This window comes from Zeus faber (assembly GCF_960531495.2).
Source record: "Zeus faber genome assembly, chromosome: 12".
Lineage (NCBI taxonomy): Eukaryota > Metazoa > Chordata > Actinopteri > Zeiformes > Zeidae > Zeus > Zeus faber.
This window is the reverse complement of record NC_137196.1, coordinates 18,235,268-18,290,377: the sequence shown is the minus strand read 5'-3', so window position 1 is coordinate 18,290,377 and position 55,110 is coordinate 18,235,268. Positions and strand designations below refer to the sequence as shown.

Here is a 55,110-nt window from a genome sequence, read left to right as displayed (position 1 = left end):
CGAAATGGCGGCTTTAAAGTTTGTCGTCCCCGCTCCATGGGTCTCAGAGATAGCTTTAGCTTATTGACTGTTTTTATCGCCATTTTCAATTTGTCTGCATGCATTGTATATCCACACTTCTTTATTTTCCTGTTTTTGTTCGACTTTCACCCTACTCCGCCAAAAAAATAAATAAATAAAATCCTCTTGGCAGACGTTTTCATTACTTCACCCAGTGTTCTTTTAAAAAAAGAAATGATATATTTATTAAATCAGGCACACAAACAACTGTTCAGTGCGATGCTGAGGGAGCAGGTCATGGGAAGAAATGCCTCATAATAACGTGCTCGTAAAACGAACGTCCCTCTTACTTAACAAGCGGCCGCTGTATCATTACAATCAACGGCACTCTGTGTAGCCTGTGTTTCCGCCTTGTAGAGGCTGCGATGAGCATCCCTCATGGATGACTGTTGGAATCACCCACACCCTCTGATTTTCTCCCCCGGGACCAGACACAAGAGCACCGGCATCTAATCTGCACGCTGCACCGAATGCCGTTGTATGCACCTTGAAGTGTATTGTGTGTTCTAGTAAAGGGGTTGCTTTTTTTTGCACGGCGATTCTTTTTTGCTTAATTAATCCCTTCAGGGACGGAACAAAACACCCAACAAGATAAGAGCAATTAAAACACCACCGCCACCCCCACCCCCCCAACCCCGATCCCGCACCGTTTTACATCATTAATTATACAAGGTTGGTCTTCCGCAGGGCGATGAGGAACCGCCGTTGGGAAGCGAGGGCCCCCACTCTCTGCCTGCGAGGGCACAAGAACAATGTCAAACATGGCGTCCTGGGAATACAGAAAAAGAGCGGACATTTATCCCCGTCCTTTTTTACGCGGAGGCTGAATTTGTCTCTTGTCGCCACGCATGCAATTTCCCCCCCCCCCACAAAATCCAGCTCATTTGAGACGACGCACAGTGGATGGAGAGGAGCGGGACGTGAAATAAGCCCCACACAATGGCTTCACGCGCAGCATTGTATGACTTATTGCCGCGCACAAATCACTCCACGCTATTATTTTTTGACACATCATCATTTCCACAGCCCTTTCTTTCAACCCCCCCCCCCCCCCCCACCACCACCCCCTCAGTGGGGGGCAGAGGGGAGATATCTGGTGTCAATGACCTTTTCACCGCGGGGGTTGTCGAGTGCCTTCTAAAAAAAAAAAAAAAAAAAAACGGGGACCGCCACGTGAGCACAGGAGCCACGAGCAGCTGCAGGGAACGAACCCGGGGCCCAATGATTCACGCCTCGTTTCCGACTTACCAGACGCTGAGATGCCGGGCCGGGAAAACTCAAGTGATGAAACAATTACAGGCAACATTAAACGTAATTGCATAGGTACGTATTTAGAGGGAAACTGGGTGTGGATAGAGACACCAACATTTCCAGATTTTCAAAAAATTAATAAGTAAATAAATAATAATAAAACACTTTTTTTGAAGACCCCGTGTGATTATTTTTCAGTAATTGATTTACTCCCTATTTTGTTGAAAAAAAAAACAGATATGGAATTAAACTAAAAAAAATGGATCTGGCATTGAGTAAGAACTTCATGTAACTTTGTAAAATGGCAAATGGGCAAAGCATTAGACTCGATACCGGTATCTGTGCAACCCAACTTGATGCTATTTCATTCATGTTCATCATTATTCAAACAGAGTCACAATAAACCAGACATCTTTCATCACAAAGTCTGGAAATAAGTGTTTATTTCACGATCAGTGATTTTTTTTTTTTGTTTATATAGTGTAAATAAAGAGAGTTCTGTGGGTGGGTTTCCACCCCCTAATATCACATAGAATCACCAGTCTTGTTTATCAAGTAATAGTGTTTTCAGAGATGGTTCACCAAGTAACAATTAGGAATCAATGTAGTGGTGGCATAAAAATATAATAATAAAAAAAACAAACAAAAAAAAACAACAAAAAAAAAAACAAACAGCAATTGTGATTCATAAAAAGGTTCAACTCAAAAACGTGTGTAACAATTCTTCAATGTGCTTGTTCCTCTTTCCACCACGTGGGCCCATAAATATAAAAGGAAGAATTATGCTCTAACTTTAGACATCTCAGGAAGTTCATGCTTTATGATTTACAGACCCGAAGTTGGAGAGGAGAAGGTGGCTCCTGGGAGCCTTCATATATATATGTATATATATATATATATAAAAAAAAAGAAAAAAGTAAGGAATCATGGGTTATAAAATAATCAGAGCAGAGTTCCGTTCTTTGTACAGCAGATTCCCATAACAGTTCTGAAAACACACCTCGGGGGCCCCGAGTGCCGGGAGACCAACCAACAGATGTGGTCATAGTGTCTTTGCCTTGAAGGTTCAACTGAGCTCCAATTTTTGTCATTTAGTGTTTTCATTTCCAAAAGATATACATGGAATTGAGAAATAGTAATAAAAAAAAAAAAAAGAAAACAAAAAAAAATAATAAAAAAAAGAAAACTAAAGAGTCAAACTAAAATAAACAAAACCAATAGACAAAAATAGTACATATTTGAAAAAAGGCATAGTATTAAAAAAACAAATATTTGTATATATAATTTCTATGATGTAGAACAGCACATCTTTTATATATATATATATATATATATATATATATATATATATATATATATATATATATATATATATATATATATATATATATATATAGTACCTTCTAAAACATACCGGCAAAACATCTTTCTCTGAAAAATATTTTTTTGGTCCTGTGTAAATATTGTGTGGATGGTCTCAACATAGCTGGATGCAGCTACGGCGTCCATGTTTAGGTATGATGTTGGACTCTTCCAGCCCTGCTCCTCCTCACAGTTAACTCTTTCATTCACAGCTTTGCAGTGTCCTACGCATTTATTTAGTGTCAAGCTGGTCTCTACCATAAGCCTCCACTGCTCTGGGAGAGAAGAGTTTCTGACCCGAACGCCTCCTCTGTTCCGCCAACAAGAAAAAAAACACAGAACAAACCTTTTTTTTTTTTTTGGGGGGGGGGGTTCTGATAACCGGGCTGGACTTTTAACACTGAGAACAACAATTTACAGTGACCGCTATGTCGTTAAATAAAAACATAGTTTCTGATAAAAAATAGGATAGTGTTGTCGATTGCATGTCTCGTGGATGGGCGGTGCCGCCACAGAGCCCGCCCGAGCAGACGAGGGGATGATGAACAGCTTGTCAGCGCGGCCAACTGTGACGGGGCTGGGGAGTCCTAACGGCCTTGTCTTACATGTATCCTGAATGGTAGTTAAATATATACAAATAAAATGTGCCCACTGCTGCAAAGCACACTGCTGGCACGAGGACGCATAATTCATCTGTAATGGCCTGCACCCCCACCCACCCACCCCCCAGTCCAGTAACCTTGGAAACACCTTGTAGCCCCCGTCAACTACACAAAGCAGGCCCTCCGTGAGCACGATTCATACCAGTGTGGATTTACATGATACAAAAATAATTAAGGAAGAAGAAAATAGACTTAAGGGCTAGTGGTTATATATGGCAGAGTGTGACATTGATTTTGGCAAGTAAAGCGTTCTCTTCCGGGCGTCTGCGCGTCTCGTAAAAAAAAACAAAAAAACGTGCGGCCGGAGACGCGGAGACCGGGGAAGGTGTGTTTCGTGTGGGTGTTGGGGGTTTGTGTTCGTCCGTTTCGGGGGGGGGGGGGGTCCCCTCATACACACTCCTCCGCGGACATCAGCAGGGGGTTGATGTACTCGAATCCTTCAAACTCGGACTGGTCGATCTTCTTCACCACGTCGCTGTAAACGCGCCAGAGGAGAAAGGGATGGATTTTAGAAAAAGGACAATGGCGGGACATTTCAGCTCGATGAATCACTGCGTGAAACCATGAAGATAATATCAACACGAGAGACGCACTCATCGTCTGGCGTCAGCTGGATGGGCTCGTTGGTGAACTGCGCGTCAAAGTTGTCCAATCCAAACTCCCCCGAGATGTTGGGCTTGAACGGGGGGACGACTTGCTTCTGTTCCATCTGAAACAAAACGGCACAGGGGGCCAGAGTCAACAAAAGCCCAGCGTCCATTACAGTCATTGATTAACAGCACAACACCTGCAAAAAGAACAATGGATAGAATGACTATGCTTTTCTCCTGTTTTATAGGTCTCCCAGCTGTTCCCTGCGTGCCTGTCACAACGATGTAAAACAGATACATCTACATTGAACGTTTTTCAGCGCATATCACATTATTGGATGTTTCGTGCTTCCTGAAGAGATTTATATATATATTTTTTTTGGTGGATATGATATAGTCCAAGACTTCAATACCTGTCTATACCTGGGTTAGTTAGGGTGAAAACAGTGAAACTATTAATAATCTGGCTGGGGGTTCCCTGGAATCTCCACATAAAGGAACCTCTTGTTTGTGCTACTCTTCAACAGTTGGCGCTGGGGACAGAAGCTTCTGTTATGGAGAGCTGCAGCTTGATACACCAGCAGGTGCGCCCCCTGCAGGCAGACAGGTGCCAGGCAGGACAGCTTTGCAGCGGGCTGCAGTGGAGGCGTAATCTGATCCCTCCAGACAGTCTGACCGACTGACGGTCTCCGAGGCCCAGGCCAGACAGCGAGGAAAGGAGGTCACGGTGATCCCTGGTGGGTTGTTCTGACTGCTTGCCAATCTGTCTGTCTGTCTGTCTGTCTGTCTGGATATCTGGTGTGTAAGAAAGTATGTGCCTCAAAGACAGATGCCCTTCTGCCTATGATATGTCTAATTGATTGTCTATCTTTCAGCCTGTCTGTCTGTCAGTGCCTGTCTCCATCATCCTGTCTGTCCCACCTTTTTCCTGTCTAGTGTCTCCACCCACCACCCCCATTCTATCTCTGGCTTGTCTCAAAAACCTTTGTCTGGTCCGTCCCATCCCTTTATAATAACAATACCCAGACTGACTACCCAGACTGCACCCTGAGGTGGTGTGTGTGTGTGTGTGTGTGTGTGTGTGTGGGGGGTGCTACTAGAGGCAGAGAGGGTGACCCAATGCACTTAGATTAGATCAACCCTTGGTTGTCTAGTGAGTCCCTCCAGGATTCTGCGATCGCACAATTCAATGCAAAATAAACCAATCAGTGCACAATATTATGCGAGAGCTGGCAATTTTTTACCAGTCTCCGCACTTTGAGGGCATAAAAGGGTTCAATCGAAAGCGGTTTTGTAATTCTGATCAAATACTGCACTGTGACCCCGGAAAATGGCCCAATCCAACCACACGTCAACAAACTTTTTTTCCCCTGGTCCGTCAGCTTAGTGACAGGAATTACAGCTCTTTTTAGTGAGCATTTGGCTCAGCTCAGCAATAAGAGCCGGCTCTTTTGGCTCCCAAATGGCTTTTCATTTAGTACTTCTTCTGGCTTTCATAATTTTGCCAAATGTTTTGAGCTATGATTGGTATGTGTGCACATATATCAATTAAATTATTCAATGTAATTATACAAAACCTTCTAATTTCCAGAATACCATAATTTTACATTATGTTTGGTAGTCGTTATTACTAAAGATGTTTCTGGATCATATTTACCATATACAATATAGGATCATCCTATTATTGTCTTGTATTCATTTACAAAAAAAAAAAAAAAGAAATCTCCGTCTTATCGGCTCTCATCATTCACTTAAAGGACCCGGTTCATAGAGCCGACTTGTTCGCACGTTCTGGAAAATAAATAAAATTGAGCACTTTAAATGTTTCTAATAAGTTTTTGTACTATGTATTCTGCTTTAAATCGTCCTAAACTTATCAAATGCCATTTGAGTGAATATTATATAAATAAAAAAACAAGTGCTTAAATAAATACACTTGCCTATGAAATAAATCATGAAATAAATGAGGCAATAATATATAAATAAATGTTAATATAAAAAAGTAAATATAGTGAAATAAATATATATATATTTTTTTATTATGTTTTTAAAAATACTTTTTATTCATTTCCGGGGACTTATTTCATAATGCAACATTTCCAATCCTTATATGCAAGTGAATTGGGCGTGATTATCTCACAGATTCAGAGCCAGAGAGAAGGGGCGGCACTGCAACAGTGGTAGGTCTAGGAGCGGTTGCTCGGAGCCGGTCCTAGTTAGACGGCCAGGTAACTGGCTTGATAGGTTGGGGGAGAGGCCCTGGGGGAGAGGCCCCATGGTGGCCCTCCACCGTGACCGGCTCAATCCCTACCGACCAGCTCTTAGAAACCACCACTGTTGCGTAGGAGAGTGCCAACAGCAGCGTGGAGTTCCTACTTCCCCGTCTCTTCGCCGGCTCTGAATCTGTGAGATAATGGCGCCGCATTCAATTGCATTTAAGGATTGGAAATGTGGCATTATGAAATAAAAGAGCCATTGAAATAAAAAAATGTGTCATTATGAAATAAAAGTCACCTGAAATGAATATAAAATGAATATATGTTTTGAAAAACGTCCTTTATAAAATATAATAACTCAAATGCCGTTGCATAAAAACTGAGCACACCTTTTCATTGCTTTATCTGAAATTAACATGAAAAACAAAAAATACATTGCAAAATGTATCGCAGAATTTCAGAAAAGCTGCCGCAAAATCAAGCATTTCTGACCTCAGAAATCACACAAAAAAACATTGCAAAATCCTGGATGGACTGTCTAGTGACTGCTGTTTTTCCTCCTCTCTGGGATCAATATATGGATTGGACCCATTTGGCAAGCTTCATGTGCCAGCGTGCTTTCTGGCCATGGGAATGTGCAATAAAAACCCCAATATGATTCATGTCTCGAGTGCAGTTACTCCTCCAAATAGAAGAGAGTGAGAGAGAAATAGAGGAAGAGGGAGGGAGGGATGATGACTCACAAGGTCCCAGTCGACATTTCGGAAGAACGGATGGCCCATGATGTCAGCAAAGCCTGTCTGAGGGTGGCAACCCAGCCGCTCCTTGGGATCCTATAGAAGGGGGGGGGGATTAGAGAAGAATTAAAGAGAGGAAAGAATGAAGGGCGTTGAGAGAAACCGGTGCGAGGGAATGAAGAAAGAGAAAAGGAAGGATGGGAACGGGCGGAAGTGGAGAGAGTGAGAGAGACCGTGGCCATAATAATAATGACCATCCACTTCTCATGTAAAAGGGGGGAGGGGCAGGCTCGGGTCAGCGCTGTTTTAAAGGTTTATTCTTACCTTGTTAAGGAATCCCTTGAGGACGCTGGCGGCTTTAACCGACAACGAGCGTGGAATTCTGATCTGTTTTTCCAAAATCACTGTCGGAGAGGAAAGAGGGGTTGGCGCATGAGAGAACGAGAAGAAGAGGAGGAGGAGGAGGAGTGTAGACGCCCCCTTGTGGGCTTAGAGAATGCTGGACGGATTAGGGGTGCTGAAATCCTCCAGGGAATGTCTATATAAAACATTTTGCTTCGTCAACTTGAATCCAAGTGTCCCCGACCTTTTATTCAACGGTACAATCTTTGGTGTAGTATCTATGACTTCCTTCAGCGGTCACCATTCGTCACCAACTACCCAATGTTACTGACGCACCTTCGAGCATTTTAAAATATCAAAAGGTAAGTAAAGATAATAGCCGCCCTTCCGCGACTCACATTACAGTCACAAGAAAATTTTAAAAGGGGGCAAAATCTTTCTGCCTCTCAAAGTCGACCATATGAAAAACCCCTTATTTAAATGACACATCAAAAAAGGGCACGCGTGTTCACAAATTTCCCTCGTATCAGGCGGTGCATAATTAGACCTACCTTGGAACAGGTAGTCCTCTGTGTTCTGGTCGGGGTTGTCCGAGCTCCCCACGATGTCGAAAGGCGACCGTCCCGCCATCATCTCAAACATCAGCACCCCCAGCGCCCACCAGTCTACGCTGAAGCCTGAGATGGACGGATGGAAAATGTAAACATCGCAAGCACAGGGGACAAAGGGGACTAACGGAGAGCGGGGTGAGAAAAAATGGAGAATGCGTGTGTGCATGCAGTGTTTTTAGCGTCGCGAAGTAGCCCGCCCGTTTGTTAGTACGAACCATTGTATACAACTAAATTTTTTAAACAACAGGCTTTTACGGAGGTCGGTACGTAAGTACGGGCGTTCGTAACCCGGGGACTGCCCAATGGTTCTGCGTCACTGATTACGTACATAGACCGCCAAAAAGCTGGATGGCGCTGGAGTCTATTTTAGTACGGAATAAAAACGGATCGCAGATATTTCACGGCGCGAATTGAGTGTCATTGATTGTTGATCTTTATAATTAGAAGATGATGCGTTTTGGAGACATATTTTGGAGCCTCCTCGGCCTTCGATCAACCCCATTTTGTATTTCACAGCTGGCGGAAACAAACTGGAAACATGTGGCGGGAAAAAGGATAAATGGTAAAATGGTTTAAATTGAATAATTTATTTTTAACGAATTTAATTTTAATAAATTACATTTATTTTAAATTTAAATCACTTATGTGATCATAATGGCTTTTATGAACCACTAATCGTGAATTTAGAATTGATCGTTCCATAAGAAGACCTAAAATAAAATAAAAACACACTCAACCGTCGGAGAGGGAAACAGGTGCGCAAAATGAGCGCATGAATCCATTAGAATGAATGAAAATATTTTTTCCTCACCGTAGTCCTCCCCTCGCAGGATTTCAGGCGCTATGTAATTTGGGGTACCGCAGAAAGTGCTGGTGGTGTCACCCGGTCTCAAGCCCTCCTGTAACACAAGAGGGATTTTATTTAGCTTTGGGTTCCATGTGAGTGAGTGTGTAGGGGCGCAGGGCTTAAGACTGCCGCCGTTGTCATTTAGTAGTGTGTATGAATTTTGATTGGGCCTCATTGGTGGAAAGATATTTTCCCATGAGAATTATTGATACACAATCTGGAAGCTGACGATATGACTTTGAAAAAATAGGTTGAAAGTTGATTTCCTGTGAAAAGCTGACATCTGCCATTCACGTAATCATGAGATGAAGCTGTGGAGCGATCGCTTCTTCAGTACTTCACAACAAATGTGACGTACAGACACAACAATGAGGGACATCACACATGCAACTTAAAAGTGCCAGCTGAACACAGTATAAAATTATGTTATCACGACTTTAAAAGCTTTGCTTTTACGTATATTGCTGGAAAAAATTTATCAGACTAAACTTGGCTGTTAATTCACAGCAATTTATCAACACAGTAGCCAAAACCAATCATAATTTATCCCTAAATGAGAGCCCAAGGAGAAGTAGCCACTCAATACATACGTATCGCAGTATACACCTATCGGCCACAACATTAAAACCACTGACAGGTAAAGTAAATAACATTGCTCATCTCGTTCCAATGGCACCTGTCAAGGGGTGGGGTATATGAGGGAGCAAGTGAACAGTCGGTTCTTGACGGAAGCAGGAAAAATGGGCAAGCGTAAGGATCTGAGTGACTCTGACAAGGGCCAAATTGTGATGTCTGAGGTCAGAGCATTTCCAAAATGGCAGGTCTTGTAGGGTGTTCCTGGTATGCAGTGGTTAGTACCTACTAAAAGTGGTCCAAGAAAGGACAACAGGTGAACCGGCGACAGGGTCATGGGCGCCCATGGACTAATTTATGCGTGTGGGGAGTGAAGTCTAGCCTGTCAGTCTGATCCAAAAGAAGAGCTACTGGAGCACAAATATCTGAAAAAGTTCATGTTGCTATGATAGAAAGGTGCATTGCACAGTGCATCAGAGCTTTCTGTGTATGGGGCTGTGTAGCCGCAGACCGGTCAGAGTGTCCATGCTGACCCTGTCTAGCACAGAAAACGCCTACAATGGACACCTGAGCGTCAGAACTGGACCATGGAGCAATGGAGGAAGGGGGCCTGGTGTGATGAATCACGTTTTCTTCTGCATCATGTTGAAGGCCGGGGTTAGGGTCCGATCCGATGGAGCATCTGTGGGATGTGCTGGAACGACAAGCCTGATCCATGGGGGCCCCACCTCACAACTTCCAGGACTTAAAGGATCTGCTGCTAACGTCTTGGTGCCAGATACCACAGGACACCTTCAGAGGTCTCGTGGAGTCCATGCCTCCACGGGTCAGAGCTGTTTTTGCAGCATGAGGGTGAGCTACACAGTATTAGCGGTTATTAGTGGTGGTGTTGAGGTCTGTGTATAAGGGACTTCAAAGAGAAAGTCAAAGAGTCACTTTGAATGCCACTGCACAGAGGCAAGCAATGGCGTCAACCAAAAAAACGGTTCTCCCAGAGAAAACATGAGCGGCGGTGCACATTAACATGCAGGTGTTGTCAATCTGAAAACACTGCACCTTGCACATGCCGTAGTCTGTGAGCTTGATGTGTCCCTCGGACTCCAGCAGCACGTTGTCCAGCTTCAGGTCTCTGTAGATGATGCCACGCTCATGGAGGTAGTTCAGTGCCAGGCTGATCTCTGCCGAGTAGAACCTAAGACGGACAGAGAGGCGGCGAGGAGAGTTTGGAAAAGACCTTGAGCCACATGCAGACACATTGCGATGAACTGGCGTGGGCGTTCATCGCCTTCAGAAAGGCAGGCAGACAAAAAAAAACGTCCGAGATCTGAGCCCGTGGCTACCTGGCGTGTTCTTCTGGTAGTTTCCTTTGCCGTTGCATGTGAAACATCAGGTCGCCGCCGTTCACATATTCAATTACAAAGAAGAGTCTGTGAAAAGGAAGTAGAATGATTGAATATAAGCAATAATTTGATCTATATTTAAGAAAAAAAATCGATTCCCTTTAAGAATCTATAATCATCCATTATTATTGACGTTACAGAAGTGCAGGATTTATTAATTTCAAGTATTTACACAAAAACATCTCGTTTTTACAAAATGATGTGGAGACATGCGTCCCACAATGGGAGGGACAGGTTTTTTTTCAGAACGGGACAGTTGCTTAACTCAGTTCTTTCATACATGTAGGAAACAAACAGAAATAAATACATCAAAAAAAAAAGAAAGAAAAAAAAAAAAAAAGACAGGCACAGGGGGCCGGCACGCACCGCTGTCTGGAGGAGAAACAAACAAACAAACAAACAAAGACAAAAAAAAAACCAACCTCTGCTCCAATTCTCTGGGTTAGGTTTACATTTTCCATAAAAGTAAGAAACAAAATAAATCAAACTCTTTCTCTATGAGATCATATTATATATTGCTATTTTATTATTACGAGATCTGCATATCAAGCGGAATGTACCAGAGGAGAGGGGCTCAGAGGGTACCCGAGGACCTGCCACTTTGCCCCTTGATGCCCCGTTTTATCCGGCGTGTTTTGTTTCCCCCCCCCCCCTTTTCTTTTTTTAAGCGTGAATGGGCATGGAGGTCGCGAATTGTCTGGACAAGATAGATTCATGAGGAACGTGTCCTTGGCGCACCCGCGATGTGCACACAGCGGAGTGCAGATCACGGGTGCCCCCAAGGTGCGCATCGCGCCACGTCGCTCCGTTCGCCCAGAGCGGCAAATTCCCTAGAACCGGGGCTGGGGGTCCATGTGCCTTTTCTATTTTTTGAGGACCTGCCCCTTTTAAAGTCTCTGCACAGGCCTGCAGAGCGGGGAAGAGAGATCCAATCACCAGTGGTTACTCGACAGCTCTGCAAAGAGAGGGTGAGAGCCACCACCCCCTTTAACCCTTCCTCACTCTCTCTCCCTCTCCGCTCCAGTTTCACACCATGGTAAACTGCACTTACACAGTTTCAATGCTCTGATTTTTCCTGGCAGGTTAAAAAAATCGGCTGTCATCAGTGTCAATCTCGATCGATGGAGGTGATCGCCGATAGACGATTCGTAAGCCGGTAAGGATTTTATGGTGGATTTTTTATGGTGGCTCAGTGCATTGCACTGCTGCCTCACAGCAAGAAGGTCCTGGGTTCAATTCCCACCCGGGGCGCTGTTGGCACCGTGCTCCGGCGGGTTATCTCCCAAATAGGAGCCTTTCTGTGTGGAGTTTGCATGTTCTCCCCGTGCTCACATGGGGTTTCCTCCACCATCAGTAAGGACCCCCACCAAAAACACCCTGGCTGCCCCCCCGGAGGAAGGACAAGCCAGGATGGGTTAAATGCAGAGGCCTCATTTCACCGGCCACCATCCAAAGCATGTGCGTGTGTGTGTGTGTGTGTGTGTATGCATGTGTTGTAGTGTGGTGTGTTGCGTGACAAAGATTCTTCTTCTTCTATGACTAAGCTTAACAATGTCAGAATTGTGGAACCATTCAATACAATGTACAATTACACTTGGGGGGGGAATACATTTTTTTTTTATAGATCTGTTTTCTTTGGGCTCATTAGCAACATTTCTCAAACGGATCGAGACAGCACAGTGTAGGTGCAGAGGCATGTTCTCACCTGCTTTCTGTCTGGAAACAGGAATGAAGACCCACCAAGAAGGGATGATTTGAGGCCTGTTCAAAAACATGCTTTTCCGTTTGGACCCAGTCGATGTCCTGTAGGGAAGTGCGCACACACACACACACACACACACACACACACACACACACACACACACACACTCTAAGTTTATGCACACAGAGACACAAAGAACTGACATAATACCCTTGAACTTGTAAAAGCCAAATAAGCACATTGCGCGATCGAAGTGGCTCGAGCAGCCACAGGCTCTTTGGCTGGTCAGGTCGGCGGCTTAAGAAAACGGCCAAACGAGTGGTCGGGCAAAGGCAGGCCTTCATCGACAAAAAGATGATCATCTGTCTGGTCACGGACACTGCTCACACTGACAGGACAGGGGCGGCAGGCGGCTCGAGCATCGATCGGCATGCGCATTTCAATTTGTCAATCACGCCGAGTGTGTCTAATCAAGGCTAACTACTCAGAACGCCGCTAGCTGTGCCGCTTCATGCGTGTGCTGGGATCAATTTCTGATGACATGATGGTTATCCACTCCTTCTAAGAGAGAATGATGGGTCTGAGATCTATCTGTCAGAGTAGCCATCTTTCAGACCAGATACACACGTTCAATGGACACAAGGGAATCGTTTATTCTGCTAAGGATATATATAAAAAAAAAAAAAAAACTCAGTCTCTCATCCCAGTTACCTCGTCATCGTTGACCAGCTCCTTCTTCACCACCTTCATGGCGTAGATGCGCTCGGTTTTCTTGAGCCGCACCAGCAGAACCTTGGCGTAACTGCCCCTGCCGATCACCCTCAGAAGGTCAAAGTCCGCTAGACCCAAACTGGACGCCGATTTACCTGTGTCTCTACTGCTGCGCGCCTAAAAAAAGGAGAGACCAGCAATGGGCACATGAAAGGAGGAAGAGCGGGATGGAGGCAGGAAAATTCAGTCATTTTGTGATCGTTGCAGTCAAAAATACTTAATTTTGCAGCAGCTTTTTTTTCTAAGCCTGCAAGACTACCAGTGAAGAAAGTCATATACAGCCACAACATATACAGCCATATACACGACATATCCTGTCATATACATCCACAACATCATTGTGTAGCTCCCCCTCGTGCCGCCAAAACAGCTCTGACCCGTGGAGGCATGGACTCCACAAGACCTCTGAAGGTGTCCTGTGGTATCTGGCACCAAGACGTCAGCAGCAGATCCTTTAAGTCCTGTAAGTCGCGAGGTGGGGACCCAATGGATCAGGCTTGTTGTCACAGCACATCCCACAGATGCTCGATCGAATTGAGATCTGGGGAATTTGGAGGCCAAGTCAACACCTTGAACTCTTTGTCACGATCCTCAAACCATTCCTGAACATTTCTTGCAGTGTGGGAGATCACATTATCCTGCTGAAAGAGGCCACTGCTATCAGGGAATACCGTTGCCATGAAGCGGTGTTCTTGGTCTGCAACAATGTTTATGTAGGTGGTACGTGTCAAAGTAACATCCACATGTATACCGGGACCCAAGGTTTTCCAGCAGAACATTGCCTGGAGCATCACACTGGCTTGTCTTCTTTCCATTGTGCATCCTGGTGCCATCTCTTCCCCAGGTAGATGACGCACATGCACCCAGCCATCCACATGATGTAAACGGAAAGGTGATTCATCAGACCAGGCCACCTTCTTCCATTGCTCCATGGTCCAGTTCTGACACTCGCCTGCCCATTGTAGGTGCTTTTGGCGGTTGACAGGGGTCAGCATGGACACTCTTACCGCCCTGTGGCTAGGCAGCCCCATAGACAGCAAGCTGTGATGCACTGTGTGTTCTGACCCCTTAGTAGCATAGTAGCATCAACTTTTTCGGTAATTTACAGTAGCTCTTCTGTGGTATTGGACTGGCCTTGCTCCCCACGTGCATCAATGAGCCTTGGGCGCCCATGACCGTGGCCGGTTCACCGGTTGTCCTTCCTTGAACCACTTTTGGTAGGTACTAACCACTGCATACCGGGAACACCCCACAAGACTTTGACACAAGTCGTTTTGGAGATGCTCTGACCCAGTCGTCTAGACATCACAATTTGGTCCTTGTCAAAGTCTCTCATCCTTACGCTTGCCCATTTTTCCTGCTCCCAACACATCAACTGTGTTGTTCACTTGACTGTTGACTGTTCACAATCGCTGCCTCATATATCCCACCTTGACAGGTGACACTGGAAAGGGATGAGCAATGTGATTAACTTCACCTGTCAGTGGTCTTAATGTTGTGGCTGATTGGTGTATAATCACTCTCACTTTAGGCATTCTGCATATCACAGAAACAACCGGAATTGTTTTTTTCATACTCATGGTTTTAATTTTTTTTAAACACAAAGAAAGTAATTAATTTATAGTAAATACTGTGGTTACGTCTAAAATTTACTTTCATTTCAATATATAAAACCAGTACTGTATTTGATGGGCTGATGCTGCCGTCTTCTAGGGGGAAGGGGTGACAAGTTTAGGCGGTCTGTTGATTTAGCCAATTTATGTGGCAGAGTCGCAGGAATTTTGTAAAATCGCAAGCTGGTTGTATTTGCATTAATTATTGCAATCACAAAAAAAAATTAATAGGGATAGGGAGATCCCATTCAGAGGAATGAACAGTAATTGAGATGTCATCATTTGTCAAGGATCATGTTTTTCAATTCTTTGGGTTTCAACCTGCCCTCAAGTTTTCCCATCACAATGAGCTTGGGACTTCAAAAGCGGAGCACTATGCGAGCACGGTACCTCAGGCCCCTTCTTTAAATCTGGCTCCATCGCATTCATCCCCCACACACTTCACCTGAACCCCCCACCGTCCCCAGATACCCGATGGGACTACCACCCCTATATGTCATATGTTATATCTCTGAGTCACACTCCACGCATTCTTTGTCCGCGCTTCATTCCCATCGTCTCCATCAGCCCCAAAAGCGCCACCCCCCACCACCCCCACTGCATCCGCTGACCGTTAATCAGCCCCCGGTGTTAAGAGCTGTGATAAAAGGTTACTTTATTAGCTCCAGGAAAGGAAATCAATATTTGCCTCTATTCAGGGATGCCTACGTCTGCACACTCGCTATATCACACACACACACACACACACACACACACACACACACACACACACACACACACACACGAACCCCTGTGAGAGGGCAAAATGTGCCATCAGATACACACTCTCACCATCCCAGGTGACCTGCTTGCTCCCCCTCCCCACAGATACATATGCCAATTACACACACGCACACATGCACACATGCGCACGCACACGCACACGCACACACACCTTCTCACCTCTTTCTCCTCTCCCTCGTAAGTCAGGCTTTCTCTGGAGTCTTTATTTTGAGGACCTGTGAGAGGCAGCGGGAGAGGGAGAAGTGGCAGACAGGGTGAGAGACGAGACAGAAGGAGAGGAGGAGGCAGAGAGGAACAGGAGGCGAAGGAGAGAAAAAAGTGAGAGATTGTCACATGCGTTTTTTTTTTTTTTTCCCTCTCCCGTCTTCACACAGCATGGCACTCCCGGAGTCATTCCTCTGTTGTTCACTAACAAAGGCACATTTACACTCATACCATTACACTCAAAGTTATATCGGAAATAAAAGTAAAGTAAATGTTAACGCATGTTGCGAGATTCATTATAAGATTTTGCCAAGTCGACAATGGTACTACCGGGCAATATCGATCTACAAGACTAAATATTGTCTAGGATTTTGGGTATTGTAATATCGTGATGAAGCTGAATGTAGTCTTTACGGCTGCATTACCGCAAAGTAATACCATTTTCTGAACTGGGTTATAAGGCTCGGTGATACTATCGCCATTACTAATGATTGCTTCTCAAAAAAATAAAAATAAAAAATAAAAAAAGAAGAACATTTTGATATTTGAATTAGTCAATATTGCCCGCAGATAGGTAGCTGGTCAATTATAAACTGTAAAACGCATTAAGGAAACATAATTACACCATCTAGTGACTTGTGGATAACTGAATCGGCTGTGTTTCTATTGAGCACGATTGTATAAAATAGGATCAAAGTTCACCCAGGGTTGAACGCTAGAATTGACTTTACCGGAAGCGAATCCCCTGATCGCGGTCGTCACATTGAAATGAATAGATTTTTCACAACTGCTGCTGTGACCGAGGCCTAAGAGGACACACGCTTATGTAGAATATATTTAGAGGGAGAAAAAACTAAAACAAATCATACAAAGCATATTTTACTGACCTTTTTTATATTTTACTAGATACTGACTGCATATTTTGTATTTGTTATCCATTTTGATTCATTGTAAAGTAAAAAAATATATAAAAACAAAACCAAAACAAAAAAACAGTTGTAATCCCACAAGCAGCCCCGTGCTCCTCTGCTGAGCTACCTGGCATAACAATAGTAGCCTAAGCCCCTGTCTCAAGCCAGTCAGCCTCTCAACCACCTGACTGGACTTAGGTCTGGAAATGCTGCTGATCACCCTGTGCCTGACTGATACCAGCAAATTCTTCAGGTCTTGTTTATTTTTAAGAACCAGCAGGCTGGAGCCCTTATCAAATTGTTTGTTTGTTTGTGTTTGTGTGTGTGTGTGTGTGTGTGCGCGCTACCTGGCTGATCTGGATGGTCTAACGGAGTAGAACCTGGGCCGGGCATGATGGGTTCCTGGAAGACGATACACCAATAGAAAAAAAAGTGAAAAACTGCCCCGTACGAACCGCGCAATCCAACATGGCTGCTTCGATTCCCAGTGTGTCCCTAAATTAAACATGGACGCCCACCTGAATCATTTGTCTGCCACACTCCACCGTAACCAGTTTATGGCACTTCTTGTGCACCAGCAGTTTGCAGTTGATGCATTTGTAGCCCTGTCGGCCGAGGCCCCAGATCCGGTCGGTGCAGATGGCACAGTGGGCGCGCTGCTCGGGGCCCAAAAGAGAGAAGAGCATTAATGAAAAGAGCCCAGACCAAGACGTCCTCACCCAAAGCAGCTCTGAATACTGTTTATTGGGAAAATATGAGAAATTACTAAACACAATGTTGTCGTTATTCAAAATAGAAAAGATATTCCGCAATAAATGTAAACAACGTCTCAATGATGATCTCAATGACAATATTGGCAGAGTGAACAAATCTCCCTAAGTTAACAGCTTTTTTTCCACAAGATATTATAATGCGTGCCTCCAGTGGCATTCTGCATGTCTACAACTAAATCACAGCAGTGCTAACATACACAAGAACAGCACCTCCTCCCGAGTATTTCAATACAGTTATACATGATTGTGAATTATTTTAGCAAGGAACAGGATAGTGGTGCGCCGAAGGATTATTTAATTGTAAAAGAGTGTGCCGTGTTAGAAACAAGGTTAGGAAACACTATTGGTCTATTGTGTCGAAATAATACGTCGTTAATAGAATATTTTTTTATATATAATTTTCTGTTAAAAAAATCCCTTGCCTCAAATTCGTTAGAGAGAGAGCGAGAGACTCTTACCCTGTTAAAGCGTTTGGCCTGGAAGGCATGACCGCTGGCATAGTACAGCTTCCTCCAGCGTCTGGCTCCACGCCGGTATATAGACTCTACAGAGACAAGAGGAGGCACAAGTGAAGTATCTACTGGGTTTCATTGCATCTGTGTAAGAGAAATGTATCACTCACACTTAAAGTGACTAAGTATAACATAAAACAAGATAAGTAGATTGCTCATTCAGTATGAAAAAAGGAAAGAAACACACTGACAACACCAACAGGAAATTGTGAATTTTCATCAATGGATTGAGAAGGACTTACTGTCTTCTCCAGGACAGGGCATGCCTGGCTTCTCTGGGATGCACGGGAACACTGGCAATGGGGACAATAGGCATTAAACTTTACTCATCTTTTTCAAGTTTTAAGGTGGTTGAATAGATTTGGTGTGTTTTAAAACAGTTTGTGTGGAGTGTTTGCGTTAACTCTTTATGTCCCATTGCTACAGACGTTTTTTTAATTTAAATTTTTTTTAACATATAAACAGGCGTTGCCTAGGACCCTAGCTAGGTTAGATAGCCTGCTATTTAGCTGCCTCTCAGGGCTTGGGGAAGTCTATGTCATGAGCTTAAGAATATTTAGAAAATAAGTGCATTCCACATGTAAATGACAGGTGGAAAGGGGCGACTGGAGTCAGGTATAAGCTGCTGAATAGTTTTCACTTTCTCTCATCACAACCTGTCGCCTAAAGGGAGCCCTTATGAGATTCACCCCAAGGTGTTTTTATGGTGAGAGAGGGGAAGGGAAAAAAAATAAGTTAAAAGATGTAGAGAGAAGCACAAGTATTAGGGCTGCAGGAAAAATTCTAATAGAATTTGAATATTAAAAAAAAATATCACTATTGGAATCCCGAAATTGCCATTCGATTGTGTATTGATTTCTGTGTGTGTGTTTTTTTAATTTTTATTTTATTTTATTTTATTTTATAAATAAATAATTGTTTATAAATGTTTTGGCTAATAGTAGAAAATCAATTTACGCGTGAGCAATAAAGTTCAATATAATTTCATCCATTTGTTGCACAGTGAACACAAATTAGAGAGTAATAGTCCCGGTAACGCTGTGTGAAGACCGCGTCAGTGGAAACGGAATGCATTCCCCTCTGGTTTCACTGTGTGTACAAGAGAGTGTGCCCTTGACCAGAATGTACAGTAATTCCACAGATGTGGGGGATGAAAGTGGGAAATAAACCCGACCATCACCAACGGAACGTCCTCTAGTTTAGAGGTTCCCAACCACTGGCTTGCAGACCGCAGGGCAATTGCCACCGGCCCGTGAGAACGCGGGCGGGATTTTCCCAGGAACAATCTGCTCCACAGTAGAGCAGCAGCAGGAAACAGTGAATTAAAAACATCTAGAGTTCTTATTTGCTCTGTTTAGAGAAAAGATCGCTCTGATCTGTGGAACCATGCGCAAGCCCTCCCCCACAGTACTAAATTTGAGCACTAAAATTTTGCTATATATTTGAATATTAAAAATAATAAAGTATACAAATTCGAACGGGATTATAAAGGAATATCTGCAGCCCTTATAAGTATGTGGTGTGTTTTTGAGTGGGAGAGTCTGTGTCGACTAAAGGTGAAGGCGCCCCCTTCCACGGCAGAGCCCCCACCTGTGGCCTGTGTCGTTGTGATGTCATCCACTGTAGCCTTGACCTCTAACCCCTCCCATCACGCCAAGATTCATTAAATTCCGTTAACCACCCCCCTGTAAATCCCGCCAAAATCCCCCCAGAGCTCACCACCAAATGGTTTGTGTGCATTACATTACAATGCATGATTTTTGGTTCTAGCATCACAATACACTAATACATTTTAATTTTTTAGTTTTAGAAGAATTGAGCTAGTATTAAATCCAGCCCATCTCAACATCCATGAGCGAGCTCAGTTCAGACAGAAGGCTGCCCCAAGAGGCCGACAGCCAGACGTCAACAGCGGAAGTAATGTTCTTTCACAGGTCAATGCAGCATCAGCCATATGTTTTGATATCTCTTTGTTGCTCATCTGCTCGCCTGCGTACACACTTTATTAGACCCGCGCCCATTCTTCCCACGTGAGACAGAGTGGAGAGAAAAAAAAAAAAAAGACAAAAGAATGCAGAAAGGAAAAACACAAACCCAGACATTGTCATTGTGATCTTATATTGTGAAGCCGATTACAAACAAGACCGTTTATGATTCTTTACAATTTTTGTGTATTTGCTTAACTGTAACTGCTTTGATATTTGTCGTTTTACTTTTTAGAGTCAGTCTGTACTCATACTTACAGACTAATATTTTTTTAGTCTGTACTCTGCTTAAATATTTATAATGTATTTTTTAAATAATGTAATCTGCTCTCAAAACTCTTCAAACCTTTTGCAAAGATTATTTAATGCCCACTAAATGGACCTTATATCGCTAACTCTTTTTAGTAACACTTCAGCTGTGACTCAAATGTTTTGTGCTTGCAATAGTGGAAGATTTATTGGTGAAAAGCGTCCACCTAATGCAATTATTGAGACGTTAGGAAGGGAAACAGCACTGGCAGTCTCACCATGTATGATTAGCTCAGAGTCTTTGTTGAGTTCGTAGAGACGCAGAGCCTCCTCCAGCTCCAGCTGGGACGACACAGTGCACGGGTCACCTAGCAGCAGACAACACAGAACACCGTTTAGCCACGAGACAGGCAGCAGCTGGAAGTAAAACAAAGATGTATCGAGGTATACCCAGTCTGAGAGTAAGGACTTCATGAGTTCAAAGGATATGAAAGGATATCAATATTAAGACAGGGTATCCGTTAGGGATGCAACAGTGAGCTCACGTTTTGGTACGTATCACGGTTTTTGGCCACGGTAATGGTACGGTTTCTTTATCATTAAGAATTTGTTTTTAAAATTGTATTTAAAGTTAAAAGGTATAAAAAATGTTTTTAAAGTAGTCTGCCACAAATAACTAGTGTAAAGCTCTGTGTGCATGACTGTGGGGAAAGAGGGCAGACGGGGTTTAAGTTCATTGGTGCTGGTGGTGATAATTTGCATAAGTTCATCTGATTGGAGGGGAGGTGTCCAGGATAGTAGTTAATTCAAATATAAATTTGTATTAATATACAGTATATAATATTTAAAAAACGTTTCACAATAAAAAATTAAAACTAAACCAGTACGATAATACTAGAATAGGTATAAACAGTATTTTTCACACATAAATGATAATAGTAAAATAACTTATTGAAATAAAACCTCACAGTCAGAGCAGTGTATGTGTGCCTTCGCACTGTGAACCTGAGGTGATGGTGGGTGCGCTTCTTCTCAGCCAGGGCACCTCCCAGCAGGGGAGGAGCATAGACTATCTCTTACAAAGAGGGGGGGGACATTTTCCAGCGGCAGGAGAGGGCAACTAAAACAAACAAGCACTATTTACATAAACTACATATTTCTATGTAGACCTCTCACGCAAAAATAGAAAATTACCCCGCACGGCTTAGTGTGGACCCGGTAAGGCTGATGTTGCTGGTGGCGCTGCAACAGGGATTCAATACGAAGCAGCACTTACTGCACGCCGGCAGTAGACTTCCACTGCGACATCATAATACCCCGGGTTCACGTGTGTGTATTGAACCGTAGGGGGCGTACTGAACAGTTCAATAACATACTGTGTACCAATTGCGTCCAGAGTATCCATATCACATATGATCAGAAATACTGAAATCCAATACCAAGTGGGCATTACGCCACACTATTCAGTAAAACAAACAGATTGAATCGGTACTTGTATCAGCCGATACTTTTTAAACCTACATTTTAATTTAATTGGTTACTTTTTCCATCAAGTGTGTGCATTTGTGCACAACAACAAAAAGAATGGAAAAGTCAGTAGTCAATGCTGTCTCTTCATAGAGTCAGTGCCGTTCTTGTGTTGATTAATTATGCGGCCCTAGCCAGACAGGAATGTCTCAGTCAATAATAATACCAGGTCAAAGCACATCTTATTATTCTCTTATTATTAACAGGCAAGTCATATAACGCAGTCTCATACACCGGGAGAGAGAGCAAGTAATGAGGCCATTGATTCTATTCTAGTCTTGGCGGTGTGCATAGCTAATCACAATGGCAAATGGTGAGATTATGAACAGGCAGAGAACAAAAACCAATTATATGAGACAAGTAGTATTAAAAACCTGATATGACAAACATCTTGAGATCCATATTCAGCTAATGAGCAGAATGCACCTCTGGTCACACCAGAGGAAGACTTATAGAGGGAAGAAAATGTGTTATCTAAAAAAGTAAAAAATATAATAAATTAAAAGAAATAGGGGGAAAAAATAAACCTTGGTTTTTTTTTTACCTTAGCGGCGGGGGTGGGTGGGGGTGGGGGTGGGGGTGTGGGTGTGGGTGACCTGGAGGAGGTGTTGGGGTTTCATGTCCGTACGTTTGCACCACCAAAAATAGACTCATTATGTACATGCAAACAACTGTGTGATGTAAAGAATGTGCAGGCAAAGAGAAACAGGCGGCCCGTGTATCCGGGAAGTCATCTCCCCCTCAGCGGAGGAGTTAATCACGACCCGTTGGTACCTTTTTTTTTTTTTGCAAGACAAGGCTGATGACTCTGAACGAGGAATTTGGGCGGCTAGTGATGGCAGCTGACCTGATGCTAATGAGTTTGCGCAGCCTGACCTTCTCCCGCGCCCTGACAGCTCCATCTTGGCTACGACACCATTATTGCTGCCTGACTAACTGGCTGGCTGAAACCAAGGGACGGAGGGGCGAGGGTAAGACGTGGCCTTGGAGAAAGTTCAGTACCTGTGTGAACGCAACACTATTTAACTAGTCAATGCTTTGGGATCACTCTGATCTCTGTGTAGGGCAAATAAAACTGTGCTGCGGGGTAGATGCAGTATGTGGTGGGAGAGAAACAAACCTTCCTCGTCAATCCACTTCATGGTGAAGAGCTGGTCGTTATCCATGGAGCACATGTCTCGAACCTCTCCATACAGGCCCTCGAAGGAGATGGACGGCTCAAAGTGGGTGATCATGATGTCCCTGTCCGGTAAAACACAGGCATTACTGTAGCAACCAAAAGGTTTGCATAATGCAGGATCAATACTAAGACGCCATCACCAACGGTGGATCATTTTCAACAAATAGACAGCGCAAAAGGAAGCCCTGGAAATGACACAAACATTGCCAAACGTGACGCTTCTCCTTCACGGAGCTTCTAACCCTCCGCAGCAGAGGGGTCTCACAATCAATGTTCATCCATGATTGTTATATACTAAAATTGAACCAGTTCTGGGATATGAGCGGGGGAACTGTGGGAAATCAGGCAGAGATTGACAGGTTCGGGGCTACGGCGCATTTCCTCCTAAACAGAGCGTTCGCACGGGACTGCCTGTTTTGAGTGTATCAGTAGGCATCAGCTGTCATCAAGGGAACAGCATATCATGGACAATTTGTGTAATGAGCAAATAAAAAAATATCTCTCCGATTGTATCTTAAAAAAAATAATAAATAAATCGAATTGACCCATTTGTTGTCGATAAATGTTTTTGGAGCAATTGTAATCATATTATTTTTGTATACGATTATTAGAACACATTAAAACATGTATTTTCTTTTATATCAAATCACCTTATCATAGTATGATTATAAATAACAAAACAGATAGTTTACCTGCATTTGAAAGACAAATTATATAAATACAGAGATGACAAATACAACCGACATGAAAACACATTTTTCCCCCCAAAAAGTAAATATTAGGGCGCTAGTTTGGAGGAACTTCTGACAGCAGCCTGAGCTTTCCCTTCACTTGCATGTGAACCATGGACGTCTTTTCCTTTTTTTCTTTATCAAATGCTGCTGTGTGACTCACCGCCTCTCAGTCTGTCACAATGTGTGTGCTTTCTGCGAAGCAGGACTGTGGGTGTGTGAGAGCGAGAACAAGAGCGGGTGAGAGGGTGAGACTGGGACTGGGCGAGTGAGGAAGAGAGAGAGAGACAGACCGGTGGATTCAAGCTAAAAACAAAGTGTGATTCACAATGCGAGCGCTTGTATTATATTTCCCTCGTTGTTCTCTACCACAATAGCAGTCCCTACAGAATAAAGAAAAACCACCAACAACCATACAATTATTAACCAACTGCCCTACCGTGGTTGGTTAATAATTGTATGGTTGTGTGTAATAATTGAGTTCCAAATTGTGACGATATATTTGACCAGGGCAAGACTATGAAACTGTCATGACCAGAACCAAATTGTAACTGTGGCCATTGCTTGTTTTGAATGTAGTGCATAATAATATATTGAGTGGATATTCATTTTGTCATTATGAGCAGTGCTGAGAAAGTCCCTGGTATTGTAAATGGCAGTACATTTAATTAAGTTATTACAGCCAAATCAGTGCTTCTAATGGCTTTAACAACGAAGGATGGTAATAATGACGTGTACTGCACACAACCACACTCTCACAAGTCGAGAACATAGAGAATCGAAAATGCTCTTTTCCTTCTGTTGTTTTCTTTTCGTTATTTTTGTATAACGAAAAGGGAACCTCTGCATGGGGGGAAAAAGCGACCATACATGTAAAAAATATATAAATAATAACAATAAAAAATAAAATAAAGATTAGTCCGATTTTCATAACAAGCAACCATATATTTTTTTAAACAAGCCAAAAAGAAACCACACCCCCACGACCCATGATTTATTTGAGCGACTTAAAAAAGGTCCAAAGCCCCATATTATAAACTGACTCTCCCTCTGTCCCTCTGCGCGTGGGCGGGGTTGCGGAGAGACTGTGAAAGAGGAGAGATGCAAACACTGGCACGGTTATGTATTTTAACGCAACATCAAATATATAGATATACCGTAAAAAGTCAGTACACCACCCAGCCCTACCGAGAGGGACTCTTTCCATATCGGAGGTTTATGACATTGACAGGCCGATATCCTACATCTAATAAAATGCCACTATTGGCCGATATATCGGGAAATCCGATATTGGTCGAACCCGGCGACAGGGTCATGAGCGCCCATGGGGTCATTGATGCACGTGGGGAGCGAAGGCTGGTCCAACCCCACAGGAGAGCTACTGTAAATTTCTGAAAAGAGTTCATGCTGGCTATGATAGAAAGGTGTCAGAACATGCGATGCATCACAGCTTGCTGCCTATGGGGCTTCGTAGCAGCAGAGGGGTCAGAGTGTCCATGCTGACCCCTGTAGACCATCGAAAGCATCTCCAATGGGCATGTGAGCATCAAAACTGGACCATGGAGCAATGGAAGAAGGTGGCCCGTTCTGATGAATCACGTTTTATTTTACATTATGTGGTTTGCCGGCTGCGTCTGCATTGTTTACCTGGGGAAGAGATGGCACCAGGATGCACTATGGCAACAGGGCAAGCCAGCAAGCCTGCCTCTTACCACTAAGTAGGGATGTTAAAATGTGTAGACTAATCGACCGAGTGTCGAAGTAAAATGTGTTCTTTTTTCTTTTTGAAACGTTCTACAAACTGTACTGTTTATAGCCTATTCAAAAGGTTCAAAATAAAATTTCAAAAACCTACGGTACTGTTTTCCAAATGGGAGAGGGAGCTGAGTGATCGTGTGCCCGTGGCAGTGTGCTACAGGAGTTCCGCTTTCTCAAAATTCTTTCTACGAACACCAAGGCGGGCTGATCATAGAGATTCTTTTTGTGCCTGTGATGCAAACGTTAGTTGTTTGTGCCTTTTTGGAGAAAGACAAATCCCTGTCCTGCCATTCATTCACCAGTGGAGTGGAGGGAGTCGCACTCCATCATCACATCAAGACACTCCACTCTGATCCACGCCTGCCAGACAGAGATGGAGGGGTTCAGGGCACAGGGGAGCTTTTGACTGTGGGAGGGGGTTGTGATGACACACAAGGTCGTATGGGCCTGCGGGCGACACGAGTCTGAGCCTCAACGTCTCGGTAGAAGCTAAAGGACAAATGAAGAGCGTATGAGAGAAGGGGAGTAAGAGATTTGTATTTGGATACGATGAGGACAAAAAATTAAATAGAAATACAAAAACAATACATGTGGGCCTACTTGGTAGCGAGAGACTGACCCACAAGGACAAGCCCTCTTATTGTGTTTACAGCTGTCGTCAAATAGCTCACAGTCAAGTCGAGCGAGGTGTTTGACAGCGGGATGATGGGGAAAAAAAAAAAAAAAAAAAAAAACCCACACACATGTGCTCTGGTATAAAACGTCACCTTCAAGGTTCTCCTGTACAAAGGCATTTCAAGCTTACAAAACACAGGGCAGCAGAGTGCCCATCCTCACCAGGAGCTAACAAAAAGCACAGAGGCCTCGAGAGAGATTTATCTGCTGGCCGTGTCATTGTGACTCTTGATGACGCTGCTTCCGCGTAGCAGGTAGTAAAACACTCGACAGTGTTGAATTCCAGATTCCAGAATGAGTCACCATTTTTGGGTGAAAAAAATTTATTTTGTGTCGGACTGTAGCTCCTTACCGACGGTCTGCCCCCCCCCCTCCATCCTGTTGGTGTTAACAGGAGGAAAGAAGCAGTAGCGACTTCACTCCGACTCTGATCGTTCTTGTCAGACCAGCAGTTGGAGCAAGTGAGCGCGCACACACACACACACACACACACACACACACACACACACACACACACACACACACACACACCTTTCAATCACCACTTAAAGTGAACACATACGTCGTCCCACACACGGTGGACTCCAAACAAATAGAGCAAAGTATGCGCAGTGGGGCTACTTGTCTTACTTTGCAACTGGACCTGAGCAGTTAAAGCTGGTTAAAGTTTAGCCGCATCTCAGGTACCTTCCGCAAACGCCCAACACAAATAATGGCTGATAACGGTTTACTTGATGGTGACAATAGGTAAATGGAAGGGCTGATTTTTTTAACTATTCGCGCAGATGTTCTGTAAAAAGGAATCTCATGTTCTCAGAATTCTGGTTACGGATCCAAAAGTAGGACCATTAGCGCCTTAAAGGTTGCCATGTTTGTCCCTTATGACAGTTAAAGATGTTCTTCTGTAATATATGAATACGCAAGCAGTAGGGATGCAAATTTGATTGTAACAGATCTTGATTGATAATCTCACATGAAATATTAAATAGTCATTAAGAACAAAATAGCAATGGCAAATAACTAGAAAAGTCCATGTGAGTCAAGGTTAAGTGTAGGCTTTTAAAACCAAACAAAGAAGACCAAAGAATTACTTTGGATATTCCCTGATTTAAAAAAAAAAATCAGTATAGTATCTAGATACAAAATAGTATCTTACCTCATAACCTGACAGCATTTGTCAAAATAGCATGGCTGTATTAACTAAAACCACAATCAATTAATGAAAAATAATGGAAATATAGAGCATTTTTGTCAAGAACTACAAGCATGTTCATATCCAGAACTTGCTCTGGGTGTGTGTAACATATAGAATGTTCTTTTACTCCTGTTTCAATACACATTTCCCAGTCATGTGGGTTCCTGGTGTTTTTCAGAGCCATTAGCTGCTCGCACTTTACATGACATGATAGAATCCTGAAGTATAATCGATTATCCTTTAATTCCCCACACTCAAAATATTTAATGGTCCCCCATGCGGGAAAAAAGCCATTATATTCTGATTTTGGATTCTAAATCACGCCAAAATCAGCGGGCCAACCCAGGTGTCATGTTACATCAGCGCTGATGGGAGCCGGAGCCAATAAAAAAAAAAACTGTCTATTGCTGGTTCATTTGACCCGTGACTGAAAGCCGGGTGTTAACGTTCCCACAAAAGACAAATGCAGAATGTTAGTGGGTATAACCGGGTTTTTGGTGCAGTGGGAAAACGGTATTATGGAGAGCATACCGGTGTATACCGGCGCTTCTCACAAGCTGCCGGTACTCTGTTCTGCCCTCTCAAGTGGTCAAATCAAGTGGACATATTGCAAAATATATCATATTTTATTGAATCGGAGCACACCTTTTCTTTAAATGATTAGAACGCACAAGCTGTGAGCTCCGGCTCCTGTGGCTCCGGCTCCCACTTCCGCACTTGGCCTATTTGGCGATTTGGAAAAATAAAATAATAATTTTTAATAGCACCTGTTATAGTTATATTATTTATGTACTATATGGTACTGTTTTTACTAGCAGTTGCTGTTATGGTCTATGTGGGGGGGGGGGTCATCGGTGATGATGTCACGGCTAGTCGACTAATTGACTAAATTCTTGTTAGTCATCCACCACTGTGACCTGACCATAAGAATGGCCATCCCTAATGGACAATCAAGCAACATAATGCCTGGGTGGCAGAGTCTTTAAATCTCAAAGAATCTGTTTAAAAGTTCAACTTTCTTCACTGCCTTAATCTGGCATGTAATATGCATAAACATATTGACACTGGAGTGAGGTTTGGCCTCGAGAGATTCTCTCTTTTGGAATCCCTGCGAATAGCAAAGAAAGCACAAAAGGCCAGGGCGGTTCACTAAACATGATGAATGCCATTAATGGAATCAATAAAAAACAGCCTATAATGCTTTCCACATTTATTCCATATGTTAAATCTGACAGTTTTCAAACTGCCAGCTTGACGACAAGAAACTACTGCCATTACCATAAGTTCATAAGGCTGTTCCACTCAGCAGTTGTTTAAAAAAAACAAACAAACAAGGTATTACTCTAAGGGTGTAATTAAGATTTAAAATCGGACAAAGTTACCGTTCAATACAGGGTATAAATATTTTAAACAGTATCAACTTCTCTTATCTTAATTTTCTTTCACTCAATTCCGGCTTCCCTATTGGATGAGAGATGGCATCATCATAAGTAGTGAGAAGGGGTGACCAACGTGAGGCACACCAGAACAGGAAGACATATTGCCACAGCCAAAATAGTGACACTAACAAGCAAATTGGCAACTACAAATGAAAGGATTGAGCTGCAGCAATTCCCTTGCCCCCCCCATTAAAGTCATTGCATTGGCAATACTTTTCCTTTCCAGGCAATTTTGTGGGTCACAAAATGTTAACGTAGTTGAAACAACAGATTACCTACTGTGCCGTACACGTTTTCTTACACTACTAGCAGCAATACCACAAATAGGGCAGCATGACATCACAAAGAAGCTGGTGATTGACATCGTCTCAACAGTTGTATCCAGAAGCCTTTCAGATAAGTTTCCCTGCCGTTCCTGCAAACACCATCTAAGAATACAATCAGAATTTATTGCCATGGACTTGCTTACATTTTTGGGAGGTAAAAAAAACAAAACAGGGTTTATCCCCTAGTCAGTGTTCTCAAAGCAGTTGTTTGTGTTGAATGGAAAAATGTGTGTATTATTACAGCCCTAGATGCTACCACATGATAACCACCACCTCAATTTATCAACCAAACCTTAATTCATATAAAAGCTCCCTAAACTAAAATGAGAGCTGTAACAATACCTGAGAAGAAATAAGTTACAAGTTCACGAAAAATAAATGTAAAGAAACAAGGCCTGTTTTTTTACAAGGCAGGAAACCGGGACGCATTTTCTTCGAGTGACTAAGGCAAAAGGAATTGTGTAGTTGGCCGGTAGCTGCTCACACCAACAGTCAATAAGAGAAAGGAATGAGAGGGTAGCATTCCACAACAACCTGGCATGCCTTAGCTCTACACTGTCTGTAAGAGCTAAATTAAAAGAGGTGCCAGGGATTTGCCCTAGGGCCCCTGATGTTTCAGCCGCTAAGGGAGGGACTCTGGAGCCCCATCTGTCCTGCAAGAGGCCATTCGTCACTGCTGAGTGCTCAAGCGGGGAGAGGGGTCAGGGTGCCTCGCAAAGCTACGAAGCACATCGCAGACTATCTATCTCTCTGACAATGCTGCAATACATGGGCTTGCTCCCATCGCGACGACCACCCCACCCCACCCTCTCCCACAGACCCAGGCCTGCGAACACACCAGGGATGCATCGGTACGTTATCAAACCGTTCGGTACGCCGCCTACAGTTCAATACGCATACGTGAACCGAGGTATCACGGCAGGAGTCGACCGGACTTGTTGGCGCGATGTATGGGTGTGGCACACGATTCCTATTGAATCCACTGTTTTGTTTTGGTTTTATTTTCCTCAACTGCGCACGGCTACAGGAGTCTTTTCAATACAAACACTAGATACAACTACATAGAAGTGTTGAGAGAGAGAGAGAGTGCAATCAATCAAGGTGTCCAGTTGGAAAACAACCCCCTGGGATGGCTGTGTCCCTAAGACACAGTCAGGGAGAAAGTGTCCTCATTACGCATGGTTTCGTTCCACAAGGAGACGTAAAATAAAATACATTGTTTTTGCCCGCCAACCCCCCCCCCCCCCCATTATTATTTACAAGTAAAGTATTTACACAAAAACATCCAGATTTTACTAAATTAAGTCCCATAGCAACCAAAAGCAACTGGGCGACGTGTGTACCCTCTGTCCCAACAGTGGGTACACACGAACAGCACAGGGGTTTTTTTTGGAACGGGACAGAATGGGACAGTCCCTTAACTCAGTTGTGTTTAAAAAATTAGTTTCATTCATGTAGGAAACAAACGAAAATAAATAGACCTAAAATAAAAAGACAGGCACTGGAGCCGGCCTGCACCGCTGACTGGAGGAGGAACAAAAAAAAAAAAAAATCCCCGAATTAGGTTTATGTTTTTCATTTTCCATACAAGTAAGAAATGAAGGAAATAGAATAAATCTAAATCTTTCTCTATGAGATTATATAATATAATGCTATATTATAATCACAAAATTTGCATGTAGATCAGCAGGCACGTGTGGGGGGGGTGCCCGAGAACCTGTTAATGCCCCTTGGTGCTTTTCCTTTTTTTTTTTTTTTTTTTAACACCTGCCCCTTTAAAAGTCTCTGCCCGAGCCTGTAGAGCGGGGAAGTGAGATCCAATCACTATAGATTACTCGACAGCTCTGAGTGGAGAGCATCCGCCCCTTTATTCTTTCCCACCCTCTCCCCCTCTCTGCTCCAGTTTCAGGACATGGTAAACTGCACTTACACCTTTTCAATGATCAATGGAGTTGATCGCCAATCACAAATCTGCCCAAGCCTAAACGCTGTGCCCAGTTCTTCCAGATAAAACAGCTATAAAGTGTGGGGACGGGGCACGGAGGAACGGGGCACGACTCGTAGACTCGTTAAGATTGTTTTCTGTGCATAACGCATGGAGAGGGGGTGATCAGGGAGAGAGTCATAGAGAAAGTCTAACCATTTTACACAGTTTCATTCCTTATGCACTTGTTTCGTTCCATAAGGAGACGTAAAAAAAAAAAATTGACATCTCAAATGAAAACAGTGTTTTGGCGTGCCGATCGCGGGCACCCCAGTGAGCGGATCATCGGTACCGTCGGAGAGGGAGACAGGTGCTCAAAATGCGCCCAGACCGCTCCCTCCCTGCCCCAGCCCTCGGGATGGTGCCTTAGGCGGCCGGCTATCTGCCGAATAGTTGAATATTCACATATAACAGCTGAATCAAATTCGAATGACAAAGTTCTGAGTCAGGTACAGCCCTAGACAATATTACTTTTGAATTACTGCAACAGCACTACTTGCAGGCGTACAAAATATTAACAAATGCACTTTAACATGCTTACAAACCAAACAAAACTGAGTAACCTGAACGGAGGAGAAATAAATAAATAAATAAATAAATAAATAAATCACATTACTGATTTGCCACCACTTCCCATTACTACACTTTGCCGCTGACATCCACTCCCTGCTGTCAAGCCCTAATCCAATGAAGTAAAGGATGAGGCTGAATGAAGCACATTCACACTGACCTAGACTGGAGGACGCTCAAGGTTCCCTTGGAAACAGCCCCCTCGAACCCCACTCCCTCACCAGGAACCTGCACTCCTGTTAAGGTTGGGTGATTACAGTACACACAACACTGGGATGGTCACGTGGTTGTAAAAAATACAAAACCTGGTAAAATAGAACAATATGTGCATGTAGCACGCTGTGGTCAAATGCAGTGGGCACACCGGCTTATTTAATTTTTCCAATGTAGATATGGGTGCGTAAGCTTCTATAACTAAGTGTTACAGTGCCTGGGGGGCTACTTAGTAGAATGGGAACGCTTCCCTTATTCTGAACAAAGTCCAGCCTTAGAGCAGTGATGCAGACCACATTTACTTTGACAAAGACGACCAAGTCTTTATGAAAAGGGGCCGGGGACTGAAGTACTCGGTCAAGTCAGTGTAATCCCTGTTTCCTGCCAAACAACATGCCTTTCACAAGAATCCTGATGCTAATCCTTGGGAATAACAGCGATTGTCTGACTTGCTCTGATAAAGACAATCTGAAAAACAAAGAGTGAGGGTGTCGTCCATCCCCTCCCCGCAAACATAATTAGGGGAGGTCACAGATAAAAAAAAGGCCATCGCATGGCAGCGATGAACAACTTCGGAATGAAACCTTCGGCCTTACCAGGTGATCAAGCTGCAGGAAATAATGGTGTTTTATGTAGCGAACCAGTAATTATCATGTACAGCAACTTACTATAAATTACTATTTGGTTAGTGGGTTTGATGTGTCTCACAATAATGCGTGATAAAAGAAGGATATCTGTGTGACAGTTCACTGCGAGGGCTCATTGTGGTAAAGTTGAAGGCGATGAAATCCTGGTTTTATTGGACAGAGTTAAAACCATTTCAATCAAAATTACTGAAAGGTTTCTGGACAGAATCCAGAACCATTAAACAAAAATAGTGCAGGCATGTGTTATTGCCTGCTGAAGAAATAAATGACAGTGTCCCAACGCGGTGATGAAGATTCTTTGCAGAGACAATTGTGCCATTGCAGAAATTAAATCATTTTTGATTTAAGATTTTTTATGATGATAGTTTTTTTTTAATGTATTAGCCTCCAATTAACACTTATATCCACTGTATATATTATGTTCAGCAAAAAGCAACAATTTTGACTAACCATATTAAGCAGCATGACACCATCATCTATTTAACATATCGTACATCTATAGATACAAAACACTTTGCATGCATTTGAAAGATGTTAAGACCAATGCAAGATTCGCAAAATGAGAGAAAAATTGTGTACCCTACACATTAAGAACAGGAAGCATGCTTGATTGTAAAGATTTTAAATTGTCCCAAAATAATTAAATCCTTCTTGTCTGCTTTGAAATGGCTCCAGAGTCCTAGTTAGTATTTTATTCGCTTGACTTTAAGATTTTTTTATTGGCTTTGCCGTGCAATTGTGCCATATCGCCGACACATCGTTTATCGTTTACTCCTGAAAATAGGAGTCTTTCACTGACCAGGGGTACAGTATGACCTGCATGGAATGTTCCATAACTGGCACAGAACTTCAACAAAAACAGCGCCACATATTCTGTAATAACACAATAACAACATTGTTAATGTGATGATATAAAACACAAATGAGTAAAGTACCAATCTGAATTTTCATCTGTCATAAAAAAAAAATGCCATAGCAGTATTAGATGCTTAGTGTAATATGTTCACCCAGTCGTGTGATCGGTCAATGACAATACTTCTCTGTTAAGCACCGGTCTTTATGCGTTCAACTGCAGACACGCCAGTGACAGGCTGAGACAGCTACAGGCTGACACAGTGCTCAAGGTGCTGAAGCTGGTCACAACAATGTACTTGTGAATGGGTGAGACTGGACCGGAAGAGCAGAGTCTTAAAACACATCTACTCTAAACAGTATTGAAGAACGGTAACATATTTTACTGCCCGCAATTCAAGAACAATCAGGTGACAATCGTTGTTCTTCTGTGACAATGTGGGTAAAGCCCCTATCCAAAAACTAAAAATTTAATCACAAAAGGCATCTTAACTTACTCTCTACACCCCGCAACATGGCACTTAATGTGTGTGAAACAAACCTATCAACAGAAAAACAAACATATTATGGGGTGGTGTTAGAATGAAGGCCTCTCCCAAATCGTATTTGTTATATGTGCCATAAGCCACGGTTACATTTTGTACTTGGAAAGCCCGATGAAAGCGCTCAATTTTATCTTCACTGTTTCCTACATAGTTGACATTCATTCACAGCACTCCGGCAAATACTTGGGATGGTTGGCATTGTGTGATTACAGTGAGCCAGAGCATTACCAGCGTTCCTAAGGTGTATGACAATAGCTCCGACAAAGGTGACTTGCATGACACGTTTTTCCAGTCTCTTCCAGCTAAACTTAAATCACTGGCTTCATGCTGCAGAGGCACCTAGATAGGAGTGTCCTGGAAACACCACTATGTCACCACCCACCACCCCAAGAAACTACACATTAGGTGTTGTAATGCTACTCTGATTAAGATATGCGACACAATATCCCCAAATTGTGGCATGTATGACTCACCACAACCAAGCATAATCTCGAAATGTCAATTGGCCACTGTTAGATAAACATTGGGAATTTAGCTTTCAGTATAAGTGGTTAACTGGCTAAAGTTATGATGTATTGCAGCCCTGCCCAACTGGCGGCCCGCGGCCCAAATGTGGCCCACGTATTAAAACAGACTGGCCCTCTGAATAAAATTGAAGATTGGGGATGATGTACTACATAACTGTGTTACGTGGTTTTCAGAAATATCTGTAGGGCTTAATGTAATCATGTGGGAAGGTTTGTAACAATTTGATCTGTGTGTGTGGGAGGCAATCCCTTGTTTAGCAGTTTCTTTGTTGTTGTTTTTTTTCGTGTATTTGAATGGCCCTGATGCTACAACTCCCTCCTTATCAGCTAACATTAGCAATATGTCGCTAGGGCTAGGAATGATTTCTGGTCCATATCTCAACTGTTCCATTCCGACTAACAAGTTAGCTAAGTATTTTCCAACTACAACTATTATCCAACCCGTTTGATGGACAATTCAACCTCAAAACCTAAACAGTGAGCAGTAACAGGGCACCTAAAACCCCAGGGAGTATGTTTACGCTGGAGCCCGCCTGGATAGTTGCACTTGTCAGGTAAGTCTGTCTGGTTAGCCAGCATTAGCAGCATAGCCGTTAGCTGGTTAACGTTAGCCAGCTGACGAGACACCTCTGGGGAGTCTAAATATAAAAGCAGCACGACTCATAAACCAGTTTCACAATACGCGGACGACTAGAGGCACCTCTTACCCTTTATAGTAGGCCTTGACCCGGACCTGGTGGGAGTTCTCTCCGGGGTGGGACACGGTGCTGTCCCGCAGCGTCGGCATCATGAGCCCTGCCGCGGTCCTTCCCTCCGGAGCCCTCTGCTTGCCCGTACAACGGCCGAAACAGCGCGTATCTGCCCCCTTTCGACAACCCGAAACGGGCCCCGCGACGCTTCGGTGTAAAACGGTCTAGTTTATACTTTTGTACGCGGACGAAGTCGCCGTGTAAAGTAGCCGGAAAGTTGCGGCGGGCTCCGCCACACGAACTCCCCCTACCGCAGAGGCCTAGCGACGGACGGGCCCATCTGGGGGCATTCCGTAGGGGCGCGCCACAACTTGGGCGGGCGTAAGAATATAAACGTCCCAAAACTACGGATAATATGCAAGTTAACATGCGTGTTGTTTTTTCCTGGCGCGTTTTATTTGGTTTGCCGAACAAATGAGCGCGCCGGCGATCTGGTTTGCGTCGTGCTCACTAATTGTTGACTTTGAGACCGCCGACTGTACCACGCGGAAGACGAGAGGGGTCCGCTTTTGGACGCGTCTCAGCAGTTTGCGCTGCCGGTGAGAATCGCTGATGCGCGTCGCCAATCTGAACGTCTCAGGAACTTCTTTGGCTTTTTTTGTGACTTTTCTCATTTTCTCCCTTGTTGTCGTTCGAACCTTCTCCCCTGTCTTTGATAATGGATGAATCAGGGTATCAAATAGAACTAGAGATGAGATCAAAATGGATAAGATAAGATAAGACAAGATAAGACAAGATAAGATAAGAAAAGATTTAAAAAAAAGATAAGATAAAATAAGATAAGATCATATAAGATAAGATAAGATAAGATAAGATAACATAAGATAAGATAAGATAAGATAAGATAAGATAAGAAAATATTTAAAAAAAGATAAGAAAAGATAAGATAAGATAAGATACGATAAGATAAAATAAGATAAGATCATATAAGATAAGATATGATAATATTGATTAGATAAGATCATATAAGATAAGATAAGATAAGATAAGATAAGATAAGATAAGATAAGACATAACAAGATCAGATAAGATACGACTTTATTCATCAGATGGGTTTTTTTTTTTGTTACACTTGAAGAAGTTGCTGTAATAACTTTATAGTAGAATTTGTGATTTTTAATGTGAACTAAAAGTTAATAATTGTCTCCAGTATAGTACAGTATAGTTCTCAAATAAATAGTAATTAATAAGTATTCAATTATCAAATAACAATCACTTTATTCATCATTTTTATGGATTATAGGCCAATTTGTAAAAAAAAAATCAAAATCAAAATCTAAAGAACTACTGTCTTCCATCGAGCGACGTCCTAATTCACCGAAAATGAAAGAAAATTACATCAGCATTGCTCAGATAGTCTTTTATTTTTAGTTTTAATTTAGTTTATTTGTCGGGGCCGTACACCGTTATATTGCACCAGATAAAAGGGACAAACCTCGTCGTCACCAATGCTCGTCACTGGGTTTTTAAGAACGACATTCTATGTCTTTCATACCTGGGTGGACATTTTAGCCGAAATAACGATCCAACTTTGGGGTTCGCTGATGGTGATGCGCAAGTTATAGAACAAAACACAAAGGAGTGAATAAAATGCTCCAATTCCTTTGCACGTGTTATTGTTGATGTATTGTGTTTTGTCAAAGCTATAACCGTTAAGTCACCATCACATGTTCCCAAACGGTGCTGACACCCTGCGAATGAAATTATGGTGACGTTCAAACCGTCCATCGGTTCGCTCACGGGGACTCCCGGAAGGAACCTCTCGTCCGCCGACCCCACGCCGAGCGCCACAGTGATGGAGGGGGAGGGCCCAGACGCGGGGGGGGGGGGGCGCGGGGCTCCGCTGACGTCATCTGACGGCAGATGCTGTCGGATGACGTCAGCAGCGTCCCGTCTCGGTCCTCCCGCACTCCAAGCGGTGCTGTCTTTCCCGTTATTTTGTTTCGTTCCCCCAGTCCGCCGCGGCCACTCACTGCTTTCACTCCATTTTAGACGGTGCCGATGCGGGCTGTGATGGGTCGTATCGTCCATCTATTCCAGGCAGGTAACGCCGACAAGAGGTGAACGATCGCGCATGCATGTACCCGCTCCGCATCTCAAATGCGTTTCTGTCCATTTTGCACCAGCCGATTATTTCCAAATCATGGAAAATCCTCATAATTACGCCATTTTTGTGGGCGACCACTTTTTTTGGAGACTATTATTTCCTACAAGCACTCGGATGTGCAATGAAACATAATCATCTATGCTCGTGAATGAAAAAAATATTAATTTTGTCTCATAAAATATTTTTTTATTATTTGAATCCGAATGTCATAGCTCTTTAAAACATTTGCTTAAAACATTTTCCGTATAATCCTAATATACAATTTATTGAACAAAGGAATAAGTGTGAAATATTGCATGGCTGTCTAAACCTGAAAGAAATCCCTTCATTTGTCACGTTTTTGTTTTTTTGTTGCAAAAATCCGATACATCATACATATTCTTTTCACAGATCACAATCGGTCCAGAAACACATTTTCTTGCCAAATATTATCATATTCTTATGACTACAACCTGTAGTTTGTGCGTCAATAATGCGATAGCTACCACAGGCAATAAGGCCTATCAGCTCAAATAAATTGCGCTATTTTTATTTCCAGAAATCTTTCTGCGATTTGCGATGGCAATGGAATTCTAATACTCCAAATAACAAATAAAAAAAAATAAAAAAAAGGAAATTAAAAATTAAATTACATAAAATTTTCGTTGGCTTCATAATGTAGACGTGGGAAATGGTCATTTACCAATTACACAACTAAACTCAGAGCAGCCCATGGACCTAATGTACTGCAGGCATTCAGCCCATAGCACCAGTCGATAAGTTTGTTCCAATAGTTTGGAATTGTTTACCCTTTAGAATTAAGAGCCTCAGTGCCTGAAAATCGACGGATTAAAAAAAAAATTCCGACACACGCGACACATAAGGTTAATTAAGCCTAACCTTAAAAAAAAAAAGACCGCAATGGTTATTGAGCGCATCGGAAAAAGATCTATAGGCTAAATAACACGTGATAAATATTCCATAGCGCTGGTGCGTCGCGGCCCCGGGGTTGAGGGTTTGATTCTGCCCTGCGTGAAGTTTGCACGTTCTCGCTGTGTTTGTTTCTGTATCTCCCGCCTAAAGATACAAAGGTTCGAAATGGGATTGGACACTTGCAGGTGTGTGTGTGTGTGTGTGTGTGTGTGTGTGTGTGTGTGTGTGTGTGTGTGTGTGTGTGTGTGTGTGTGTGTGTGTGTGTGTGTGTGTGTGTGTGTGTGTGTGTGTGTGTGTGAGATCTTGTAATGAACAGGCGTCTCACCCTGATCAGGAAAACTGGATGGTTTTGGTTCTATTTCAGTTGGACTCATGATAAAAAGTTCTCTCAGATTATATATATATATATATATATATATATATATATATATATGTGTGTGTGTGTGTGTGTGTGTGTGTGTGTGTATTTGTATATATATATATTGATGTGCTGGGCCTTTATCAGGATGGGAGGCAGATGTCGGCATAAACCATATGCTAACCCTTTATGATATATGATATTTCTTCTGCCAACGTGACATCATTTAGTTGTGTTATTCTGTTTCGTGTTGTATCGTCACATTTGCACGGCAATGCCATTATGCACTTATCTATTCATTATTTAAAAGTTTTGGAGGTCTGTGTAGATTTAGTACCGGAAAAGCAATTACTTAGGCCATCATGTGGGCTACAGCTGTCGAGTGACAGAACATGAAGTAAAATATCGTTCCTCATAAACCCATGGACACTTTCCAAATTTTACCAGACCGGAGGGGATCTCCTCCTTTGGAAAACAGTATTTTTTTTTTTATAATTTCTCCACAGTTTTCCTAGAAGTGTTTCTCTGTGAACTCTGCGATGGAGAAGCAGAGCCCAAGAGAAAAGGAGCCAGAGAAGCCTTCCATTCCTGCCACATCAGGGGTGGTCACCATGGCAACAGTCAGCTCCGGCACCCCTCCCACAGCCCAGGCGGCGTCTACCTCCCTGAGTGTTGTCCCATCAGATAGGCAGGCGGTCCAGGTACAGTTTCTATTTTTTGGACATTGTCATACTAGATAGGTGGGTGTTCTTGGTGAAATAAACACCCCTGCTTTAGCTGTAAAGCAAGTCACTGTGTGTGGAGTCTAGACGCTTTGATTATATACAAGCGTCGTTTTAGTTAGCGGAAAGGAATCTTCTGTCAGAAGCTACGCCACACCTGTCTGAGAAGTAGATAGTGGATTTACTAGAAAGACAGTCCAGCTAGGACATTAAATCCAATGGGCTGTCTGTGTTTTCAATGGCAACTAAGTTGAGTTTAAAACATGGGATCATAATTTTACAAGATAAAAAAAAAATGGTCATTCATAATGTCACTTTCATGACCCTTACAAAATGGTTCCAATGGATGGAAGATACAGAGTGAAGATATTGGTGATATTTTTTTTCCCAAGTGAATTTACTAAGCATTTCTGCTTTCTTTCATAGTAAACTGTAATGACAGTATCCTGACTGCTGATCAAACTACATAGTGGTTACGATGGTGATCCCCCCCTAACAGGTGATCCAGCAGGCCGTCAACAGGCCGCAGAGCATGGCTGCTCAGTACCTGCACCAGATGTACGCCGCCCAGCAGCAGCACATGATGCTGCACACCGCAGCCCTCCACCAGCACCAGCACCAGCACCAGCACCTACCCCACCTGCCCAGCCTGGCCACCATACAGCAGGTAGTAAGATCTCAGGGTGTGTGTGTGTGTGTGTGTGTGTGTGTGTGTGTGTGTGTGTGTGTGTGTGTGTGTGTGTGTGTGTGTGTGTGTGTGTGTGTGTGTGTGTGTGTGTGTGTGTGTGTGTGTGTGTGTGTGTGTGTGTGTGTGTAAGCACGAATGAATCAAACCTTTGCATGACTGTAAAAAAGAGAAAATTCGATTTTCCTTTCACACCGTGACATGATCAAGGTGGATTTTTCTCTTCAATATTTCTCAGGCTTCGATCATAGGTCACAGGCAGTCGTCCTCACTTGCTTCCCCGTCCAATGGGAGCATGAACCCGTCAACGGGTGTGTCCAAAAACTCTGTGAGTATTATTGTTTGGCGCATTCCTCACCCGGGCTCCAACCAATCTGGAGGCTCAGAGGACAAATCTCTCTCTCTTGTCCACTCTAGATCACTCTGCCAGCCCCTCCAGTAACTGCCCAGCTGATTGGCCGGTCCCAGGCTTCTAGCTCCGCCGGTGCCATTTCCCAGCAGGCAATGCTGCTGGGAAATAGACCCACCAACTGTAACCAAGCTCAGATGTATCTTCACACACAGATGGTACATGCTCGTTTTTGACTTATTGTTTGCACTTTGCGGCTGGATTGCTGATGCTGCCCTGTGTGCAAGTACTCCCTATCGTTTTTGCTGACCCTTCACATTCACCTCAACTGACCCGCCTCTCCCGTTCCTTCGCCCTTTCCTTCCCACGTTTCCATGGCCAGCTCATCCTGACCCCTGCAGCCACAGTGGCTGCGGTTCAGTCAGACCTCCCGGCTGTAACTTCCTGTTCCTCTTTGACGCCCTCCTCCAAGGTACAATATCCACCTGGAGACAGATGATTATAGTACCATGCATGTCAACGCCTCACCGTGAAGCTATACCACGCTCATCACTTTGGGAATGTGATTTTTGTTTTTCTTCCGCAACGCTGCATCAAACCTTCGCCCCGTGAAGCAAAGCTTAACTAAGCCGCTATAACTGAAGCTTAATACAGTCCAGCTCCTAGCCATACGGTAGACAACAAACTCCATTGAACAATTTCCAAAAGGAATTCCTTCTTGTGTTCTCAGGTCCAGAACCTGACCGTGTCTGCCCATTTACCCGGGGCTCTAGCGGCAGCGCAGAGTGTCCTCTTACGGCCCTCTGCTCAACCCCAAGCCCCCTTCCCTGCCCCCTCCAAGGCCAAGCCCTCCGCCAGTCCCCTCAAAGCCGGCCAGCAGACCAACATCTTAACAAACTGTGATGAAACTGACGTCAGGCCCGCTGGCGTCTCTACGCTTACCTCAGGTCCCCAGACCAGAACCTCACGTAAGATACAAAGCCTCGTATTCACAGATACTCTGAATTGTTAAAGACGAAAAAAAAAGCAAACAAATCACACAGTGGGCATATGTTTTGAGACTTGTTGTGTTATTGATGTTCATGTGGGAGATTTTTGCAGCATCTGTTGTCTTTTTTCCTTGAATGACTAACCTAGATACATTTCCCAAGCTGTTTTTTTTATTGTTCGGGATCGACCACAGAGCAAATTCTTTTGATCTCTCTCGATGTATCGTAGGTGTTTTCAGGTAGAATTTCACAAAAACAAAATACTGACATCGAAGCGAGTCGTTCTTTTTACCAAAGTACAAACAGAAAATGTTTTCAGCACCTAGTACTGGGCTGCTGAACTATCCTCCGGCTCGGTTTTATTTAAAGTGCCTTTGGAGTATTGGGAGCTTGTGGCTTTGTTGTCCTTTTTATAGCTCACTTCGTAAAAGGGATCGTAACTTTCATGTTTGTGTTTATGCTCGCGTTACCATTACAGCGACCTATCCTCCGGTCAGGTCCCATGCACTCGTCACGCAGCCGCAGCCTTGTCTTCCCAGCCAGCGCGGAGCTCAGCACCAGCTCTTCCTTCAGCAGAACACTGGAGTCGCTCCAAACCACAGACAGCTCCAGCCCATCGCCCTGAGACTGGCCTCCCGGGGAATCAGCGCTGATCCTCTTGCGCTGTCGTTCAAATGCCCGGCCGCTCCTCCCTCCGCAGCCGCCGCCGCCGCCAAATCTCCGCCCGGCAACAATGCTGGAGTGAGCTCAGCGGCCAACGTTCAGCCGCAGCCACCTCCTCTGGTGGCGGCTCCTCAACGGCGGACATCTCCGCCCGTGGTACAGAGCCAGACCCAGCCTCCGCCTCCTCCACCGCCGCTGATTCTCCCCAGGTTGCCCCAGAACCCCCCGGCCTCCCTCCAGAGGTTGTCCCTGCACTCGGTCCGGGCGCTGGCCGTCCAGCCCGGCCGGATGGTCCTGACGGAGGGGGAGCTGCGTGCGGCCAAGGCTCTGGTCCAGATGCCCTACCAGAACCTCCCTCCTCCTCAGACGGTGGCCGTGGACCTAAAGGTGCACACGGGCAGGAACACCAGAGCTCCCTCGGTGAGTCCTTACGTTGTTCTGCTCGGGTTTTTGCGAAAAGCCACCCCGTGCAAGGTCTAATCTGCGCTTGCTTTGCATTTCAGTCAATACCGGCGTGCAAAGTGAATGGACTGAACACGGAGGAGAGGAAAAAGGAGTGTTTTCCTAATCCACAGAAAGCAAGGACCCCGACGCCTCCCACGGTGCCTGTTAGAGAAGGTGGCACCAGTATACGTGATTCTGCTGTTTGAACATGAAAATAACAGAATAGAACAGAATATAAAAGAAAATAATATCTATTGTCATGTGCTTCGTTATCTCCTCCCCTCCCGTTCTCCAGCTGTGACTGATTTGACCTGCATCACGTCGGCTCGCCCAGCCAGCCGCTCGCCGCCTATGGATGATCCCTCCAACACCAGCAGCAGCAGCAGCAGCATCAGCAGCACCTCTCCTCCTCCTCCTCCTCCTCCTCCTCCTCCTCCTCCTCCCCCTCCTCCCCCCACTCCTCCTCCTTCTCCTCCTCCCCTCCTGTCTCCCGCTGTAAGGAGTCTTTGCGTGCTCCCCCCAGCCACAGCCAGCACCCCGGGGAGTCCAGACAGCCTCCTGAGACCGCACATCCTCACGCACCTCATCGAGGGCTTCGTCATCCGCGAGGGCCTGGAGCCGTTTCCGGTACGTCCTCTAAGCGGGCGACAGCGGCAGCGCAGCGGTCCAAAGCGCTTTTGGGGGGGATTGGAAGAAAGTAGCGGTAGTTACACTCACATTTTGGCATGAAATCTAGCTCTTTTGCCAGGTTACAGTAGGAAACAACCACTCTGCTCAGTGGGGCACGGACCACTCGGGGTTTCTGAGTGTGATTCTGAGTAGGTTTTTGGTTATCGTTATTTTGTGATATAGTTGTGCTCCTCTGAATACACCCCTTTTGTTTAATATTTGCACACCAGCAGGCCGCGCTTCCTGAACCCCAGGAGAGACTGACCAATGGGGATACAGCGGTGGACGACGACAGCCCAATTGAGGCCGAGCATTCCGCTTCCTCGGACTCAGACATGGAAAATGATGCTCCGACAACAGATGGTGGGAACACTGTGTGTCTGAATGTTTACAAGTGTGTGTGTGTGTGTGTGTGTTTGTGCGCGTGGAGTGGGGCTGGTGTGGTTTGAGCGGCCACACCTGTCTGGGGTCTAGGTAATTGGGCAGCCAGGATCAGAGTGGCTGCCTACCTGTTGCCCGTTGGTTCGTCCTCACGAGAAACAGGTAAAACCCCCATCCCCACACACACTCCGGAGAGGAGCCCTTGTCATGACACGCTGTCCATCTGCTCCTGGGCTTATTCCAACTAGCCCACTCTCTACAATAAACTGGCGTGTCTCCAACCCCGTCATCTGTGCCTCTGCCCGGGAGGTCCCCGAACACGCCCCGCTTGGGTGGCGTGTGGCAGGCGAGAACCGCCACGGTGAGCATGTATACCTGTGTGCGCGTCCGGTGTCTGACAGCTGGTTCCCCTAAATTGCAGAGCCCAGGGAGCGTGTGGCAGATGTGCTGCAGTGCGAGTTCTGTGGAAACAGAGGCTACGCTCACACGTTCCTGCGTTCCAAGCGCTTCTGCTCCATGACCTGCGTCAGAAGGTGAGCCGCCTGCACACACGCCCTAACAAGAATGCGTCGATGGAAAAAAAAAAAAAATTGATGGATAACACGCGCTCTGACCGACAAGCGGAGAGCCCTTCATTCCCTAAACCACCAGATCAGAACCTCAATGCCTTGGGCGTAGATTGGATGATTTCGTTGGAGTAGTTGTTTCCTACGGGGACAGCAAATCATCTATGAATAATAATAATTCAATAATTCAGATTTGAACACAGAATAAGGCACAATCCATCTTGTCTGCTACACCTGCTTGGCCAACTGTAGAGGTTGTTATTTATACTCTTTGCCTCGTGTATGAATATGTTTGTGATTATGAAGAGAATATGAGTATGAATATTCACTTTGCTGTAAAAATCTGTCTTGTAAATATCACTCCGTATCACTCCATGAGATCGACCATTTCCCTTTTTGAAAGCCATTCAAAAAGGCAAGTTCTTCATCAACCCTTGAGCGAAGAGCAATTTATTTTTCTGAAACTTTGCCTTCTTCTGATCAATTGATTTTTTTTTTTTTTATATCTTGCTCACTTGAGGTGGTTTGGATATTTTTTCATTGAAGGAGCTGTCCCTCCTTTGTGAACGTTCATCCATATCGACAGTTGACTGGCCACAACTAGCTACGCTACTTTATGATATTCGCCGCGGCGGCCTTTCACTTCTTGCACATGCCCGTTCTGTTCATTCTTGCCAGGAAAGCTGGAAATGGAACAATGGAAACGGCGTATTGGCGGAGCACATGCATAACACAAATACACTGTTTCTTATGCGCCAACTAAATAAATATGGGATGAATTTGAAATGTGGGATTTTTATTAACAAAATAATCTCACGGATTACCACGTCAAAAAAAGGCCTTTATTTCAAAGCGTTTCTTTCTTCTTCTCGTTTTCTCTCCCGGTTCCCCAATTAATTACCTCGCTTTCTCTCTAGGCCGTACAGGAACACGTCATCTCGCGTCTGGGTCTAATTTATCTCAATCCGTGTCACAGAACGAAGTCTAAGTGCATAATCACATCCAGATTTCTTTCGCCTGGTCCTCTGAGCGGGCATCAAAGACGGGGGTTGTATTGAATCCAGATGCAGGCTGTGAGCGAATACCCTACAGCCAATGCCTGTCGGACCGTCCTCATCCACTCTTCCAGGGAATACTACATCAAATGAAGATTAAGGGGCTTCAGGAATGATCGGTATCATGTGGTGTTGGAGGAATTGTACAATTCTTGGCGGGAGCCGTGGTGGGATCAGCTGCCCCGCGAATTTGGAGGCTTGTAGTTTCTTTCTCCGAGTCGATAGCTTTAGCTTCGCGTTTTCTTTTTCGTCCCATCCCGATTAGGTTCAACGTGAGCTGTACCAAGCGCATCGGCGCGTTGAGAGCGGACAGAAAGCGGCAGTGGGGCCACAGGCCCGTGGGGCGGCGAGGCCGACCCCCCGGCAGAGTCAACGGAGCCTCCAGAGCACACTGTGTGGAACAGGTCAGAAAAGCGTCCACGGCCCCTGACCCTTAAGCCGGGTGCAAGCTCGGTCTTAAAACAGGTGTTTCTACCGGGCCGGGGAGGGGCCACAAAGACATTCTATGATTTGAGGCTCCAGCCTTGCTAATCCTGGGGTGCCTCAGAATTCACATTCATGTTTGCGAGTAGCTCTGAAAATATTATTGAAAATAAACGCATCTGTGTATTTTCTGAGTCACCCTAGTGCTTCACTTCAGCGCATCATGCAAATATTATTATGCTGTCCACGCTCAATCCTTGAATCGTGAACAAAACCTTGACTCGACTTGTGGTTCTGCCTCCCCAGGACGAGGGCTCGTTCGGGTTTGAGGAGCCACCCCGGCTGGGCTCGCCGGGGACGGAGGCCGAGGAGCCTCTGGCTCCGATGACCACCAGGGGGCGGGCGGAGAGACAGAAGGCGAGGGAGAGGGAGCGGGTGGAGGAGGAGAGGGAGACGGAGCGAGAGCGGAGGGCGACGGCGACGCGCAGCGCTTCCGACGGAGAGGAGGGAGAGCCCTGCGCCCAGCCGTCGGCGTGGAACGTGGAACAAGTGTTCTGCTACATCAACTCCCTGCCAGGTACAGGGATAGTCACTGGACTGTATGATCGTTTGTGGAAGTGGAAATCCGTAAGATTGTCTGTGTTGAGTGGGTTACACTATAAGTCCCGGAATTCCATTCGAAACAACAGATTTTTTGTTTTTTTTCCAACATACCGATTTACCCTTTGATAGATGATTGAATTTTCTTGGTTTCATCCAAGGGTTCTGGGAAAGGCGGACCCTGCCGCCAACAATGGAAACAGCGTATAGAGGAGCACATACGTAACGCATTGAATGGCTGTTTCTTATAAAGTGCCATCTTAAAAACGTATCGAATATGTTTTTACAAAATCATCTTACAGATTACCACTTTAATCTTGTAGCCAGAAATCTCACTCCCACGTCGTTTGTGAGCCTACACGTTTAACAGGCAACCTTTGTTAAATATAGTTTGAAATGTATGAATCAAATTACAGGTTTTGGGTTTTTTTGGGGGGGGGTTTCAGAAAAAAACTGAGAATGCTAATTAAAATTCATTATAGGTAATGATTATTCCCCAAGAAAAAATTGTAAAAAATATATCTTATTGTCATGAATATATGCCAGAATATCCTGTTAATGTATATCATTTTGCATAAATTGCTCATCAATCCTGAAAATGAGTGAACATCCATTACAGTATAAAAAGTGTCACGTGATGCAACAAAGCTTGTGGTGAGCACTGCAGCAATTTAGCACAATTCAACATCAAGAATGTTTTGTTTTTGTTTTTTTTGGAATATATAAATTATTCATTGCAGTAAATAAGCCCCCAGGGCCATACGCATTCCCGGGGAGTTAAAAAAAAAACAACGGCCCACGCTCTCTTTCTCCGCAGGCGGTCGGGATGCGGCCGCGGAGTTCCGCTCCCATGAGATCGACGGACAAGCTCTGATGCTGCTGACGGAGGACCACCTCGTGGGCGCCATGAACCTCAAACTGGGCCCTGCACTCAAACTCTGCGCCCGGATCAACTCTCTGAAAGAGCCGCACGCTGTCTAGCGTCTGTACTTCCTCCCTGATGGTTTTATTTTTATTTTTTTATTCCCATAACAAGACTGAAATCAACACATACGGATGCATTTCGGACGTTCTCCACCACAAGAGGTAGGGTCCATGCTTGAAATGAAAAAAAACAAAACAAAAAAAACGAAACATTTTTCCTCCGTTAAAAGACTATTTACATACAGAGGAATGGTTGGAGCAGGGTCGGTTTAGACCAAAATCACCTCGACCGAGACCACTGCCAAGAGTGTTTTTATTTTATTTTTTGTAATTTTTGCATCATCTGTTGCAGCTGTTTATTGCAGTGGAGATACATTCCAAAAAGTCAGTTTAACGCCGTGATGAAGGGTTCTCTTGTTAAATCCCCTGGCATTCCATTGTACTGACTCAAGCTTTTTTTTTTTTGGGCTAAACACTAGTGATGGATTAAAAGTTATTTTTTTATCATTTGTAAAAAAAATAAGCAAAGGCGGCAAACAGAGACACCAACGGGTCATTCCACTCACCGAGACGTGAATTCAAGGACCGCCTTTATAAATGAAAAGTTTACAAAAACGTAAAGGTATCGCAGAATTTCATACGGATACTCATTTACCATATATTATGAAATTGTATTGATTTTGGTAATGCTGGTTATTTATTACTGCCATACTTAATATATAAATAAAGCCATAAAATGTGTGCTGTGTTTGTCGATGTTTTTGAGCAGCAGAGATCTGAACATGTCTGGATACCAGCAGCCACAGCTAGCCTTTAACTTGATCAAGAAGTAGCTCATTGACTGCACTCAAGGGCACGCAAGCAGTAATTATAATAAGTCATAGTCTAAGTCTTAGTAATCAAGGGATGGGGGATTATTTACTTATTTTCTTCACTGGTTTTGCTATCTGGCTTCAAAATGACAGCGTTCGGGTCATGAGAATGCGGGATCCCTTTTCCAGTTCCATGATAACCATGAACCATTAATGAAGAGCTATTATTACCATCCACAAATAAAGAAAAAGCTACAGGCTACAATCTTTAATTAAAAAACACTTTCACTACGGTATGCCTCACAAGACTTTATTACATATAATCTAAGTAAAGAAAATGGATATCATGCGTCAACATCTTTGGAAAATTTAAATGAATATTCCTGTTAAAAACAAATTAAATCAGGGGGTAAAAAAAAACAACGAACAAACAAACAAGGATCGAGTTGTGATTTTTTTTTATTCGACACAAACCCAGAGAGTATATTGAATTCTCAATTTGTTTGGAGAAACTTGGTCAAAACATCATTTGGAACACTGCAGTTCTATTAAGTGCAAGGGAATAAAGTGTTCTACTGAAATGTAATATGATGAAATATAATACACTTTTTCTAAACATGGGAGAATGAAGAGGCGTAAATATAGAAAATGATGGAATGTTTCAAGTGTGTGCATATGGTAATTAAAAATAAATGAACACAACAAAAAGCATGAAAACCTCCAGTTTGTCAGAGCTAGTTTCCATGCAGTTATTTTGGTATACAAGGCTTCTGTGCAAAGTTGTTGGGTTTAAGACGCTGATCAGTCTCCATGTCACAGCGACGCAACATGTAAAAAAATTGATGAATACAGAGGCAATTAAGTTTATCTATAGCTATACAGGCACTGCAAAGATGGTTTGTACATTCCAAATATTTCCTGAATACGACGGGTTATAGTTTAAACCCTCATTGTAGGCTTTCTATCCCGGAACAGGAGCTCCTAAAAATCCCCGCCAATCAAAGCTGAAATACGTATTTGTACCCTGAATTGTATGAGAAAAAAAAAGAAATGCTGGATATTGTGGGGGCGGGTTGTTCCCTCGTTAAACAGCTCGATGCGACAACACAACAGTGGACATGTCGGACTTTTTAAAGCATTGGTCTAGTCTTTTAGAACATACATTTTAGGAAAACCGTTTGCTCTGGCGTGATTCCAACCACGGACCAACTGCATAAACAGCCAGTGCCACTTACAAGAACCTGGAAGCCAGTTCATCGTGCCAATATAATCGCAATGACATTATAAATAAATGTAGAAAATGCTGGATTGGGCATCATCATGACACTCTCCCGCGCTAACGTGGTTGATAAAGGGGAAACTTGTCTAAACGCTGGTTTTCTCATACCTTAAATTTTTTCCTCTACGATAGCTTTGTCTATAGCTTATGGTGACACTTCTCCTGCATGACCCCCACGTGCACAGATGTGGGCAGGAGGAAAACATGAAGCGTGTCTTTGCGGGTTCGGAGGGAACAGGGCTCAGGGCAAGCTGCTGGAGCCCAGGCCGCCCTTCTCCAGGCCGATGGACCTGACCAGCTCCTCCACCCACCGCACCTCCGAGGCCACCTGCTCCGCCAGGACCTCGTAGCGGTTCTCCAGGCGGCCGAACTTGCGCTTGAGGGCGTTGGCCGCCAGCATGGCCGTCCGGGCCTCCTCCTGGCTCTGCCGGCGCTGGGCCTGGGCGCGCTGGAGCTCCAGGCGGATGTGACCCAGGTCGCTGGAGATGCTTTGGTTCTCCTCCTTGTACCAGCCCTCCTTCTCCTCGTAGATGGAGAGCAGCGCCGCCACGTCGTCCCGGCACGAGCGCTGGTTGAGCTCCAGGTCCCGCAGGCCCTCCTCCGCCGCCGCGATCTCCTCCAGCACCTGGGAGAAGCGCTCGAAGTTGACGTAGGTGTTGTTGGGCGGCATGCTGGAGTGGGACTTGATGGTGTACTCCTTCAGACGGGTGGTCTTCAGGCGCCGGCGCTCGGGCTTGCGCCCGCTGTCCTCCTGGCGCACGTTCCTCCTCTTGATCACCTAGAGGAGGGATGCAGGAGAGCAAGGTTTAAGGATTATACATTCAGCACTGTGTGAGCGCACGTTGGTCTTTGCTACTTTCACGTAACCGGCCCACAATCCTCAGGAAGTCGACATGGAAAAATACTCACCTTGATCCACGGATGCTCGAGGCTGTCGTCAATAGTCATTCTCTTCCTGCGAACATAAGTGATATTCCAGTGAGAAAATACTCAATGAAATATCTCCCTAACAACATCTTTGGAAATATAAGGTCATAGAATAAAGAGTTAGGATGATGTATTGTCTTCACAGTATCAAACAGTTAATGTCAGGTGCCTCTACCACAGTGAATAAAGTAAAGAAGGTACAGTGACGCACTAAAGCAGAATCAACAAACGCATGACATCCATGCTGAATATGAATCATGGTTCTACTTTTAAATGATTCCTTTAAAAGAAAATTCCTGATATTTGAAGGCACCCTTACTTGGGATCCTTGACCAGCAGTCGACGTATGAAGTCTTTTGCCAGCTCGCTGGTATTGCTGAAATATTCCTCGTCAAAGTCGTAGTTGACGGCCGATATGTTGGCCAGGGTCTCCTGCTTGGTCTCTCCCAGGAAAGGTGAGGCCCCGCTCAGCCTGGGGTAGAGAGCGCGCAATTTAATTGGCCTGAATTGTTAAATTGGGAATTTATGTTGAGAGCGCTGCCTTTTTTTTTTTTTTTTTTTCTATTCCGGAAGAGAACAAAATGACTGTGAATCCATAGTTCAGTAAGACAGCTGAAGTGACACACACACACACACACACACACACACACACACAATTTAAAACAGTACTCACAGAATGTAAGTGATCACTCCAATGCTCCTGCAGATAGACAAAGTACTGAGTCTTAATGGTGATCGTCATAGCGATGAGAAAAATTGTTCTGTAGTTTGAAACAACTTGAAATCTCACCACATATCCGCCTCCAGTCCCAGTGGCTCATAATTGACTATTTCTGGTGCTGTAACACAGAGAACATTTTTTTCAAGACAGGTGTAAAGATCTTAAGGTAAGGGTCTTATGGTAGTCCATCTGTAAAGCTCAACAATGTAAAACTGTCACGCCTTCAAAAGCATATCCCCAAAAGCAGCGTGTATTGGTTGATTGGAATATTAAATGGATATTATGTATTAAGGGGAAGGATTCCTACCAACGAACTCTGGTGTTCCGAAGATGTTCTTGAACTCGTTCCCTGCCTTGATCTGGTGAGCAATCCCAAAATCAATCAGCTTGATCCTGGGGTTGGGGACATTCTTATCCAGCAGCATGATGTTCTCAGGCTGGATGGGAGCAACACATTGTAAGAAGGAGAGGAAAGTAAATCAAAGGGCAAACATGTGTTCCCTAGAAATGTAAGACACCGTGTTTGAGCTTTTAACCATTTTCAGAGGTTCTGAAGCACCTCACTTTAAAAGCACTCGTCACTCCATTAGCAGTTCCTCGATTAAAACGATGAAAAGAAAGCAATGCAGAATTCGGTAAGCCTTTTTGGAAACCCTTCGGGAACATTAAAGTACCTGAGAATCATCAACATCGATGACTCGTGAGACAATGACAAACGTCCACACCGACAGCGTTTCAGAAAATCTCAACAAAACAATTCACATTAGCACGCCGGGCCAATGTCATAAAACTTGATGTCACACACCACCAAAGAACATTAGGAGCATGCACACTGAGCGTCTTCTGGAGCGGCGCGATCATAATATTCATACGAAAAAAACTGTATGGGGGCGAGTGCTAATGTTAGAGAGATATTTACATTTTTTAAGGCACTGACTACACGTAAACAAACTGGTCATCAGCCATCGCTCCTAGGTTATTGGCGTATGCGCAAATTGAGGTCATAACGTCAGAGTTTTCAAGAAGCTATTTTACTCATCCACACAAATACACAGAAAAAACAAAGAGTTTTTAAAAGTCTCTGGGCCACACACACACACACACACACACACACACACACACACACACACACACACACACACACACACACACACACACACACACACACACACACACACACACACACACACACACACACACACACACACCTTGAGGTCGAAGTGTGCAATGCGTTTGAAGTGCAGGTAGTGCACTCCGTCCAGGATCTGCTTGAGGAACTGCGTGGCTTCCTCCTCGGTCAGTGACTCCTTCTCTGCCAGGAAGTCGAACAGCTCTCCCCCGGACACCAGCTCCAGGATCAGGATCACGTCCGTCTTGTTCTCAAAGATGTCGTGCAGCGTGATGATGTTGCTGTGCTGGATCTCCCGCAGGATGTTGACCTCCCGCTCGATCTCCTCGCGGCTCACCCCGCGCCGGCTGGACGACAGGCGACGCTTCTTAATGAACTTGGCCGCGTACTCGCAACTGGAGCTCTTCTCCTTGCATTTCCTGACGATGGCAAACTGTCCGCTACGGGGAGGACATTTCAAAGGATAATACACCAAAAGTATTTTTAGATACACTGGACGGTGAGGGATGTGCAGCATGTAATGTCCACAAGGGCCTTGCACACAGTCTGAAATGAATAGGATCCGACTACAAGACTCACACACAACAACGGCGACTATAAAAAAAAAATTCTTCAAGCAAAATGATCGGTCGGATAGTAAACAAAAGCCTGTGATGTGCAAATTCCCATGGACTCAACAGTGAGCGATAAGAGAAATGTGCTTAAGCAAGTGTTCTACCATGTATTGTTTAAACGCCTCCAATAATCCAAATCCCCCTAAAGAAACACACTCGACCTCTGGAGAAGCCACACAAGGGTACATACAGCAGGGGAGGGGAGAGCACATTGAGAGGCAGTGATGTCATGAGTTTGCTGCATTACCGCAGGAAAGAAAAGAACACTTCTATGTAAAGATAGGGAGACGGGTTAACTCCACTGCAGCTCTGATATCACTGAATAACCACACGGTATCAAATGTTTTCGAGCAAGAACCCTCAAACGACCAAGGAATGCGTTCACAACTGTGGCGCGTCGCAAAACAATCATTTGAATGAGCTCATCAAAGCTGTACGGCACACATAAAATCTTGAAAAAATGTACCTCCCCAGCTCCTCTCCCATTTCATAATACACCTCAACATCCTCTTGCCGAAAACCAGCCATTGTCTGCCGACGGGAACGCTGATGGGGCAAAGTCTTGAAGTTAACTGAAGTGGAGAGAAAAATACATACAAAACACGTCAGGTATATTGAACAGGGTAATAAGTATTGACTCCCATCACACGCCGAGTGCGATGGGAGTCAATAGTAACGTGGTGCTGTAACGTTGTCATGATAATACTCGACCATTTAAACCGGGGTTCTCTATAGTCTAGCCTGGTGTAGTACAGTCTAGTCCTTATTTGGGCAGTCAACACACACACACGCACACTGTGTTTTAACAGCAGATCTCTGCATACCAACCTTCTGACGTCACCCTCGCCCCACGGCAGCTTGCAGGGATTAAATTACAGTGACTGGGAAACTGATAGATCTGGCGACAAAAGAGTTTACACCTGAAACACGCACATTTCGCGAGAGAAGACACAATGACGAATGACAACGAGTGTGACGACGAGTGTGTCCATTAATTCTAAACCCCCCCCCCCCCCAAAAAAAAAAAACAAAAACAAAACACAAGCTCGGTAAGATGCTGAAAAGACAAGACTATACGGACTCGAATGTCACACACTGTCCTTTCCTGTGGTCGGGGCGGAGGCTTTTTAACGAGAAGGGGAAAAACTAAAACCGCCGTAAATACACGCGAACTTCAACCTACGGAGCTGGCGAGACGATCTGCGCTCGCTGCGGTAGCTACCGTAATGTGGCTAGCCGCTAACGTTGGCCAGGCTAGTCCGTTACTGTAAAATAATACTGTAAAAACCGTACACGCCTCACGACGTTGAACTTGTGGTGGCCAGAATGTATTCTTATGTCTTCATTTCGAAGAAGGAAGTCGTTACCTGGTAGTCGGGTACTTACTTCGGCGCGCCTATGTGTCGCGCTGCATTCTGTACGATGCCCGGTAACGAAACGGGACTCGTCGAAACGATTCGCTCGGAGCGAACGAATCGCTTTAAATGAGTCGGACGTCGGGAGACACTCCGGCAAAGAAGTGGATCTTCTGCTCACGAAACGCAAACAGTCACCGAGGACTAAGTTAAAGTCAAAGTCAAAGGAAAAAAAAAAAAAGGAGAAAAGCCAAAAGGCATTTTTGCACGAGTGCTACTGAACGCGACACACCGTGCGCTCCATCAAAATAAATAATTCGGACAGAGGTTTAATTCGTTTTTAGATTCACAGTTTCTCTGACCTGACAAAAATGAAATATTTCAAGAAAAATATTGGGGATCCGTAGCTTGCGCGCTTTCACCTATATCTATATCGACCATTTTGTCAGAATCAACGTTTTTCTTGTTTTGTTTTGTTTTGTTTTGTGTTGTGTTTTGGTTTTTTTTAAGCGAGGACTCCGCTGACCTTCGTGACTCGCGTTGGGTCGCCGGGCCCCCGCCGCCTCCTCTCGCCGCGAAACCGAGCGAATCGAACGCACGAAAGAGTCGGAGAACCGAGCGGCTCTCTCTCTCGCTTCTGGGGAGCGGGCGACGCCGTCACAAACCGAATCCCGAAAGACGGGAGAGCGGGGCGCGGGCAATGACGTCATGCCGAGGCGAACGCGCGTAGGCGGGCCCAGCGGGGCGGCGCAGGTTCGGCCTCGGCGGGGATTCAGCTGAAGCCTCGCGGGGCGATGTCCGGTCCTAAACCCTCATACAAGAAAGTGAGGAAAATGAAACAGAGATGAAACACATTTACATACGAAATATAAAGACAGCGTGACGAATAAAAGCTTTTGAGCCGGTTAATGCGGCAAAACAGAGTTCCCTGACCGGGAATCGAACCCGGGCCGCGGCGGTGAGAGCGCCGAATCCTAACCACTAGACCACCAGGGACTTCGTCGCCCTTCCCACACGCGCACAAATGATAAGGGGAATCCAGGTATTGTCGCAAAAGTTGTCGCCATAAGAAGCGACTCAAATTATCAGTCATTATATATGAGAATCAGGCTTTATTGGTCAGGTATGACCGCACTTACGTCAGTTTCAAAATGAAGAGTAATGTGATGTAAAAAATGAAGAGGGAGAGCGCAAATCTCCATGATAAATTAATATTAAACGAAGGGATGTATAAACCGCTTATTTCAGGATCCAAGTGTCAAGATTCTTTATTTGTCGGACGCAGTCGCACTGTACTGGAACGACGCGGTGCGGGAAACGTAGGAAGGAAAGTAAATAAGAAAACGAAGCAAAT

General features: G+C 44.3%; 3 protein-coding genes across 7 annotated transcripts; 1 reads left to right on the top strand and 2 right to left on the bottom strand.

Annotated features, from left to right (window-relative positions):
• Positions 1-3,707: 3,707 nt before the first annotated feature.
• prkci (protein kinase C, iota) lies at positions 3,708-35,113 on the bottom strand (the record flags this gene model as incomplete). Of its 2 annotated transcripts, none has more annotated exons than XM_080010633.1 (18): positions 3,708-3,810; positions 3,929-4,044; positions 6,885-6,974; positions 7,203-7,282; positions 7,772-7,897; positions 8,643-8,730; positions 10,308-10,443; positions 10,592-10,678; positions 12,357-12,454; positions 13,065-13,230; positions 15,672-15,735; positions 16,983-17,037; positions 17,154-17,291; positions 17,867-17,952; positions 18,163-18,213; positions 20,433-20,522; positions 22,802-22,923; positions 35,031-35,113. In XM_080010633.1, 18 exons carry the CDS (start codon positions 35,111-35,113, stop codon positions 3,723-3,725), a joined length of 1,764 nt encoding a protein of 587 aa, XP_079866759.1. In that variant the 3' UTR covers positions 3,708-3,722. The 2 variants fall into 2 exon arrangements, with proteins under 2 accessions (XP_079866759.1, XP_079866758.1); XM_080010632.1 differs by having other exon boundaries at positions 13,065-13,241; positions 15,680-15,735.
• Positions 35,114-38,988: 3,875 nt separating this feature from the next.
• Positions 38,989-46,976, top strand: LOC307237644 (polyhomeotic homolog 3; the record flags this gene model as incomplete). The annotated part of the gene is made up of 14 exons (XM_080010401.1): positions 38,989-39,150; positions 39,671-39,838; positions 40,095-40,184; positions 40,274-40,423; positions 40,588-40,677; positions 40,936-41,173; positions 41,673-42,277; positions 42,361-42,484; positions 42,825-42,928; positions 43,201-43,333; positions 43,773-43,884; positions 45,238-45,376; positions 45,702-45,972; positions 46,813-46,976. The coding sequence occupies 14 exons, from the start codon at positions 38,989-38,991 to the stop codon at positions 46,974-46,976; spliced, it is 2,550 nt and encodes an 849-aa protein (XP_079866527.1).
• Positions 46,977-48,171: 1,195 nt separating this feature from the next.
• On the bottom strand, positions 48,172-54,415 carry dapk3 (death-associated protein kinase 3). 4 transcript variants are annotated; one of them, XM_080011615.1, is made up of 10 exons: positions 54,283-54,415; positions 53,230-53,299; positions 52,868-52,973; positions 51,867-52,227; positions 50,966-51,095; positions 50,728-50,776; positions 50,611-50,637; positions 50,257-50,409; positions 49,920-49,965; positions 48,172-49,788 (listed from the first exon to the last, which is right to left on the bottom strand). In XM_080011615.1, the coding sequence occupies exons 3-10, from the start codon at positions 52,927-52,929 to the stop codon at positions 49,252-49,254; spliced, it is 1,365 nt and encodes a 454-aa protein (XP_079867741.1). In that variant the 5' UTR covers positions 52,930-52,973; positions 53,230-53,299; positions 54,283-54,415; the 3' UTR covers positions 48,172-49,251. The 4 variants fall into 4 exon arrangements, with proteins under 4 accessions (XP_079867741.1, XP_079867738.1, XP_079867739.1 ...); XM_080011612.1 differs by lacking the exon at positions 54,283-54,415 and adding an exon at positions 53,769-53,803; XM_080011613.1 differs by lacking the exon at positions 53,230-53,299 and having other exon boundaries at positions 54,283-54,384.
• Positions 54,416-55,110: the final 695 nt, after the last annotated feature.

Coding starts and splice junctions, on each gene's coding strand:
- dapk3 (XM_080011615.1), bottom strand. CDS start 52,929: ATGGCTGGTTTTCGGCAAGAGGATGTTGAGGTGTATTATGAAATGGGA. Junction 50,777..50,965: donor CGGAACACCAGAGTTCGTTG/GTAGGAATCCTT, acceptor TCTGTGTTACAG/CACCAGAAATAGTCAATTAT. Junction 50,410..50,610: donor GGAGTGATCACTTACATTCT/GTGAGTACTGTT, acceptor TCTCTACCCCAG/GCTGAGCGGGGCCTCACCTT.